The sequence below is a fragment of the Podarcis muralis genome, chromosome 13 (assembly GCF_964188315.1).
Source record: "Podarcis muralis chromosome 13, rPodMur119.hap1.1, whole genome shotgun sequence".
Classification (NCBI taxonomy): domain Eukaryota; kingdom Metazoa; phylum Chordata; class Lepidosauria; order Squamata; family Lacertidae; genus Podarcis; species Podarcis muralis.
The window spans coordinates 8,316,830-8,388,918 of NC_135667.1; the positions used below are offsets into that span (position 1 = coordinate 8,316,830).

At 41.5% G+C, this 72,089-nt stretch overlaps 3 protein-coding genes and 2 pseudogenes across 3 annotated transcripts in view; all 5 read left to right on the forward strand.

The window, feature by feature from the left end:
* LOC114583588 (vomeronasal type-2 receptor 26-like) overlaps positions 1-8,842 on the forward strand; it is an 11,299-nt gene extending 2,457 nt beyond the window's left edge. Inside the window, exons 3-6 of the mRNA XM_028704880.2 lie at positions 268-690; positions 2,274-2,501; positions 5,972-6,098; positions 7,941-8,842. Of these exons, the coding sequence (XP_028560713.2) occupies positions 268-690; positions 2,274-2,501; positions 5,972-6,098; positions 7,941-8,842 (1,680 nt within the window). The remainder of the gene's footprint in view (positions 1-267; positions 691-2,273; positions 2,502-5,971; positions 6,099-7,940) is intronic.
* A 13,135-nt stretch (positions 8,843-21,977) lies between these two features.
* LOC144325070 (vomeronasal type-2 receptor 26-like) lies at positions 21,978-23,391 on the forward strand. The gene is made up of 2 exons (XM_077916978.1): positions 21,978-22,086; positions 22,490-23,391. Exon 2 carries the CDS (start codon positions 22,492-22,494, stop codon positions 23,389-23,391), a length of 900 nt encoding a protein of 299 aa, XP_077773104.1. The 5' UTR covers positions 21,978-22,086; positions 22,490-22,491.
* Positions 23,392-29,174: 5,783 nt separating this feature from the next.
* LOC144324907 (vomeronasal type-2 receptor 26-like) lies at positions 29,175-43,513 on the forward strand. Its single transcript, XM_077917822.1, has 6 exons — positions 29,175-29,359; positions 35,282-35,573; positions 36,042-36,464; positions 37,671-37,898; positions 41,328-41,454; positions 42,612-43,513. Exons 1-6 carry the CDS (start codon positions 29,175-29,177, stop codon positions 43,511-43,513), a joined length of 2,157 nt encoding a protein of 718 aa, XP_077773948.1.
* Positions 43,514-48,503: 4,990 nt separating this feature from the next.
* On the forward strand, positions 48,504-59,929 carry LOC114583586 (vomeronasal type-2 receptor 26-like; annotated as a pseudogene).
* A 6,150-nt stretch (positions 59,930-66,079) lies between these two features.
* Positions 66,080-71,962, forward strand: LOC114583584 (vomeronasal type-2 receptor 26-like; annotated as a pseudogene).
* The last annotated feature ends 127 nt before the right edge of the window (positions 71,963-72,089 follow it).

The window sequence follows — 72,089 nt, forward strand, 5'->3', positions numbered from 1 at the left end:
TACTAATAATGCTTCAGAAATAGGCTGTTTACTGAGGTGCTAGCCTTGCAAGCCAGTGCTAAATTCCATATATATATATGGTGAAGGAAAATATTCAGATTTTTAAATATCAACATAACAATAGAAAAAAATTATCTAGGAGAGTCCTTGGGTTGAACTGTCCTTGAACCTATAAGTTAACTTAAACTTTGTGGAATGAACAGGCACATGATCAAAATGAAGGTTCATCCATATGTAACTCTATAATGTTTGTACACTTCCTTTTAGCTCACATATGGGTCATTTCCTCCAGGGGAGAGTGATGCAGACCAGTTCCTTTCCTTTTACCAATTGGTTCCCAATAACAGCCATCAGTCTATTGGGATCATCAGCTTACTAAAGCATTTTGGATGGAAATGGATTGGACTTTTTGTTTTGGAAGGTGACGGTGGAGAAAATTTCTTGCAGACTCTGGAACCATTGCTTTCTAGGCACGGAATCTGTTCATCCTTCATACATAAAATACCACATGTAGCCAATGTAGATAAGCTGAGTGAAACACTTGATGTGCTCTTGGATATTTATCTCTCTTTAACAGATGATAAAGTCAGTGCATGTATAATCTTTGGAGAATCTTTAACCCTTATATGGATGGGAGGTGTACTAGTTCTAGGAGATTCTGAAAAGAAGGGAAGCTCATCATTTAGAAAGGTGTGGATCATAACAACCCAGATTGATTTCATATTAGTGGCTTTCCAAAAGCTTTTAGATCTTCAGACCTTTCAAGGTTCCATTTCCTTCACAATTCATTCAAAAGAGCCTCCGGGGTTCAATGAATTTCTTCAGAGCATTAAGCCTGATAAAATAGAAGGAGATGGTTTTCTTAGGGACTTCTGGGAGCAAGCATTTGACTGTACATTCCCAAACCCCAGTTGGACAACGGAAGCCAATGAATCATGTACTGGGGATGAGGGGCTAATGAGCCTTCCTGGACCTCAGTTTGAAATGGGCATGACTGGCCACAGCTACAGTATCTACAATGCTGTCTACGTTGTGGCTCATGCTTTGCATGTCATTTACTCAACGAGAGCAAATCAGAGAGCAATGGCCCGAGATAAAAACTATGAATATCAGAATCTGCAACCTTTCAAGGTAAAGTGTAGAAATCAAATTCTTCTTAATTCAATGGCTTTAGTAGTCCAAAATGAGACTTCACCCAAATTATCATCCACAAGTACAATTCCCTGAGCAACGTAGAATCATGGAACCATAGAATTGCATAGTGGGAAGGGATTCTAAGGGTTATGTAGTCCAATCCTCTGCAGTGCAGGAATTTATGTTGATATAATTTGGTTTATAAAGGGACGCGAGTGGCGCTGTGGGTAAAACCTCAGTGCCTAGGACTTGCCGATCGTATGGTCGGCGGTTCGAATCCCTGCAGCGGGGTGAGCTCCCGTCGTTCGGTCCCAGTTCCTGCCCACCTAGCCGTTTGAAAGCACACTTAAGTGCAAGTAGATAAATAGGTACCGCTTTATAGCGGGAAGGTAAAAGGTGTTTCTGTGTGCTGCGCTAGTGCAGGCTCACCAGAGCAGCTTTGTCATGCTGGCCACGTGACCTGGAAGTGTTTTCGGACAGCGCTGGCTACCGGCCTCTTAAGCGAGATGAGCACGCAACACCAGAGTCGGTCACGACTGGCCCGTACGGGCAGGGGTACCTTTTACCTTTAATCTGGTTTACTTTTCCCCTCAGAATAAATTTAATCTACATTGCATTATTAATGGCCCATCTGTGGGGACAAAAAAGAAGATTTTTCACAAATATGGAACAATGCAAACCCAATATCTTCTGGGAGGAGGGTAGATTGTAATGGGTGAAAAGTGGGATGAGACAACCTTAAGTTTCTCATGCCCAGCAAAACTGAAGATACTCCTCTATATGCCATCCATCCTAGGTTAATTGTGGCTCAGCAGACTCAGTCCAGGATGTGATATCTTTTTAAAAATGGTGTTGTGGGCTTGGGTCATGGCCTGGTAAGAATTCTGTTCTAAAACCCTTTCAGAGAATTCACCTGAGCCAGAAACCCAGCAGAACATAGCCTGGGGGAAAGGATGGTATCAGTCAAACTCTGTATTAGAGACCTTTTGACCTCCCTCAGACTTGGGCCAATCAGAAATGCTCAATTTCTGAAAGGCATTCCAGGTAATCTTAAATGGCTTCCTATAGTTTAAATTATTGAACCATACTTGCGAATTTTATGTTTTTAACCCCTTTATGTCTTGTTATGCTGCAATTAGCTCCACCCTTTTCTTCTTGACATTTCATTTAACAACTCTGCTGGAGAAACAGTGAGTTTCAATGGTAAAAAGCAAACCGGAGGTGCACTTGACATCATGAACATAGTCACATTCCCAAACAAGTCCTTCCTTCGAGTGAAAGTTGGTCAAGTAGACAATGATGCTCTTGAAGCAAGAAGAATCATCATTCATGAGGACAAGATTACGTGGCACAAAGGTTTTAACCAGGTATGGGTCCTGGATTGTGGGCCCTGCAGGCTCTGTCCCACTGGAAAAACTCCAAAGCTCATCTGAATAACAAAATGGTTGAAATGCAATGGTGCCATGTTCAATCCTCGGCATCTCCAAGTAGGCTTTGAAAAGAACACTGGTCTGTAATAAAAAAACAGCCAGATGGACCAATGATCAGTTGTCCTATTCACCTTTTTAGGGATTCATGCTCTACTTTTATAGCACAAGTTTATACCATCAGCTGTGGTGAGGACTGCAGTGCCTGCTCCTTTCCAAGGCCTTTTCCAGCTGGCCCATGGGGTGTGGCCCAGGCCCTCATTTTCCCAGCTACAAAAGGACTCCTGTGGCAGTGCCTAGAGAGTGGGGCTGGACTCATTTGGAACAAACTCTTGGGGAAGTGCGGGGTTGTTCTGCTGTTGCTTCCCTGTTCCAAGTGGCTAATGTGTTTTAAAATGTCCTTAAGCAGTCAGTGTCATTTTAAGTTTTATTCTTTCTCCTTTTTGCTTTGTTGGGGGGTGGGGTAGGTGGGTGGGATGGATGGATATCTGGTTGGGGATTAATTTTAGTATAACTGCTCTGTTTTTTTGCTGTTTTATTGGTTGTTGTATAGTTTGTGTTTTGTTTTTAAGGGGCAGGATAAGGGCTGCCTGGGAGTGGGCCCCAGCCAACACAATGGCTGGGGCAAGTTCTACGCAGGGGAAGCACTGAGACATCCGATCTTGGTGATCATGGGCAGGAGGTGGAGTTACACTGAGACCACACCATGCAGAGGAGGCATGCTTAGTCATTGTTTGAAGACTATCCCTACCTCTGGGTCTGGCCTTGACCTAGTTGGGTTGATCACCTAGTTTGGTTGTCCTAGGGGATTTTAACATCCATGCCGACACGACCTTACAAGGGGCTGCTCAGGACTTTGTGGAAAGCATGGCCTCCATAGGGCTGTCCCTGAATAGGTTTGGCCAAACTCATAGTCACAGACATGCCTTAGACCTGGTGTTTACCTCTAGTGACACGGGTGATCTGACACTAAGTAAAAGTGAAACAAAAGAAGTGCCATGGTCAGATCACCTCCTGGTGCAACTGGACTTCTCCGCAACCCTTCCCCTCTGCAGGGAGGTGGGACCAATTCGGATGGTCCACTCCCACCACTTAATGGATCCAAATGGTTTCCAAAGAATGGTAGGGGATGCTTTATCCCATGTTGATGGCCTTTCACCTGATTCCCTGGTGGCCCGTTGGAATGCGGAGTTAACCAGGGCTATCGACTGCCTGGCTCCGAAGCGCCCTCTCCGATTGCATGGAGCCCAGACAGCCCCGTGGTTTTCTTCGGAGCTGAGGGCGAGGAAACAATCGCTGAGACGGCTAGAGCGTTGGTGGCAGAAAACATTCTGAATCGGACCGGACACGGTTTAGAGCTCAACATCGAGCCTACCAAGTGGCCATAGTGACAGTGAAGAAGACTTTCTTCACCACCTCTATTGCATCTGCAGAAAATAGTAGCAGGAGACTCTTTCAGGTGGTCCGCAATTTAACAGAACCACCTGTACCACCAGGGCCTTGTAAAGACCCCAAGATCTCCTGCAATGATTTTGCAGTTTTTTGCAGATAATGTCACTCGTGTTAGGAAGGAGGTAGACAGCACCGTGGAAGCAGGGCCAGGGCGGGAGAGTGCTAGAGCCCTGTCTGGTCAAGTTGCATGGAATCAATTTCGATCCGTTACCCCCGAGGATGTGGACAGGCTGCTTGGACGTGTGAAATCAGCCACCTGTCTCCTTGAACCTTGCCCTTCCTGGCTAATAAAAACAAGCCAGGAAGGGCTGGGTGATGGGCTCTGCGGGGTGGTGAATGCTTTCCTCTGTGAGGCAGCATTCGCAGATCCGCTGAAAGAGGCAGTCAGTAAACCGCTTCTTTAAAAAAACATCTTTAGACCCAGCCAGTATGGCCAACTATCGCCCAGTCTCAAATCTTCCATTCTTGGGCAAGGTGATTGAGCGAATGGTTGCTGAACAACTCCAGGCACTCCTGGAGGATTTGGACCATTTGGATCCCTTCCAATTCAGGCCTCATCATGGGACTGAAACTGCCTTGGTCGCGCTGGTTGATGATCTCCGGAGGGCTAGGGACAAAGGTGAGAGCTGTTTCCTAGTTCTGCTGGATCTCTCAGCGGCCTTTGATACAATCAACCATAACATCCTTCTGGACCGTCTAGAGGGGCTGGGAGCTGGGGGCACTGTTATACAGTGGTTCAGCTCCTTCCTCTGGGCCGTGTTCAGAAAGTGGTGTTGGGGGATGAGTGTTCAGACCCCTGGGCCCTCACTTGTGGGGTGCCTCAAGGTTCAGTCGTCTCCCCCATGCTTTTTAACATCTACCTGAAGCCACTGGGAGAGATCATTAGGGGGGTTGGGCTGGGTGTCCATCAATATGCAGATGATACCCAGCTCTACCTCTCTTTCAAATCAGAACCAGTGAAGTCGGTTTATATTCCTCTGTGAGTGCCTGGAGGCGGTTGGAGGATGGATGGCTAATGGATTGAGGTTGAATCCTGACAAGACAGAAGTACTGTTCTTGGGGGACAGGGGGCAGGCTGGTGTGAATGACTCCCTGATCCTGAATGGGGTAACTGTGCCCCTGAAGGACCAGGTGCACAGCCTGGGAGTCATTTTGGACTCACAGCTGTCCATGGAGGCGCAGGTCAATTCTGTATCCAGGGCAGCTGTCTACCAGCTCCACCTGGTAGGCAGGCTGAGACCCTACCTGCCTGTAGACTGTCTCGCCAGAGTGGTGCATGCTCTAGTTATCTCCTGCTTGGACTACTGCAATGGGGCTACCTTTGAAGGTGACCCAGAAACTACAACTAATCTAGAATGCGGCAGCTAGACTGGTGACTGGGGGCGGCTGCCTAGACCACATAACACCGGTCTTGAAAGACCTACATTGGCTCCCAGTACGTTTCCGAGCACAATTCAAAGTGTTGGTGTTGACCTTTAAAGCCGTAAACAGCCTCGGCTCAGTATACCTGAAGGAGCGTCTCCACCCCAATCGTTCTGCTCAGATTCTGAGGTCCATTGCTGAGGGCCTTCTGGCGGTTCCCTCATTGCGAGAAGCAAAGCTACAAGGAACCAGGCAGATGGCCTTCTCAGTAGTGGCGACCTCCCATCAGATGTCAAAGTGATAAACAACTACTTGACATTCAGGTTGTTCAGGGAAGTTTTTAATGTGTGACATTTTAGTGTATTTTTTGTCTTGTTGGAAGCCGCCCAGAGTGGCTGGGGAAACCCACCCAGCCAGGTGGAAGGGGTGCAAATAAATAAATTATTATTATTATTATTATTATTATTATTATTATTATTATTATTATTTCTGAGATGAGTCTTTCATCTCAGAAATAAATTAAATATTGTATATTTTTTTATGGGGAGGAATGGAGACTTTCTCCCACCTGAATTTTCTTTCCTCCTGATGGATAGGTGGTGCCTATTTCTGTGTGTAATGACTGCTGCTCCCCTGGTCATCAGAAGAAAAGGAAGGAAGGGGAGAAATTTTGCTGCTATGATTGTGCTCCATGTCCAGAAGGGAAGATTTCAGACCAGAATGGTTTGTGACTTAGAATTCATGTGTTATTTTCATTGGCTAGGATTGGGATGGTTTGCTACTTTAGATTTAATTGCTATCTTTAACTACCATGCTGCCTGGAATGTTTCTCTGTTGACTTTGAATATCTTCCCGGGAACATTTTGAAAAATGAGGAAGCCTCATGCAATACATTTTATGTGGATTTGAGTCTGAGCGCTAAAATAGACAATATGGTAGTTGCACACCTACTTTATGATATCCTAAACAGAAAAAAATATAAAAATGGCCAAAACAAATGGTCAAAAAGTCCATAGAGAAATGTTAACACTCCTGATGATGGTCATGGAGGGTTTGACAAATTTCTGGTTTTAAGAGGTGAAATCAAACTGTGATTATTAGTGGTAGATACTGGATCAGTCATTTAAGTTTCTCCTTAGTGGCCTCTGCAACACATGTCAGGTGCAAAAATCCATGGGGCACCCCTCAAATAGACAACCAGATACACAGTTCTAGATAGGAAACAGTGAAGTGAAGATGTGCCAGGAATAGATGTCTGGCCAATCGGCACAGGACATCACAAATTCAAAATTATACCTTTTATTCCCAGGAAAATGAATTTCACTGTCCTGCATTGGGATTGTTTTATTAATTATTACAATTCCCCTTTCTTCCTGATGCCATTTGGGATCTGCTTCAGGTGCCTAAATATCTTGGGCCAACCCTGAAATAAGCAATAAACCCCATTCACATATTAAAGCCAAGAGGAAAGAGAAATACATTGGAAATATTCCACCCACTTCTAAAAGGCCACATATGGTTAAAAGCCAAAAGGCTTGGATGTCAAAGTAAACATATGCCTTGTGCCTAAAGATATATAATGATATTCCGACAGGAGCCTCCCCAGGGAGAGCATTCCACAAATGGGCAGCCACCACACTAAAGGTCAATTTTTGGGATTGCCATTCTCCAGATCTCTTGTTGAGGAGATAAGAGAAGAGCCTCAGATGGCAATAGGAAATTCTGGTACAGTTCATATGGGGAGAGGCAGTCCTGGGATGATTTCATCCTGGGGCATTTTAAGGCCTTATATGTCAAAACCAGAACTTTGCCCAAAAACTAATGGGGACCTAGTGCGGTCAGGCCAGAGTGAGTTTTATGTTCACACTGTCTTGCCTAGAACAGCAACATGGCCACAGTATTATGCCCAAGCTGAAGTTTCTAAACCATCTTCAGAGGTGGCCCATCTATAACCTGCTGCAGTTCACTAACCTATATATAACCGAAGGAAAGATGACAGAAGTTATGCTATCCCTGTCCAGAAAGTGGCAGCTGTGCTGGCGGCCAAAACTGAGGATGCAACCACCAATTAATCTAGGAAACCTCATTCTTATCTTGATTGTGCTTCAGTTTATAAGTAAAATCATGAAAATAACTATCCACTGTCTCTGCATCCAGCCAAAATAGGTGCAGATGTTGTAATAGCTGCTACACAGTATCACATAACATGTGTTAGAATAATTGTTATACCGAAAGCCCACAACTTACCCAGGAGTTGCAACTCCGGGATCACACCTAAAGCCCAAATTGTGTATAGTAAAAAATACTGGATTCAGTGGCAGGTGGGATTGGCCAAGTCCTTTTTCCCAGGCACAAGCTCCCTTTCCTCTATTATTTTTCATTTGCTTTCCAATTGTGTAAAGTGCACAAAGGTCAAATGTCCGTAAGTTGTGAGCTAATTAAAGGGCACTTTCATTTTACCACAGTGCATTAAGAATGTCCAGGTTGAAATCCCAAAATGGTCATATGGGAGGCAAAAGAAGCAAATGAATTTTGTTTAGTATTTGACCTGTTTCTGTTTTTCAGATATGGATGACTGTTTCAGATGCCCAGAAGACCAATATGCAAACAGGAACAAAGATGGATGCATCTCCAAAACAATGAGCTTTCTTTCTTATGAAGAACCCTTAGGGATCATCTTAGCCTCAATTGCTATTTGTTTCTCCATTGTCACAACTTTAGTCTTTTTAGCTTTTGTGAAGCACAGAGATACACCCATTGTCAAAGCCAACAACCGAGATCTCACCTACACTCTCCTCATCTCTCTACTGCTCTGCTTTCTATCTTCTTTGCTATTCATTGGCAAACCAGGGGAAATGGCCTGCTTCCTCAGACAACCTACTTTTGGCATCATCTTCTCAATGGCTGTTTCTTGTGTGCTGGCCAAAACCATTACCGTAGTTGTAGCTTTCATGGCCACCAAGCCAGGCTCTTGCCTGAGGAAGTGGGTGGGGAAAAGACTGGCCAACTCCATTGTCCTTTCCTGCTCTTTGATTCAAGCAAGTCTGTGTACTCTCTGGTTGGCAACTTCTCCCCCATTCCCAGATTTAGACATGCACTCACTAATGGAAGAAATCACTGTGCAATGTAATGAAGGGTCTGTGACCTTGTTTTCCTGTGTCCTGGGCTACATGGGCCTCCTGGCTTTCTTCAGCTTCCTCTCAGCATTCCTGGCCCGCAAATTACCTGACACTTTCAATGAAGCCAAGTTCATTACTTTCAGCATGTTGCTCTTTTGCAGTGTTTGGTTGTGCTTTGTCCCAACCTACCTGAGCACCAAAGGGAAGTACATGGTGATGGTGGAGATCTTCTCCATCTTGGCCTCCAGTGCTGGCTTACTGGGCTGCATCTTTGCCCCAAAATGCTATATTATCATGCTGAGGCCAGAGCTGAACAACAGAGAGCAACTAATAAGGAGAAAGAATTAAGGCAGCTCTTTGATTTGCCATCTTTTTATTGTTAAAAAGGAAGGGTAAGGGTTATGCATATTTCATTTATACCATTTACAAAAGTTCATTCAAAGTTAATTACATGTTGACTTCTTGGAGGAAATTTTGCTGGTGAACACGCCCGTTGACAGCCAAGACTTAAATCTTTGTTAGTATAATAATAATAATAATAATAATAATAATAATAATAATAATAATAAATCTTTATTGTCATTGCCCCCTCTCGGGGACAACGAAATTACTTGGCTGCTCCATCCACCCAGGTAGGGCACTCCACACAAAATCAAAACAACTATAAAAACACTAATTAAAACAATACAGTATAATACAGCAAGGAAGATTAGATGACTTTCAAAGTCCAGGCTTCCCATTCAGGGCCGAGATCGCTCTGGAGAAGAAGCTGTTCTTAAGACGGCTCGTTCTTGTCTTCATCGTCCTGTATCTCCGTCCCGACGGCAGGAGCTCGAAGAGACAGTGACCAGGATGCGATGGATCTTTTACTATGTCCAGTGCCTTCCTATGGCACCCTCCCTTGTGTGATAGGGAGATTAACCTCACATGCTTTGAAGAAAGCTGATTATGAGAACTTTTTGGAGGCAGATAAAGTTTTGCAATGAGAATCCGCCATTATGCCCAGATACTGCATAATAGCATTGTAGGTTAGCTCTCAGAACCTCATGTCAGTTGAGCCTCCCTTCTTTCAACTATTTTTGAGACCCTGCCTGCCAATTAATTTTCATCAGGAATGTCAATTGAATGCTGGCCCAAGAAGAGACATTAGCTAACAATAAATAGCAGAGTGTAAGATAATACCAAAGACATTTTCTTTTCTTTTCTTTTCTTTTTTTTTTTTGAGATTAAGAAAGATTATAAATGGATAAATGGATAAGGATGCTCTGGTGATTAAGAATAAACATTTTATCTTACTTTTAACTCTCTGTCTTTTCTGTGAGTGCGGGCTGCAGAAGTGAAATTACATTCCTCTTAAAGAGAGAGACACAAGATTTCAAGGCAGACACTGTTATGGTGGAGAGAAATATTATACAATATGGCAACAATATTGTTGAATACCCCACTGATTGTTGGTATTGTGTGGCATTTATTGTGTGAGCAATTCAAAGAGTTTATAGAAAAACCAAGGTTCTACATGTGGCCTTTATTTTAGGATTTCCTGCTTTGCATCCACACACAAAATGTGATGGAGGCACAGCAAAACCATGAGAGATCGTAGCCATTAATATTCTACATGAGTTTGTCTAATCCTCCTTTGAAGGCTTCAAAATCTGTGCCCATCATTGCCTCTTGAGGGAATAAATTCCATAGCTTAATCATGTACTTCATGAAGATGTTAGTTTTCTTTTGCCTGTTCTGAATCATCCAACACTCAATTTCCTCTGGTGTCTCTGAGATCTAGTATTATGTCTACCCTATTTTCATATGCATTGAACAATTTTATCCATTTTTATCATGTTGCTCCTTATTCATTTTTGCACTAAAATAAGCCCCTCAAATGCTAGTCTAGCCTTGCCAGTTTCCTCACAGGATGACAAATATGAGTGCTATATAACTCACTATCTTTGTTTGAAATTTCACCTTCTGGACATGGAGCACAACCAGAGCAGCAAAACCTTTCACCTTCTTTCTTTTTCTTCTTTTTCTTTTTTTTAAAAAAATGATATTTATTACTTTTCCAACATTTTCAACACAACACTACAAACAAAAAACAAAAAAAGGAAAGGAAAAGAACAATACAAATACAATACAAAAACACTACCTAACACCAACACATTAAACTAACAAAACAAAGCAAAAACAAACAAAAACAGTTTAAATACACCTCAAACATTTTCAATATCTTATCTTTCATTCACTTATTTCCAGCGACCTCCTCACACCTCCCTTTTTGTATTACACTTCTATTAATTGTTTCAGCAATTCCTTTCCATCTTCCCCTGTTTTCTATCCTATAATTATCTTAACACATTCTTACCTTATTTTTCCCCTTTAAATTTCTATTAATCTATTTATACTTAATTCCTTATAACATTTCTACTAAAGCCATATAACTTCATTCTAACATTCCTTAATTTTACAATATTTCTATAAATAGTCTTTAAACTTTTCCCAGTCTTCTTCCACCGACTCTTCTCCCTGGTCTCGGATCTTGCCAGTCATTTCCGCCAATTCCATATAGTCCATCAACTTCGTCTGCCATTATCCAACACTTCAGTGCTTTCAAAAGCAGCCATTCTCTCAGCCAGCAAAAAGCAGATGGTTCACAACAAAGTTTAGGGGTCTGGCGGGGCAAGTCCACCTCCTTCTTTGGCATCCGTCAATATCTTGAATTTTACTCGAGGCTTCCTGCCCTGCCAGACAAATCTAGAAACATCCCTCTGCCAGCTCCTGAAACAATCTATCCCATCCAAAACTTGCAATGTTTGAAACAAAAGCAACATCCCCAGCAACCCAGCAGGCCTCATCCCCACCACAGCAACTCGGCCCAACAATAACAACTTCAGATTTGTCCATATTTCCAAATCCCCCTTCTCTTCGATCCAACACCCTTCACAGTTATCCTTGAATAGATTCACATTTTTGGCAGTCACACTAGCCCCCAAATACCTCTCTTTCTCAACCGATGTTAGTCCTGTCTCCTCCTGAAACTCCATCAAACTTTCCTTTTCCGATTCAAGTAGGGCTCTGGTCCTCAAATTCGTCTGTTTTTCTTTAAGTTCAATCATAACAAATGTCAGCTTATGTTCATCAAGTTGTCTTTGTATGAATGGGACTCTCTCTCTCTCCAGTTGCATTGCTTTACATTCAGCAGCAAGGGTTTTCTCCCTGACTTCATCTGCAGTTTGCCGTATCAGAGTAGATTCCTGTATCAATTTCTGGGTGGTTTCTGCAATAGTATTCACCTTTTGTCCCAGATTGTTTAAACTTTCTACAATTAAGTCAATTTTAATATTTGCAACATCCACTTTCACATTCATCACGTCCGTTTTCTTGTGAAGTTGTTCCAGCGAATCGTTTACTTTCACTAATGCGGCCACTAAGGCCTCTTCTGTCAACATTCCGTCTGTTTTTTCCTTTCCATTTGCCATAACACTTAAGAGATTCAAGGTCAATCCCAGAGTCTCACAATTTTTTATCTTGCAGCTGGAAATTCCCCTAGCCTAGCTCCTGTAAAGCAACCAATTTCAAAAGCTTCCACTAGGGGAAAGCCGTTTCTATTTGTATTAGTCAGTATGTCCTCTTTTAAATACAGTTCCAATAATCCAAAGTTAGTTTCAATTTTCAGTTACTCTTACTCCTTTTTTTTTTTTGAAAACAACCAGAGACAGTAGAAACAATGTATTCTCTTGTTTAGCTACCTGTCAATGAACGTTCTAAATGCTGTCAATGAACATTCCAAAAGACATCAATCCTGCTAGCAGCCCGTTTCCAGGGTCAGAGCGGCGGTATTTTAACTCTCTTAACTCTCTCCTGCAGGCATATTCAGTCCACCACTTCCCCCCCTCTTCTCCTGTCTCCAAAGGGGGGGGGGTTAGTTCTTTACTGATGGAAATTTAGTCTTTTACAAAAGGCTTTCCAAGACTTCAGCTTGCATCCTTATTGCTTCAGTTTATTTACAAAAGGGGGAGGCGGACTTCCTGTATTGAACCTCCCCGTTTTGATGCCAAATTAAACGTTTAAAAATCCAATTCTCCCACTTAGCTCTACTCACGGGTAGTTACTTTAGAGTCAAATTGTCCACAAGAAAAAGTCAGTGCTCTCCGGCAACAGCTATGCGGCTTCGCTCCGTGGAAGTAGCAGACGATTCGAAGCACTGCGCCGCTCACCCCACGTCGCTCCGGATCCCCGAAACCAGGTTTCCCCGTGAGTAGGGGAGGCGCAAAAGGTGCCTGCCGAATCCCACGTTCACAGGCTTCTCTCGCCTGTGATTTTTATGGGTCTCCGCCTTCGCCGTGGCGGTACAGACCCAAATTCCCATGGGGCAAGTTCCTCCCAATCAGAGGAACTCCGCCATTGCCGGAGGCACCAACCCAGAGCAATCTCTACTGGTAAGGAGTAGTCTACATTTCTGATAGACACTCTTGCTTGTAATGCTTCAGCATCAGTCATATTCACATTCTGAATCTTAAAATCATTTTCAGAATGGTTAGAGAAGAGTATGATTTGTGGCACCAAAAATTCCTGCCCCTACTCATAAAACCTTCCTGTGGAATCTTGTAGAGGCTTAAGGTATCAGTCAAATGGAAGGAGGTATCAGAGCTAAGTCTAAGGTTAGCTCCAAAGTTTATCTGCATTCAGTCAATAGGCCGCAGAACCCAGAAGAAAAGAATTGGGTCTCACCCAGAAGAAAAGAATTGGGCCTCAGACAAGGTCCCAACCAACTCTACCTGGGGATGCCCAGGATTGAACCTGGGGCTTCTGCATGGAGAGCAGATGTTCTACCATGGTATGCAGTGGTGGTTGGTGTAGCATACCAAAGAATGAGGAAGAGTCCGTCTGGAGCTCTCAAGGCAAAAATGGCCCTGAACTCCAGGGAAAGCAGCCATATACAGGCTTTGTCCTCCCCTTTCCATTTGACTGTATATCCAAATCTTCATGTGCCAATGGAAGATAATAAAGTGTGTTCTGGAGAGAAGAGTCTGGAAAGCCTTACTGGACCTCAGTTTGAACTGCTCATGACTGGCCACAGATAGAATATCTACAAGGCTGTCTATTTTGCGGCATATGCTTTGCATCCCATTTACTAGTCCAGATAAAGGTACTGGGCAACTGAGGGGGAAGAAAGTTTTGGATTTCAGGATCTGCAAGCTTGACGGTGATCTTATGGGGTGCTGCACTGCTATTAGAAACTCAGCTCTATGTTTCTCCATAAAATCTGGATTTTTCCACTTTACATCTCATGAAATGCCACAATTTCCCCCAATAGTCTTTTGAGAGGGATTCACAGATATTTTTGCACGTCAGTCATGAAAATCATTGCACTCTTCTGTTATTGCATTATAAAGGTTAAAGTCTCCTTTCTAAGAGCTGAATAAAAATGATGGAGGGAATTGTTTAAACTATGGTTGTACATTATATTGAAAATGAGAGATGGTTGCAGAAGAGACATGAAGGCTGTTTCTTTTGGTCTCTGTGTTAATTTTTGAGAGTATATTGGTGGAAACCATTTGACAGATCTCTCTAATCTAAAGATTTCTGTCATGGAAACATTGAACCATCATTCCTCAAAACATTGCATCAGAATCAAGAGACCATTCCCACCTTCCCACAGACATTCACATCCTTCTGCTCAATACACTTTCAAGATTAGTCCCTTCTTCCCATTAAGCTTCTAGAGGGAAACTTGGACAGTGAATATGAGAAAAATTGAATCCTTAAGTTCACTTATTCACTTTGGGAAGAGCATCATTCATCAACAGTGGCATAACATGATGGTGAAATTCTGCCCCAGTCAGCAACTGAGCCACTGCATTTTGCACTAGCTGCAAAAGCCAGCCTCAGGGGCAGCCCCACAAAATGTGCGTTGCAGGAGCAATTCATTCTGAAGGCTACCAGTGCAAATGAAACACTATCTGAAGGGCTTGAAGGCCTGGGAAAGCATGTGGAAGGAAGAGAAGGTCCCAACAAAATAAGAGTGGATTACCAAAATGATGGATTATGCTGAATGGGCAAAGATGACCGTGAAGATCAGACATCAAGATGATAAAGTTATTAAACAAGATTGGGACAATTTGGTTGACAATTTTTATTTATACCCTGCCCCTCCCCAGTCAAGGCCGGGCTCAGGACGGCTTACAAGCAATAATAAAAACAAGTTGAATGATTACAACTTAAAAACAAAATTAAAATACAACATTAAAATAATGAAACATTAAAATATTAAAATGTAGCCTCATTGCAGGAGGAGAAGGAAAAGAAAAAAGAAAGAGAGGGAGGGAATCACATTGGCTCCAAGCCAAAGGCCAGGTGGAACAACTCTGTCTTACAGGCCCTGCAGAAAGAAATCAGATCCTGCAGGGCCCTGATCTCATGAGGCAGAGTGTTCCACCAGGCTGGAGCCAGAGTTGAAAAGGCCCTGGCTCTGGTTGACGCTAATCTAACTTCCTTAGGGCCCGGGACCACTAGGGTGTTGCTATTTATGGACCTTGAGGCTCTCCGTGGGGCATACCGGGAGAGGTGGTCCCGTAGGTACGAGGGTCCTAGGCTGTGAAGGGCTTTAAAGGTCAAAAGCAGCACCTTAAATCTGACCCTGTACTCCACTGGGAGCCAGTGCAGCTTGAAAAGCACTGGGTGAATATGCTCCCATGGCAGAGACCCTGTGAGGAGCCTCGCTGCAGCATTCTGCACCCGCTGGAGTTTCTGGGACAGCTTCAAGGGCAGCCCCGCATAGAGCGAATTACAGTAGTCAAGCCTGGAGGTGACCGTCACATGGATCACTGTGGCCAGGTCGGGGCGGGAAAGGTAAGGGACCAACTGCTTGATGCGGCTAAAGTGAAAAAATCTCACTTTGGCTGTTGCTGTAACCTGCGCCTCCATGGAAAGGGAGGCATCAAGTATTACACCCAAACTCTTAACAGAAGGCAATGGCACTAATTGGGCCCCCACAAGAGAAGGGAGTTGGTCCCTCAACCCCATGCCATGACCCAGCCATAGGACCTCTGTCCTCGAAGGATTCAGTTTCAATCGGCTCCCACAAAACCATCCAGCCACAGCTTCCAAGCATCTGGTCAGTGTGTTACGGGGCTGAGTCGGTGTGACCATCCATCAGCAGATAGAGCTGAGTGTCATCAGCATATTGGTGACAGCCCAGCCCAAAGCTCCAGATAATCTGGGCAAGGGGGCACATAAAGTTGTTAAAAAGCATCGGGGAGAGGATTGCGCCCTGCGGCACTCCACACACCAAGGAGTGGCGCGACGACATTTCCCTGCCTAGTGCCACCCTCTGTCTCCGACCACAGATAAAAGAGCACAGCCAGTTATGGGCTATGCCCTGTATCCCCACATCTGCGACGCGGTGGTCCAGAAGATCATGATCAACCATGTCAAAGGCTGCTGACAAATCTAAAAGGATCACCAGTCTTGACCTGCCTCGATCCAGTTGTCTACACTCTACAGAGATCATCTGTTAGGGCAACCAGAGCCATCTCGGTCCCAAAACCAGGACGGAAACCGGACTGAAATGGATCTAAAGCCGATGTTTCCTCCAGAAACCTACCAAGCTGTTCAGCAACCACTCTCTCAATTACCTTACCCAGATATGGAAGATTTGAAACTGGGCGGTAATTGGATACGTCTAAGGGATCTAATGAAGTTTTCTTTAAGAGTGGACACACCACTGCTTCCTTCAATTCCCCTGGGAATGTCCCCGTGTCAAGGGACAAATTGATAATTTCAACCAGGGGGGTCTGCGCGACATCTGGACACTCCCTAATCAGCCAAGACGGGCACGGATCAAAGAGGCAGGTGGTGGGCCTACCAACTTGGAGGAATCTATCCACATCAGCAGGGAGTATCCGATCGAAATCATCCAACACTGGACCTGAAGTGTTATATATAACATTTATGAAGTAAAATGAATTAAAGTAGTAAATAAGGAGATGAAATAGAATGGATAATTATAATTATATGCAAGAAAATATGGGTAAAATATGGAAACCAGGGTGGAACAGGGGGAAGTCTGAGTGGTTTGTATAATCCCAGTTTTGTATATGTGGAAAATGTTTGGCATGTATGGAAATAATGTTAACACAAAAATCTTGGGGGGGGGGGATAAGAAAAAAGAAAGAAAGCCTGAGAAAGCAATTGATTAATTATTTTCTTGTTGATGAATCTGGGAGGGGAGGGGGGTGTTTGGGGAAGAGTGTTGCCACAGATTTGTTGTGTAGAGAAATGTTGGTTTCCCAGTCCTTTCATTACACTAAAGTTTCACAAGTGGTCTTTGTTGTAAGATTTGTTGCTTTGCATCCACAAATGACTTCCCTCTTATTTTTTTTGGCTGATTTTCACTTACCAAAGAAGATTTCATGCCAATTGCCACTTTGTGGGCCACTCAGGGGCAGAGGCAACATGGAGTCATTATGATGATGATGGTGATTTTTAAAAAGTGTCACTATGAGTTAAAACTCTGAAAAAGTTATTATCTCTCCATGCAATTTTCCAATTTACTATAATTGTTCAATTAATCATAACTCATGAGACTTTCCAGCAGCCACTTCTTAAGAGGCTTGTGGGAAGAGGAAATAAGCTGCACTGTAATGATGCTTGATCTATTTCTGTTGCTGCTTTTGCAAGTGGCTTTTGTCTACAAAGCAAATACTACCAGGTGTCCCACCAGTTATCCTGTTCCTGTTCCCCATGAGTGGTACCAGCCAGGTGACCTCATCATTGGTGGGATTTCTTCTCAAATCTTTTATGTGTTTGATGAAGTTTTCTTCAAAGAAGAGCCTTCACAGAATATGTTCAAAGCTCCATAGTAAGTGTCTCCCCACTTATCCCTTCAAATCCCCATTTCTTTCGTGTTATGTCTAACTGATTTCAAGTCTTTCTTAAAGTATTATGTATTGTACATAATTTAAGTGGAGACAGAAAGTTATTTTCAGCATTTAAATAAACACAAAAAGATTAACAGACCAATCCTTTATTTTTGAGAGTAGTTGCCGGACATATATAACTCTTTTTCTTTAAAATTATTCAAGGAGTTTCTTTCAGAATTGTAATTCTATGTCCTTCAATGTGTAGGTTGTTTTTGAAGAGTTTGTAAAATTCTATCCTTTATAGCCCTTGACGTAAATTGTACCAAACAATATCCTGACAGTTTTTTTGCTTTGGCATTTTCTGACTTAATATGCAAGACTGTCAATGAGGGTATCAAATTTCCTCCATCTCAAGAAATTTGAACTTCTTATGCTAATCTCAATTTAAGTTGTCTTCATCTTGTTCTTGGATTTCCGATATTTTTTTAGGAAGAATTCTTTTTGAGGCATTTCTAGAACCACTATTTGATATTTTGTTTTTTCTTTTTCACCTTTCAATGCTATAATATCCAGTTTTTTCTTAACTTGGTAATTCTTCTCACCCCATTTTTTGACTGTCTCCTCAACAGAGACTGGTCTTTTTCTTAACCCCTGTATATTTAAAGAAAGCTGAGGCAGTGCACTGGTGTTGGTCCCAGGATCATTTTCAATGCTGCCAGAGTCTCATTTAAATCAGACTTCTTTCAGCTGCCATTAAAGCTAAAACTCATCTTTCTATCTGGGCAGTTTGCAGTAAATACCTCACTTTTTTCTGTAACAGTGTACTTACTTTTTAAAAAGAATCTAATTTAACCAAGTTAGTGGAAGTCAGCCACTTACACTCTTGCATTCTGAGACTTACAATGGCAGAGTCAATGAAGATGTCTGGCTGCATCTCGCCACTCTACCTGCCCATAACTGAGTCCTCTGACTCTATCCAGGTCAAGGAAAGGTGATTGCAACATACTTGGGGGATCTCAAGCCTACTCCAAAAACCATCAGAGTGTTTAAAGGAGCATATTGGCCACCTGGGACAAAGCTGCAGGGTGCATTTCTGGCTAAGCCAGAAACCCACAATTTCCACTTGAAATTTTGAAAATATAACTTTATTTGCAGCATGGTGACAAAATTCTACCAGCATATCCTTGCCTTGGCATTTGCTGTAAAAGAAATCAACAAGAATCAAAAGATCTTGCCAAATCTCACCCTTGGATTCCACATCGATGATAGTTATTACAATGCAATGATGACCTATCGGACTACTCTGGACCTACTTTTCAAATCACGTAGATTTGTCCCCAACTATATATGTGACACTCAAAAAAACCTCGTAGCCATCATTGGAGGACTTAGCTCTGTTACCTCCTTTTTTATTTCCGACACCATAGGCCTCTACAAAATTCCACAGGTAGGAACTATGAATGGGGGGGAGATATATGGATTTTCATATTTTACATTCTTCCATTTCCAATAAGGCTGTCACTGAGGCTCCCTAGGAAGAAGACTTAAACATCAATATAGCAGCAAGATTACTGGCTGGGATTCCATTTGGAATATTAGTTTTAATCGTAGCAGCAGCAGTAGAAGTAATAGCAACAACAACAACAACAACAACAACAACAACAAAGCTTCACTGTAGTGTAAAGGTAAAGGTAAAGGGACCCGTGACCATTAGGTCCAGTCGTGATTGACTCTGGGGTTGCGGCGCTCATTTCGCATTATTGGCCGAGGGAGCCAGTGTACTGCTTCCGGGTCATGTGGCCAGCATGACTAAGCTGCTTCTGGCGAACCAGAGCAGCACACGGAAATGCCATCTACCTTCCCGCCGGAGCGGTACATATTTATCTGCTTGCACTTTGATGTGCTTTCAAACTGCTAGGTTGACAGGAGCAGGGACCGAGCAACGGGAGCTCACCCCGTCACGGGGATTCGAACCGCCGACCGTTTGATCGGCAAGTCCTAGGCTCTGTGGTTTAACCCACAGCGCCACCTGATATCTTTACAAATATTTGGATTGAACTGTCCTCAAACTCTACCTGTGATGAATGAACAGGTACGTGCTCAAAATGAAGGTTTATCCTGACATAAATCTATCATGTCTGTACACTTCTGTTTAGCTCACATATGGAACTTTCCCCCCTGCGGAGGGTGATGCAGATCAGTTCATCTCCTTTTACCACATGGTACCCAATGACAGCCATCAGTATATGGGGATAATCAACTTACTGAAGTTTTTTGGATGGACATGGGTCGGACTTCTTGTTGCAGAGGGTGACGGTGGAGAGAACTTTGTTCGGACCCTGGAATCACTGCTTTCTGAGCATGGAATTTGTTCAGCCTTCAACCAAAAAATACCACAAATAGGCCGGATAGATAAGCTGAGTGAAACAATTGGTATGCTTAGGCATATTTCTCTCTCTTTAGCCAATGATAAAATCAGTGCATTTATACTCTTTGGAGAATCTTTGACCATTTTATGGATGAGATCGATTATATTTCTACGTGAGTTTGAAAATAAGGAAAGCTCACCATTTAGGAAGGTATGGATCATAACAACCCAAATCGATTTCATAGTAAAGGATCTTGAACTCTTTCAAGGTGCAATTTCTTTCACAATTCACTCAAAAGAGGTTCTAAAATTCAATGAATATCTTCAGAACTTAAAACCTGATAAAACGGAAGGAGATGGTTTTCTGCAAGAGTTCTGGGAGGAAGCATTTGACTGTACATTCCCAAACTCCAGTGTGCTAATGGAAGGCAATGAACCATGTACTGGGGAAGAGAGGCTGGAGAGCCTTCCTACGCCTCAGTTTGAGATGGGCATGACTGGCCAAAGCTACAGTATCTACAATGCTGTCTATGTTGTGGCTCATGCTTTGCATGCCATGTACTCAAGCAGATCAAAGCAGAAAGCAATGGTCTGGGATAAGAAATTTGAACTTCAAGACCAGCAGTCCTTGGAGGTAATGTGTCGAAATCAAAATTTTCTTTATCCAATGGATTGAATAGTCCAAGGTGGGGCTGCATCCAGTTTATCCTCCACAAATAGCTGATAAAACGGGATTATTAATTTTACTCACTGACAAACTTAGAATCATAGAATAGTATAGTAGGAAGGGATCCCAAGGTTCATCTATAAACATTAAGGCCTCTTGTTTCTCATTTCTTACTTCCAGATATTCAATAATGTCTATTATATTCATTATATTATTCTTCATTTGGTGACCTAGTAGAAATCTGGCCTGGTCATGATGAATTATTTCTGCTAAGACACTTTTCAATCAATTGGCTAATATATTGGCAAATATCTCATAATCATTAATTAGTAAGGAAATTGGTGTATAATTTTTAACTGACAATAAATCTGTGTCTTGCTCTGGGATTAAGACAATGTAGGCATCCTTCCAAGTATCTGGTACTTTGCTTAACTTTAAGATTTCACTCAGTACTTCTGTTAATGGTTGTACCAGAAAGTCCTTTTTTTTTTTTTTTTTTGCAATATTTTTCTGAGAGCCCATCAGGCCCTGGCATTTTATTAGTCTTGGCTTGCACCTGAATTGCAATTATCAGCTCGTTTAATTGAATCATTTTCTCTTTAGATATTTGTGGAATTTTATTTTTTTCTAGATATTCTTGTATTTTCTCTTTATTTTCAGGGTCTGCTCAGTATAATTTTGCATGGTATTTTTAAAATTGTTTCCAGTGTGCCAGAGAGCCAGTGTGGTGTAGTGGTTAAGAGCGGTAGTCTCGTAATCTGGGAAACCGTGTTCGAGTCTCCACTCCTCCACATGCAGCTGCTGGGTGACCTTGGGCTAGTCACACTTCTTTGAAGTCTCTCAGCCCCACTCACCTCACAGAGTGTTTGTTGTGGGGGAGGAAGGGAAAGGAGAATGTTAGCCGCTTTGAGACTCCTTAAAGGGAGTGAAAGGCGGGATATCAAATCCAAACTCTTATGTCTTTTGGATTATCCACTATCTTACCCTCTATGCTCAGCTTGCTTATCACTTTCAAGCCCTCTCTTCCCCTCAGTTGCCAAGCCAGTAGTTTTCCTGGATTGTTTGCATATTAAAAATAAAAAAATTAAAAAAACTTCCATTCTATCTCTTGATTGACTTTCATTGAATACTGTGATTACTACATTTTTATTGCTTGCTTAATTGAACTTTTTCCAGGTTTTTAAACGAATTCTTTCTCATTTCTAATCAGTTCATCTAAAATCTCCTTCTCAATTAGCTCCACTCTTATCTTTCTGGCATTATATTCAACAACTCAGTTGGAGAAACTCTGAGCTTCAATGGTAAAAAGCAAATGGGAGGTTTATTTGACATCATGAACATAGTTACATTCCCCAACAAGTCCTTCCTTCGAGTGAAAGTTGGACAAGTGGGTGACGATGCTCTTGAATCAAGAAAAATCATCATTCATGAGGACATGATAACATGGCACAAGGGTTTTAACCAGGTATGGATCTTGAAAAGATCCAGTTGATTTCATGTTCACAAGCAAAATTAAACAAATAAATTAAATAATATGTAATTTAAAGAAAAATCTTTCTTGGTTATGGGTAGATGATGCCTATTTCTGTGTGTAACGACTGCTGCTCCCCTGGTCATCAGAAGAAAAGGAAGGAAGGAGAAAAATTTTGCTGCTATGATTGTGCTCCATGTCCAGAAGGGAAGATTTCAGACCGGAATGGTTTGTGACAAAGAATTCATTTTTATTTTCATAAGAGGCCTAAAATTTTGGGGCCTAAAATATACTTATTAATGTATGATTGCATGCTGTTTGTGTTGTTTCTTTGTTGACTAGCATTATATATCAAAGGGTATTCTGAAAAAAAATGAATGAGCTTCATCAATACATTCTACATTGATTTGAGTTTCAGCCCTAAAAGAGTCAAAAAAATCGTTCTCCCATTCAAGTCAGAGAGAACACACAAGGGGATTTGCAACCCCTTTAAACTGTTAAAATAGGGGTTTAAATCCCATAGACTTTCAAGGAATAACATTCAAAATACTGTTTCTGAACTGCTGAGTTTCTGGGAGGCAGAGGAACTATATGAATTACATTTGGAATTTGACTTGTTTCTGTTTTTCAGATATGGATGACTGTTTCAGATGCCCAGAAGACCAATATCCAAACATGGAAAAACATGGATGCATCTCCAAAACAATCACCTTTCTTTCTTATGGAGAACCATTGGGGATCAGCTTAGCCTCAATTGCTCTTTTTTTCTCCATTGTCACAACTTTTGTGCTTTTAGTTTTTGTGAAGCACAGAGATACACCTATTGTCAAAGCCAACAATCGAGACCTCACCTACATTCTCCTCATCTCTCTTCTGCTCTGCTTTCAATCTTCTTTGCTATTCCTTGGCAAACCAGGAGAAGTGGCCTGCCTTCTCAGACAACCTATTTTTGGCATTATCTTCTCCATGGCTGTTTCTTGTGTGTTGGCCAAAACTATTACTGTAGTTGTAGCTTTCATGGCCACCAAACCAGGGTCCAGCATGAGAAAGTGGGTAGGGAAAAGACTGGCCAACTCCATTGTCTTTTCCTGCTCTCTCATTCAAGCAAGTCTTTGCACTCTCTGGTTGGCCACTAGTCCTCCATTCCCAGATTTAGACATGCACTCACTAATGGAAGAAATCACTGTGCAATGCAATGAAGGGTCTGTGACTCTGTTTTCCTGTGTTTTGGGCTACTTGGGCCTCCTGGCTTTCTTCAGCTTCCTGTCAGCATTCCTCGCCCGCAAATTACCTGACAGTTTCAATGAAGCCAAGTTCATTACTTTCAGTATGTTGCTGTTTTGCAGTGTTTGGCTGTGCTTTGTCCCTACCTACCTGAGCACCAAAGGGAAATACATGGTGATGGTGGAGATCTTCTCCATCTTGGCCTCCAGTGCTGGCTTACTCGGCTGCATCTTTGCCCCTAAATGCTACATTATCATGCTGAGGCCTGAGCTCAACAACAAAGAACAACTAATAAGGAGAAAAAATTAATGTTTCACTTAGTTTTGCCACCATTATATTATAAATGAAGGGTATGAGTTGAATACAGTTCATTTATACTATTTACACGAGGTCATTTAAAATATTTTGCCTGTCTCCTCACAGTTTCTGTTGGTTCTTCAAATCCTATTTAGTCCCCTCACCTCATATATCTCTCAGTTAAGTGCCACCAGTCCCATGAAGGATTTGGGGTATTTAAATGAGCTAATCAGAGAAGAGCGGGTGTTTTCTATGAAATGAGAATCTGGTGTATTAGACTTCCGGTTTGGGTCGCGGACAGTGAGGAAGCGCAGAAAGCCTCGCTCCGGCTTTCGGAGCAACGCGGAGGCTTGGGGGTGACGCAAGGGCACAGCGCCCCCCAAAAAATCCCAAGGGGGAGACCCTTGGGGGACAGGCCACCCAGCAGCGTGGGAGCGGTTCCGCAGTGTTTTCGGGTTGTTTCTAAAGGAGAGGACACGAAGACGCCGAGACCGCGAGCGCAAATGGGAAAGCACCGACTCCGCGTTGCGATGCCCCTAGCTTCAGCTGGAAAAAGCGACAAACTTCCACAAAGTTAAGAATGGATTCCCCAGTGTGTCTTGCTTTTTTTTGATGTGAAAGATTTGGAATTGATCTGGGAGGACCCTGGATGTTCTTGGATTTTTTATTTGGAGTCCATCCGGCGGAGGACCTAAAATGGCGCAGGACACAAAGTTGTAGGAGTAAAGAAGGAGTTTTTGTTAATCTGACTGAGTGAGTACAACACGAGAACTTACGGCAACAGAACCTAAAGTAATTTGAGGGCGATAATATAAGACGCAAGTATTAAGGAAGATGCCAATTGGAAACTTATTTTCTCTTTAATTTATCTCGCTTACGTGGTTTTTCTCCGGCCCCTCTACGGCTTTTCTCATCCTCCATTTAAGGGAAGTTAACAGGAGGAACTAACAGGAGAAACTGACTTTCTAAAGACTCCCTAAAGAGACTTATTTCTAGCACTTATTCTTTACATGCTCCCTCCCCCCTCCTTTTCTTTTCCGTTTCCCCCCCTCACTACGCTTAAACTCGGACTGGCAAATATTGGGACATTTGGACATTTGGATATTGGGACATTTGCCGTTTTAGCTCCCTACTTTGGGCTTCCCTAACAGAACAGTTCTAAAATAAGTGATACACTGCCTGAGCCCTTCAGGGGGCCATATTTTTTTTCCCTTCTCCACGGACCTAGTTAGATTGAGCTGATAGTGGCTGGAGAGAACGATATTGTTGACGCTTGGATGGGGAAATCTTGGTGGAGCCAAATTTAAGAAGTAGATTGATCTTTTCTCCCACACTTCTTTCTTCCCTCTTTTCCTTCTCCTATTCCTTTCTAGACATTGGACATATTGTTGATTATAAACCTAAATATATTATTGCTATAGTTGGAAACCTTAGACCAACTCCCCGGTCCTCTCTAGGGGTGTTTGGAAACGCTTTTTCAAGTTGGGAAAAAGGAAACATTGCAAGTTTACAAAAAAGAATTCTCATCCCTTGTTTTTTGGGAATTCAAGGGAAAAGACTGTGAGCCCTTTAAGGGAGAGACTGCTTTGTTCTGAAAATGGCGGGGAAGGATGGGAAGAGGGGGGGGAGGGACACCAGGAGAAAGGAAGGCTTCACGCCAAGAAGAGACCAAAGAAATTAAGGACCTAGACTTTCTATGGCTAAAAATAAAAGAGGAATTCAAGCAAAATGAAATACACATGGAAAGTAAATTAGGAGAAGTGCAGGAGATGATTGATAAAAAGATAGAAGGGGCAGTTGGAGAACTTTCAACTAAGATCCAAGAACTGTCAGCTAAATCTAAAATAATTTAAGAAGCTAACAAAAAAATGCAGAGAGAGATGAGGGAACAGAAAAGGGAGACAGAGAGGATTAAGGTGGAAATGAGAGAGGTAAACAAAACACAAGAAAAAATTTGGGATAACTTAGCTATGACAGAAATGCGACAGAAACAGCTCCACCTAAAATTTAGGGGAGTTGATGAGGAAACAAATGAAGATATAAAAGAGAAAATGACCAAAGAATTATCAAAGTGGTTGGGAATAAAGGAAGAAGAGGTGGCCTTCTCCATAGAGAATGCTTTCAGAATAAAAATGAGACCGCAACAAATAAGGCCGAAGATACTTCTGGGGGACTGCCTAGTGATTTTCAACTCAATTGAGATGAAAAATTTAATCTTGAAAACAAGCTATCGAAAAAAACTAATAATCAACGAAAGGCCCATCATTATCTATAAAGAAATACCAGTAAGATTGCTACGCAAAAGAGAAGGGTATAGACAAGTAGTAGGCGTTTTAAAAAGAAACGGTATACAATATAGATGGGAGTTCCCTGAAGGGATCGCCTTTTTCTATAAAGACAAAAAAATTAAGTTGACGGATACTCAAGTGGTAGAGAAATTTCTGAGAAGGTATGAGAAGGAGCTCGGTAAGGCTGAGATGAGGTTGAGGGACAGGGAAGGAGGTAGGGAGGAGAGAAGGAGAAGGGGGGAGACGGGAGGGGAGAAGGATGAGAAGGAAGAGGAGGAAGAGGTTGAGGAGGAGGAAGCCGTGGTGGGAGAAGATGCGGCAGAAGAGGAAGAGCTCTTAGGGAGCGGAGGTTCTAGATTATAAATTTGGTAATCCGACTAAAGACACAGAAAGTTAAAAGTAAAAATAACACCATCGCTAAAATTTTTGTCTTGGAATGTGAACGGGCTAAATGAAAAACTTAAGAGGAATAAAATTGAAAAGGCCTTGAAAAATAAGAATTATGATGTGATCTGCTTTCAAGAGACACATATAGCCAAAAAACATAAACATATTCTGATAAACAAAAGATTAGGGGTGGAGTTCATTAATTCAGATGTAAATAAAAAAAAAGGAGTTGTTGTCTATACCAGGGAAAAATGGGACCCCGCATTAATCTGTAAAGATGATGAGGGAAGGATATTGGGAGTACAACTTAATATTGAAGGGGAAAAGATCAATGTGGTAACGGTTTATGCCCCAAATGCAAATAAAGCAGAGTTTTTTGAAAAACTGGAACAAATCCTGTTAGAATTAGAAAATCACAAATTAATTCTGTTAGGAGACATGAACGGTGTGCCCTTCCCAGAAATTGATAGAAATGGGAAAAAGGGGAAACTGAATCAAGGAAAGCTCCCGAGGTCATTTGGCAATCTGGAGGAGAATTTAGACTTAATTGATAGATGAAGGCATAAAAACCCTATAACGAAACAGTTTACACACTTCTCAGATCCCCACCAGAGTTGGGGCAAAATTGATCAGATTTGGGTATCAAGAGTATTATCAACAAGAGTAATGGAATGTGAAATACAGCCGAGAACCCTATCTGACCACTGCCCAATAGTCTTAGAAATAAAGCGTGAAACATCAGGACTGTATAGGTGGAGGATGAATGAATACCTATTTGAAATTGAGGAGGTGGCCGAAAAGGCTAAAAACACCCTGGAAAGCTATTTTGATTTAAATTTGAACAAAGGCACACCAGTCAATATAGTCTGGGATGCCAGTAAGGCAGTGTTAAGGGGTTTTTTAATACAACAAAACAACTATAGAAGGAAATTAAGAGAACATAAGAAAGAAGACATTATTACCCAGCTAAGAGATTGCGAGAAAAAATTAATAATAAATCCGGGGGATGAAAGGATCAAACAAACATCTAAAATGTTACAATCACAATACTCAGTGCTACTAAACCAAGAGGTAGAATGGAGAATTAAATCCATGAAACAAAAATATTTTGAATCAGCAAATAAAACGGGGAGGCTACTGGCGTGGCAACTAAGAAAAAGGAGAAAACAAAATGTGATTAACAAAATAAAAAGTGGAAGACAGGATAATAGAAGACCCACAGGAAATAGAAAGAAAATTTCTCCAATTCTACGAAAAGCTGTATGAAAAAGGAGGGGAAGATAATGCAGAAATAGGAAAATACTTGGAAGAGTGCAGAGGGGGATACTTAACGGATGAAGAAAGAACACAGTTAAATAAGAGGATAACAACGGACGAGATAAAAGAAGCTATTAAGAAGATGAAACCTGGCAAAGCTCCCGGTCCGGACGGACTATCTTCAAAGTACTATAAGATCCTGAGGGATTGTCTTGCTCCGGTACTCGGTGAGGTGGTTAATGATATCTTGCAAGGAGGGAAGATCCCTGACTCATGGCAAGAGGCACACATTACTTTAATACCAAAAGCAGATACAGATAAAATGGATATAAGAAATTATAGGCCGATATCATTGCTTAATAGTGACTATAAAATATTCACAGATATTTTGGCGAATAGACTCAGGAAGTACTTAACGAAATCAATCCATAAAGATCAGGCGGGATTCCTCCCTAATAGGCAATTAAAAGATAATGTACGGCACTTACTAAACATCATTGAGTATCTAGATCTTAAGATAGATATACCTTCGGTGCTAATTTTTATTGATGCCGAAAAGGCTTTTGATAATGTCTCTTGGAAGTTTCTATTACAATGTATGAAAACAGCAGGAATAGAAGGACCCTTTTGGGAAGGTATTAAAGAAATATACTCAGACCAAAGGGCTAAGCTGATTATCAATAATAATCTCTCCAGTTCCTTTACAATTGCTAAAGGTACAAGACAGGGATGTCCGTTATCTCCCCTTTTATTCATCATGGTCTTGGAAATAATTGCAAATAAAATAAGGGAAACACCAAAAATAAGAGGTATACGAATTGGAGAAAAAGAATTTAAATTAAAGGCTTATGCCGATGACCTGGTACTGTCACTAGAGGATCCAATAGAAAGTGCCAACAATGCCTTAGAGTTGTTAGAGGAATTCGGTAAACTGTCGGGATTTAAGCTAAACAAAAAACAAAACGAAAATCTTAACAAAAAATCTGGCCGAAGATTTAAAAAATCAGCTGGAATCAAAAACTGGTATTAAAGTGGTGAAAAGGGTAAAATACCTGGGAATATGGATCTCCCCGAAAAACATAAACTTAGTTGAAGATAACTATAGTAAGGTCTGGAAAGAAATTAAGAAAGACCTTGATACGTTGAATAGGCTGAAATTATTCTGGACTGGAAGGATGGCCGCGATTAAGATGAATATTCTTCCAAGATTATTATTTCTATTCCAGAGCATCCCGGTAATTAGAGGTACAGCGTGTTTTAAGAACTGGCAAAAAATCCTAGCTAAATTTATATGGCAAGGAAAAAGGGCAAGGATTAAATTTAAACTCCTTACAGATTTAAGAGAAAGAGGGGGCTTCGCAGTTCCGAACTTAAAGCTTTACTATGAAGCTGCTTGCCTTTGTTGGATAAAAGAATGGGCCATTTTAAAAAACACAGACTTGTTAGACCTAGAGGGTTTCAATATCAGGTTTGGCTGGCATGCCTATCTGTGGCATGATAAAGAAAAAGTTCACAAAGGCTTTTCTAATCATATCATTAGAGGTCCGTTACTGGAAGTTTGGAATAGGAATAAAAAGCGTATTGAAAAAGATACCCCTTGGTGGCTGTCACCAATAGACATCTTAACAATTAAAAAACCAAATTTGGAAGGTGAAAGATGGACATATGAAGATCTTCTAGTTAAATCAGAAAGGGGGTGGAAAATTAGACCCTATGAAGAGCTGAAGGATAAACTAGCTGGATGGATACAATTTCATCAAATTAATGCGCTGTGGAACGACCATAAAAAATCAGGGATGAGTGGGGAAAAGATCAAGGTACCAGGTGGAAATTTTAGAAAGTAACAGCAAACTACTGTCTAAAATGTACAATCAACTGTTATACTGGGAAACCAAAGATGAGGAGGTGAAAGGTGTTATGGTCAAATGGGCTAAAGACCTTGGATACGATCTGGAATATGACAGATGGGTACAACTATGGAAGAGAGGCATGAAGTTCACAGCATGCGCTGCTCTCCGAGAAAATATGGAGAAAATGATGTATCGCTGGTACATCACCCCGGCAAGGCTGGGGAAGATGTACAAAACCGGAGACAGTGCATGCTGGAAATGTAAAGTCAATGAAGGTAGCTTCATCCATATGTGGTGGACCTGTGACGTGGTGAAAATATTTTGGGGACAAATCTATGATGAGTTAAAAAAATACTGAAATACACCTTCCCAAAAAAACCTGAAGCGTTCCTTTTAGGCATGGTTGGAGAGGAGATCAAAAATGAAGACCAAACTTTTTTTCAATACGCAACGGTGGCAGCCAGAATTTTATTGGCGCAAAATTGGAAAACCCCTTATATTCCCTCCGTTAGAGAATGGCAAACGAAACTACTTGAATACATTGAGTTAGCGAGAATGACACAAAGAATTAGGCATCAAAAAAACACAAAGCTAAAGAACGATTGGAATAAATTTCTAAGCTATATAGAAGTTAATCTAGGAACTACCAAAATCACAGTGGATGATATTTAAAACCTGCAATGTATAGAGTATATAGAGTTGATACATTACAACTGCAGAAAGATTATAAAATTACCAAAAACCAAACTGAGATGGATGGAAGTCAACTGTCTGTAAGTTAGTCTATTTTATCTTGATATGTGTTAACCTGCTTTTTCTTTCTATTTTTCCTTTTTCTTTCTTTATTTTTTGCCTTTTTATTAATATTTTGTAAATGTTTGTATGTAATGTCTGTATGTAACTTTTCCAAAAAAAAAGAAGAAGAAGAAGAACTGTACAGAACAACCTTACATTTACAGAACAAAATATCCTTTTGAATTATATGCCCAAAAGGAAAAAAAAAAGAGAGAATCTGGTGTATTAAAGCATAATAAAGCTTCCATTTACGGTACTTAAAAAGGTAAAGGTAAAGGTACCCCTGCCCGTACGGGCCAGTCTTGACAGACTCTAGGGTTGTGCGCCCATCTCACTCAAGAGGCCGGGGGCCAGTGCTGTCCGGAGACACTTCCGGGTCATGTGGCCAGCGTGACATCGCTGCTCTGGCAAGCCAGAGCCGCACACGTAAAACACTGTTTACCTTCCCGCTAGTAAGCGGTCCCTATTTATCTACTTGCACCCGGGAGTGCTTTCAAACTGCTAGGTTGGCAGGCGCTGGGACCGAACAACGGGAGCGCACCCCGCCGCGGGGATTCGAACCGCCGACCTTTCGATCGGCAAGCCCTAGGCGCTGAGGCTTTTACCCACAGCGCCACCCGCGTCCCTTTTACGGTACTTAGCATAGCCTAATAAAAAACAGTAAGCAAAACAGTAAGGACCCTCATACTTATGGGACCGCCACTCCTGGTATGTTCCACAGAGGACCCTAATGTCCATGAATAATAATAGCTTAAACATCCCGGGCCCCAAGAAAGCCAGACTATCCTCCACCAGGGCCAGGGTTTTTTTCAGTGATGGCTCTGACCTGGTGGAATGCTCTGTCCCACGAGATTAGGGCCCTGCTGGACTTCATCTCCTTCCGCAGGGTCTATAAGACAGAGCTATTCCTCCTGGCCTTCAATTTGAATTAGCCTGATCATCTATTCCCTTTCCCCTTTCCTCTTCTATGAAGAAATCCTTTCTGGGACCCCACATTTAAATTCTTCCCTGGTCTCCTTGCTGGCCCTAATAGGACCAACTTGGCCAGTTAGCCCTGGGAATCATTTGATGTCAACTGACTGGTTTTTTTTTTTTCCCTCCTCAAAATGCCCCCTGAAATGTTAAATTTATTGATATTGATGCTGCATTTTATGTGGGTTTATGCTGTTTTTAAGTCACATTTTAATCAATGTTTTATATCTGCTGTTAGCCGCCCTGAGCCCAGTTTTTAAACTGGGAAGGGCGGGGTATAAATAAAATTTATTTATTTATTTATTTATTTATATATATTTATTTATATATATAAAATGATGATAAAGAAAGGAAAAAGAAAGAAGGAAGCAAGCCGGGGAAAGCAGAGCTCCACAGCAGTCAACAGAGAAGCAGTGCCTGAAAAGAGTTTTCTAAACAGGAATGTGTTCTGATGATTTGCTGTATTGAGTCAAGCTACAGATTACATTGAGATGATTCCCTCCATTTCTTTGCTCCCTTTGGTTTATTGAGACCTGGTTTTAAACTGACAAACCATTCTAGTCCCAAATTACAGATTCACAGGACAATTCATACTAGTGGAATCCTTGCTCAAAGGAAGAGGAAATACTTCTACTGCTACAAAGAAAACCAATTATTATCTTTTTTTCACATTTTAAAGTTTCCATTCCTCTGTGAATCCTGACCTGTTTCCTGGTGTTGCAGGATTACACCCCAAGCCCCAGTACAAATGAAATATGAGATTGTTTTGTTTGAACACTTTGATATCACTCTTAATCACATTATTTCAGGGTGGCTTACAATACACAGAACTAAAATCATACTTGATCTTAACAATGCCTATATTTTTTTAAAAAATTGACTGTGATTTGCATCTACAAAAGTAATGGCTTCACTCTGACTTTCCTGGCAATATATGCTCAGGACAGAACTCACGGGCAGAGGTAACATGGATTCACAGTTTAGAAAACAAACCCAACCCAATGCATTGGTTACCAAAAGTGCCACTCTGCGCTAAACTTCTGGAAAAAAATGTCTCTCCATGCAATTAACCAAATCATTGTATTTTGTTCAATTCATCAAAGCTCAAGGGGCTTTGCAGTAGCCACTTGAAAAGAGTCAATAAGCAAGCCTAGATGTTGTTAGAATAAATAATACTCTACTCAGGAGAATAGTTAGTGTAGGGGCAGCTTCCAGGCATGACCATTTCATTTCTCACATTTCCCCATTATTGGCCAAAATTGAAATGGGTGCTGGCTCCATTGGTAACTCCCTGTTTCTAAAGTGCAACTCACAAACCTCTTTTAGAATAGTATTCTCAGAGAAATTCCTAACCCAATGTAGTCCCTTCCTCTTAAAGGAAACGAGAGCATCAAAGAGCAAACTATAGAAGGATTAAAGTGGTGAAATCATCTAAGAAGTATGCACATAAAGGCACAGACTGGAAGGTGTTTCGTCTTACGAGGCTTGTGGGTAGAGGAAATAAGCCACACTGCTAGGATGTTTTGTCTATTGGTGTTGCTGTTTTTGCAAGTGCCTGGAGTGTGCAATGCAGATACAACCAGGTGTCCCACCAGTGACCCCTTTCCTGTTCCTCATGAGTGGTACCAGCCAGGTGGCCTCATCATCGGTGGGATTTCTTCTCAGATCTTTTATGTATTCTATGAAGTTTTCTTCAGAGAACAGCCTTCACAGAATATGTTCACACTTCCATAGTAAGGATCTCGCCACTTATCCCTTTAAATCCCCATTCCTTTTGTCTTATGTCTCCCAGATTTTATGCCTTAAAGCAATAATTTTCTTCTCACTGTTGTATGTAAGCTGCTTTGTTGGCCTTTAGTGGCTGAATAAGGGGATAAAAATGCTTCGGGTGCATGAATAATTCTACCGGTTCACAAAGAAGCATTTACATAATTGAGAAAGTTCCAATAGGTTCATCCCTGAGCCCTTCTCATTCTCAATCAGTGTCTGAGTTTATTAAGCTAAGAGATGTTCAACACTGACTTTTATTTGGCCAAAATAAAAATGTTTGGTTTTATTTTCCCCTATAAATTTACAATTCCTACAAAGAACATAGAACAAATATTGTGGAGGAAAAGGGTGAAAATGAAAAGAAAAGAAAAATACAGGTAATGTGGAAAAGAGAGAGAACAAGCACTGTTTCAAATTCTGTCCACCTGATACACACCCACCCAAAAAACACCTTTTTGGAGTACAAAGTGTTCTCACAATTTCCTATATCAAATTCCAAGATCATGCTTCTTAAAGCCATGGAAACTATTTATTATTTCATTATTCATTATTTACTTCGTTTTTGAAGTGCTCTTCATGAGACCAGGAATTAAAAAGGCATTGCTTTGCATTCCGCCGTTTAATTGGCACCTGAATTGCTGAGTCCATTCCTCTAAACGTTAACTTCCATCAAAAACTAAATTATTCACCTGGCTATCCATTGGGGTAAATTTATGTAACATATGTAATTTATTTTGAACTGGGTGGGCAGGGGATCGAATAAATTGTGCACCATTTTCAGTTTGCAAGCAACTGGAGCAGCACATGCAGATTGTATTCCCTGGACTGACTTCCTTTCTGGACATGAAAGGAATGAGTAAACATTGGTAATTTCTGCTCCCAGTTCTGTTTTCAGCACAATGGCCAATTGAATTATCATCTTGAGACGTGAAAAGAGCTAATATATCTGCACATAAAACAATTTAATACATATTTAGAATCAAATCAGGTCCAATATAAATACTAACTGTGACAAAAGTAAATATATTTTGATGACTGTGGCACAGTGAATTCTCATCTCCCACAGTTGATGTGGTCTTCCCAATTACAAAAAGTGACACAGGTTCTTAAGTTACAGATAGGTAGCTGTGTTGGTCTGCCATAGTCAAAACAAAAAAAAATTCCTTCCAGTAGCACCTTAAAGACCAACTAAGTTAGTTCTTGGTATGAGCTTTCGTGTGCATGCTAAGGTGCTACTGGAAGGATTTTTTTTTTGTTTTGACAGGTTCTTAAGGTATATTTAAATTGATAAAAACAGGGTATAGGCAGACACAGTCTATTTCAATCTTTAAACACCTGATGAATATGTTTCTATCACATCAAAGTTTTCTGCTCCCAGTTCTGTTTTCAGCACAATGGCCAATTGAAGTATCATCCTGAGACGTGAAAAGAGCTAAGACATCTACACATAAAAGTACAATTAAAAAGAAATGTAATACATATTTAGAATCAAATCAGATCCAATATAAATACTAACTGCGACAAAAGTAAATATATGTTGCTGACTGTGGCACAGTGAATTCTCATCTCCCCACAGTTGTTGTGGTCTTCCCAATTATGAAAAGTGACACAGATTCTTCTGGTATATTTAAACTGATAAAAACTGGGTATAGGCAGACACCATCTATTTCAATCTTTAAACGCCTGATGAAAATGTTTCTATCACATCAAAGTTTTGCAGGCATCTTAGAATACATATTTTCACCATATTTATCTGATTTCTGATTTTAATTTTTATATGATTTTATTGTATAATTTATGGTTCTGATAATTAACTCTTAAGGCTTCAATCCTCTGAGAGTAAGGCCCACTGAACAAAGTTGGGTGTCATTCTGAATAGAAATGCCCAGGTTTGAATTGGATGTTGTCAGGATTGTTACCTTTAGGATCAGTGGTACCTTGAAAGTCATGCCTAACTTGCTTCATTGGTTTAAATGAGAACTAACTTTACAGAACTTACTAACTTTAAGGAACTAACTTTAAGGAACTTACAGTGTATTCTTACAAATAAACACCAGAAGCTGCCTTATACTGAATCAGACCATTGATTGATCTTGCTCAGTATTGGAAACAGAAATAGGTAGCAGATCTCCAGAGTTTCAAGGAGGGAGACTTTCCCAGATCTACCTGGAGTTGTCACCTGGGACCTTCTAGATGAAAAACTGATGGTCCACCAAACTGCCAAAGAGCAGCAATCTGTCCAAGACTGTCTATGGAATTTATTTCCTGGTAGGTTTAGGACTGTGGCTTTCATGGTCCAGAGCACACTTAATCATGAATATGAAGTGGTTGAACATGGAAAGAGAGCTGAGAGTTTTTTAAAATCTAGTCAACTGAAAAGGAAAAGCAAGAGATTAACAATAGGAGTTGTCGAATTAATATGCAGAATGCAAATGACCTGATGAAAAATAAATGCCATTGGGGCTATATGGTGTTTCTTACTTTAGACATATGAGGTACGGAAATGATCAATTTTGTGATATGTTGATTCAGCACATTGCAGATTTTACACTAGAAATTCTGAATATCTAACTTTGTTTGTAGTGTGGTGACGAAATTCTACCAGCACACCCTTGCTTTGGCATTTGCTATAAAAGAGATAAATGAAAGCCCCAAGATCTTGCCCAATCTCACCCTTGGATTCCACATCTATGACAGTTATTATGATGCAAGGATGACCTATCGGACAACTTTGGACCTACTTTTCAAATCACATAGATTTGTCCCCAACTACAAATGTGACATTCAAAAAAACCTTATAGCCATCATTGGGGGACTTAGCTTTGATACCTCCCTCTCTATGGCTGACACCATAGGCCTCTACAAGATACCACAGGTAGGACCGATGAATAGGCTTTTCACAATTTATATTCTTCTGTTACTAATAATTCAGATTGGTCTTTTGACTCTCCTGGACAACATATTTGAAATGTCAATTCATGCACAATGAAGCAGCCATGTTACTGACTGGGATTCCATTTAAAAGGATGTTGATTATGAAGATGATGACAATAATAATAATGATTCAGAAATAGGCTGTTTAGTGAGGTGCTAGCCTTGCAAGCCAGGACTAAATTCAATATATATATATATATATATATATATATATATGGTGAAGGAAAATATTCAGATTTTTAAATATCACCATAACAATAGAAAAAAATTATCTAGGAGAGTCCTTGGGTTGAACTGTCCTTGAACCTATGAATGGCTCTGACTTAATATTTGTTGAATGAACAGGCACAGGATCAAAATGAAGGTTCATCCATGTGGAACTCTATAATGTTTGTACATTTCCTTTTAGCTCACATATGGGTCATTTCCTCCAGGGGAGAGTGATGCAGACCAGTTCCTTTCCTTTTACCACTTGGTTCCCAATGACAGCCATCAGTCTATTGGAATCATTAGCTTACTAAAGCATTTTGGATGGAAATGGATTGGACTTTTCGTTGTGGAAGGTGACGGTGGAGAAAATTTCTTGCAGACTCTGGAACCATTGCTTTCTAGGCACGGAATCTGTTCATCCTTCACACATAAAATACCACAAGTAGCCAATATAGAAAAGCTGAGTGAAACAGTTGATATGCTCTTCAATATTTATCTCTCTTTAACAGATGATAAAGTCAGTGCATGTATAATCTTTGGAGAATCTTTAACTCTTATATGGATGGGAGGTATACTAGTTCTAGGAGATTCTGAAAAGAAGGGAAGCTCATCATTTAGAAAGGTGTGGATCATAACAACCCAGATTGATTTCATATTAGTGATATTCCAAAAGCTTTTAGATCTTCAGACCTTTCAAGGTTCCATTTCCTTCACAATTCATTCAAAAGAGCCTCCGGGGTTCAATGAATTTCTTCAGAGCATTAAGCCTGATAAAATAAAAGAAGATGGTTTTCTTAGGGACTTCTGGGAGCAAGCATTTGACTGTACATTGCCAAACCCCAGTTTGACAACGGAAGCCAATGAATCATGTACTGGGGATGAGGGGCTAATGAGCCTTCCTGGACCTCAGTTTGAAATGGGCATGACTGGCCACAGCTACAGTATCTACAATGCTGTCTACGTTGTGGCTCATGCTTTGCATGTCATTTACTCAACGAGAGCAAAGCAGAGAGCAATGGCCCGAGATAAAGAACATGAACATCGGAATCTGCAACCTTTCAAGGTAAAGTGTTGAAATCAAATTCTTCTTAATTCAATGGCTTTAGTAGTCCAAAAGGAGACTTCGCCCAGATTATAATCCACAAGTACAATTTATTCCCTGAGAAACGTAGAATCATGAAACCATAGAATTGTATAGTGGGAAGGGATTCTAAGGGTTATCTAGTCCAATCCTCTGCAGTGCAGGAATTTATGTTGATATAATCTGGTTTACTTTCCCCCTCAGAATAAATTTAATCTACATTGCATTATTAATGGCCCATCTGTGGGGACAAAAAAGATTTTTCACAAATATAGAACAATGGAAACCCAATATCTTCTGGGAGGAGGGTAGATTGTAATGGGTGAAACGTGGGATGAGACAACCTTAAATTCCTCATGCCCAGCAAAACTGAAGATACTCCACTATATGCCATCCATCCTAGGTTAATTGTTGCTCAGCAGACTGAGTCCAGGATGTGATATCTTTTTAAAAATGGTGTTGTGGGCTTGGGTCATGGCTTGGTAAGAATTCTGTTCTAAAACCCTTTCAGAGAATTCACATGAGCCAGAAACCCAGCGGAACTTAGACTGGGGGGAAAGGATGGTATCAGTCAAACTCTGTATTAGAGACCTTTTGACCTCCCTCAGATTTGGGCCAATCAGAAATGCTCAATTTCTGAAAGGCGTTCCAGGTAATCTTAAATGGCTTCCTATAGTTTAAATTATTGAACCATACTTGCGAATTTTATGTTTTTAACCCCTTTATGTCTTGTTATGTTGCAATTAGCTCCACCCTTTTCTTCTTGACATTTCATTTAACAACTCTGCTGGAGAAACAGTGAGTTTCAATGGTAAAAAGCAAACCGGAGGTGCACTTGACATCATGAACATAGTCACATTCCCAAACAAGTCCTTCCTTCGAGTGAAAGTTGGTCAAGTAGACAATGATGCTCTTGAAGCAAGAAGATTTGACATTCATGAGGACAAGATTAAATGGCACAAAGGTTTTAACCAGGTATGGGTCCTGGATTGTGGGCCCTGCAGGCTCTGTCCCACTGGAAAAACTCCAAAGCTCATCTGAATAACAAAATGGTTGAAATGCAATGGTCCCATGTTCAATCCTCTGCATCTCCAAGTAGGCTTTGAAAATAACACTGGTCTGTAATAAAAAAACAGCCAGATGGACCAATGATCAGTTGTCCTATCCAGCTTTTTAGGGATTCATGCTCTACTTTTATAGCACAAGTTTATACCATCGGCTGTGGTGAGGACTGCAGTGCCTGCTCCCTTCCAAGGCCTTTTCCAGCTGGCCTGGGGGCGTGGCCCAGGCCTTCACATCCTGGCTACAAAAGGACTGTTTTAGATGTGTTTTAAAATGTCCTTAAACAGTCAGTGGCATTTTAAGTTCTTTTCCCCCTCCTTTTTCCTTTTTGGGGTGGGGGTGGGTAGGTGGGTGGTATGGATGGATATATGTTTGGGGTTTAATTTTACTATAACTGTTCTGTTTTTGTTTTTTGCTGTTTTGTTGGTTGTTGTATAGTTTGCATTTTGTTTTTAAGGGGCAGGATCAGGGCTGCCTGGGAGTGGGCCCCAGCCAACACAATGGCTGGGGCAAGTTCTACGCAGGGGAAGCACTGAGACATCCGATCTCGGTGATCATGGGCAGGAGGTGGAGTTACGCTAAGACCAGACCATGTAATTACCGAGGAGGTAGGCTTAGTTGTTGTTTGAAGACTATCCCTGCCTCTGGGTCTGGCCTTGACCTAGGTGGGTTGATCACCTAGTTTGGTTGTCCTAGGGGATTTTAACATCCATGCCGACACGACCTTACAAGGGGCTGCTCAGGACTTCGTGGAAAGCATGGCCTCCATGGGGCTGTCCCTTAATAGGTTTGGTCCAACTCATAGTCACGGACATGCCTTAGACCTGGTGTTTACCTCTAGTAACATGGGTGATGTAACACTAAGTAAAAGTGAAACAAAAGAAGTGCCATGGGCAGATCACTTCCTGGTGCAACTGGACTTCTCCGCAACCCTTCCCCTCTGCAGGGAGGTGGAACCAATTCGGACGGTCCGCCCCCCCCCCCCCACTTAATGGATCCAAATGGTTTCCAGAGAGTGGTAGGGGATGCTTTATCCCATGTTGATGGCCTTTCATCTGATTCTCTGGTGGCCCGCTGGAATGCGGAGTTAACCAGGGCTATCGACTGTCTGGCTCCGAAGCGCCCTCTCCAATTGCATGGCGCCCAGACAGCCCCATGGTTTTCTTTGGAGCTGAGGGCGAGGAAACAATTGTTGAGACGGCTAGAGCGTCGGTGGCAGAAAACATTCTGAATCGGACCGGACATGGGTTAGAGCTCAACATCGAGCCTACCAAGTGGCGATAGCGACGGCGAAGAAGACTTTCTTTGCCACCTCTATTGCATCTGCAGAAAATAGTAGCAGGAGACTCTTTCAGGTGGTTCACAATTTAACTGAACCACCTGTAACACCAGGGCCTTGTAAAGACCCCAAGATCACCTGCAACGATTTTGCAAAGGTTTTTGCAGATAAAGTTGCTCATATTCGGGAGGAGGTAGGCACCACCGTGGGAGCAGGGCCAGGGTGGGAGAGTGCTAGAGCCCTGTCTGGTCAAGTTGCATGGAATCATTTAAAATCCGTTACCCCCGAGGATGTGGACAGGCTGCTTGGACGCATGAAACCAACCACCTGTCTCCTTGATCCTTGCCCATCCTGGCTAATAAAAGCAAGCCGGGAAGGGCTGGGCGATGGGCTCTGTGGGGTGGTGAATGCTTCCCTCTGTGAGGGAGCATTCCCAGATGCGCTGAAAGAGGCAGTCATTAAATGGCTTCTTAAAAATAAACATTTTTAGACCTGGCCAGTATGGCCAACTATCGCACAGTTTCAAATCTTTCATTCTTGGGCAAGGTGATTAAGCGGGTGGTTGCTGAAAAACTCCAGGCACGCCTGGAGGATGCGGACCATTTGGATCCCTTCCAATCGGGGTTCAGGCCTCATCATGGGACTGAAACTGCCTTGGTCGCACTGGTTGATGATCTCCGGCGGGCTAGGGACAAAGGCGAGAGCTGTTTTCTAGTTCTGCTGGATCTCTCAGTGGCCTTTGATACAATCGACCATAACATCCTTCTGGACCGTCTAGAGGGGCTGGGAGCTGGGGGCAGTGTTATACAGTGATTCAGCTCCTTCCTCCTGGGCCGTGTTCAGAAAGTGGTGGGGGGGATGAGTGTTCAGACCCCTGGGCCCTCACTTGTGGCGTGCCTCAAGGTTCCGTGCTCCCCCCCATGCTGTTTAACATCTACATGCAGCCACTGGGAGAGATCATCAGGGGGCTTGGACTGGGTGTTCATCAATATGCAGATGATACCCAGCTCTAGCTCTCTTTCAAATCAGAACCAGTGAAGGCGGTGAAGGTCCTGTGTGAGTGTCTGGAGCCGGTTGGAGGATGGATGGCTGCTAACAGATTGAGGTTCAATCCTGACAAGACAAAAGTACTGTTTTTGGCAGACAGGAGGCAAGCAGGTGTGGAGGACTCCCTGGTCCTGAATGGAGTAACTGTGCCCCTGAAGGACCAGGTGAGCAGCCTGGGAGTCTTTTTGGAGTCACAGCTGTCCGTGGATGTGCAGGTAAGTTCTATGTCCAGGGCAGCAGTTTACCAGCTCCATCTGGTACGCAGGCTGAGACCCTACCTGCCTGCGGACTGTCTCACCAGAGTGGTGCATGCTCTAGTTATTTGTCGCTTGGATTACTGCATTGAGCTCTATGTGGGACTACCTTTGAAGGTGACCCAGAAACTACAACTAATCCAGAATGTGGCATCTAGACTGGTGACTGGGAGCGGCCACAGAGACCACATAACACCGGTCTCGAAAGACCTACATTGGCTCCCAGTACGTTTCTGGGCAAAATTCAAAGTGTTGGTATTGACCTTTAAAGCCCTAAATGGCCTCGGCCCTGTATACCTGAAGGAGCGTCTCCACCCCCATTGTTCTGCCCGGACGCTGAGGTCCAGCGCCAAGGGCCTTCTGGCAGTTCCCTCATTGCGAGAAGCAAAGCTACAGGAAACCAGGCAGATGGCCTTCACGGTAGTGGCGCCTGCCCTGTGGAAACCCTCCCATCAGATGTCAAAGAGATAAATAACTACCTGACATTCAGGTAGTTCAGGGAAGTTTTTAATGTGTGACATTTTGTGTATTTTTTGTCTTGTTGGAAGCTGCCCAGAGTGGCTGGGGAAACCCAGCCAGATGGGTGGGGTGTAAATAATAAATTATTATTACTACTATTATTAACATTTATGAGATGAGTCTTTCAAGTTCATGAGGGAAAAAAGAAAACAAATAAATAAATAAATTAAATATTGTATATTTTTTTATGGGGAGGAATGGAGACTTTCTCCCAGCTGACTTTTCTTTCCTCCTGATGGATAGGTGGTGCCTATTTCTGTGTGTAATGACTGCTGCTCCCGTGGTCATCAGAAGAAAAGGAAGGAAGGGGAGAAATTTTGCTGCTATGATTGTGCTCCATGTCCAGAAGGGAAGATTTCAGACCAGAATGGTCTGTGACTTAGAATTCATGTGTTATTTTCATTGGATAGGATTGGGATAGTTTGCTACTTTAGATCTAAGTGCTATGTTTAACTACCATGCTGCCTGGAATGTTTCTCTGTTGACTTCGAATATCTTCCCAGGGACATTTTGAAAAATGAGGAAGCCTCATGCAATACAGTGGCGTAGCGTGGGTTGTCAGCACCCGGGGCAAGGCAAGTAATTTGTGCCCCCTAACCCGTGGATTTGCGCCCCCTAACCTGTGGATTTGCCCTAACCCCAGATGTTGCGCCCGGTGCGGCCGGCCCCCCCTGCACCCCCCACGCTACGCCACTGATGCAATACATTTTATGTGGATTTGAGTGTGAGCGCTAAAATAGACAAAATGATCTATGGTAGTTGCACACCTACTTTATAATATCCCAGTGGCACCGGGCGCAACATCTGGGGGTTAGGGTTAGGGGGCGCAAATCCACGGGTTAGGGGGCGCAAATTACTTGCCTTGCTCCGGGTGCTGACAACCCACGCTACGCCACTGTAATATCCTAAACAAAAAAAAATATAAAAATGGCCAAAACAAATGGTCAAAAAGTCCATAGAGAAATGTTAACACTCCTGATGATGGTCATGGAGAGTTTGACAAATTTCTACTTTGAAGAGGTAAAATCAAACTGTGATTATTATTAGTAGATGCTGGATCAGACATTAAAGTTTCTCCTAAGTGGCCTCTGCAACACATGTCAGGTGCAAAAATCCATGGGGCACCCCTCAAATAGACAACCAGATACACAGTTCTAGATAGGAAACAGTGAAGTGATGATGTACGAGGAATACCTATCTGGCCAATCTGCACAGGACATCACAAATTCAAAATTATACCTTTTTGTGTTGTGTATTGTCAAAGACACTGGATTCAATGGCAGGTGGCATAGGCGAAGTGGTTTTACCCAGGCACAAGCTCCCTTTCCTCTATTTATTTTTCATTTGCTTGCCAATAGTGTAAAGTGCACAAAGGTCAAATGTGTGTAAGTTGTGGGCTAATTAAAGTGCACTTTCATTTTACAACAGTGCATTAAGAATGTCCAGGTTGAAATCCCAAAACGGTCACATGGAGGCAAATGAAGCAAATAAATTTTGTTTAGAATTTGACCTGTTTCTGTTTTTCAGATATGGATGACTGTTTCAGATGCCCAGAAGACCAATATGCAAACAGGAACAAAGATGGATGCATCTCCAAATCAATGAGCTTTCTTTCTTATGAAGAACCCTTAGGGATCAGCTTGGCCTCAATTGCTATTTGTTTCTCCATTGTCACAACTTTAGTGTTTTTAGCTTTTGTGAAGCACAGAGATACACCCATTGTCAAAGCCAACAACCGAGATCTCACCTACACTCTCCTAATCTCTCTACTGCTCTGCTTTCTATCTTCTTTGCTATTCCTTGGCAAACCAGGGGAAATGGCTTGCTTCCTCAGACAACCTACTTTTGGCATCATCTTCTCAATGGCTGTTTCTTGTGTGCTGGCAAAAAGCATTACCGTAGTTGTAGCTTTCATGGCCACCAAGCCAGGGTCCAGCCTGAGGAAGTGGGTGGGGAAAAGACTGGCCAATTCCATTGTCCTTTCTTGCTCTTTGATTCAAGCAAGTCTGTGTACTCTCTGGTTGGCAACTTCTCCTCCATTCCCAGATTTAGACATGCACTCACTAATGGAAGAAATCACTGTGCAATGTAACGAAGGGTCGGTGACCTTATTTTCCTGTGTCCTGGGCTACATGGGCCTCCTGGCTTTCTTCAGCTTCATTGTGGCATTTGCAGCTCGCAAATTGCCAGACAGTTTTAATGAAGCCAAGTTCATTACCTTCAGCATGTTGCTGTTCTGCAGTGTTTGGTTGTGTTTTGTCCCAACCTACCTGAGCACGAAAGGGAAGTACATGGTGATGGTGGAGATCTTCTCCATCTTGGCCTCCAGTGCTGGCTTACTGGGCTGCATCTTTGCCCCAAAATGCTATATTATCATGCTGAGGCCAGAGCTGAACAACAGAGAGCAACTAATAAGAATAAAGAATTAAGGCATCTCTTTGATTTGCCATCATTTTATTGTTAAAAAGGAAGGGGTAAGGTTTATGCATAATTCATTTATACTATTTACAAAAGTTCATTTAAAATTATTTACGTGTTGACTTCTTGGAGGAAATTTTGCTGGTTAACACTCCCATCGCCAGCTAAGACTTAAATCTTTGTTAGTACACTCTCCCTTGTGTGATAGGGAGATTAACCTCACATGCTCTGAAGAAAGCGGTTCTTTAAACTGAGTATGAGAACTTTCTGGAGGCAGATAAAATTTTGGAGAGAATCTGACATTGTGCCCAGATACTGCACAATATCCTTGAAGGTTAGCTCTCAAATCAGCAAAACCTCTCTTCTTTTAACAATATTTGATATTGGGATATTTTGAGATTATAACATGGATGACCCTTTCTGCCAATTAATTTTCACCTGGAATGTGACTTAACTGCAGCCATAAAAAGAGACATTAGTAAGAATATCTAACAGACTGCAAAATAATACCAAAGACATACCTGTTTATTTCAGATTCAGAGAGATGATAAATGGAAAAGGATGCTCTGGTGATTAAGAATTATCATTTTTTCTTACTTTTAACCCCCCTTCCTTTCTGTGAGTACTGGCTTTTTTCTTAAAGAGACAGACACAAGACTTCAAGGCAGACACTGTTAAGGTGGAGAGAAATATAATCCAATATAGCAAAGATATTGTTGAATGCCCCACTGATTGTTGTTATTGTGTGGCATTTATTGGGTGAGCAATTGAAAGAATTCATAGCTGAGAAGGAGAAAATGATGAACAAAAATGGATCAGAGAAAATTAAGACCAAAGAATACGCAGGACCTTTGGGGGGGTGTGTAACTGATCAAGGTCTGCCTGAACAGGAAAGGAGAATGGTTGCAGGTGATGGAATGGACAAGACCTTCACAAAGGTGCCTGGAGGTGTGAACCAGACAAGTGAAGGAGTTGTTATGCTGAAGGAGTGGAATTAATTCATTGACAGAGATAGCAAGAAACTTCATGAGATGCCAGAGATAGAGTTGAGAGAAAGGATCCTGTGTGCAAGTTGGAATGAATTTAGAGGGGAAAGTCACCAAGCCTCCGGCCTTTTGGAAACAGAGTGAAAGAAGAGGAATTTAAATTAGGACGTTGTCAGCGGCTGCCTCAGGTCCCAGCTCACAAAGGACCAACGCCAGTTGCTCTTTATAAACAAAAGTCTTTATTGTGGTTCATTGTAGGTTTGACATCCGTGGCGCGCAGCGCTACGTCTGAGTCCTTAGACCGGCGAAGTCCCGTCTGAATCCGCCCCTCCTTTACACCAGTTCAATACCCGAGCTTTGCTCCACCTCTTCCTTTCCTCCCTCTGCTCCTTTCGCCTCCGGGTCCTCCTGCCCTCTGGGGTCCCCACCCTCCTGGACTCTTCGGAGGTGGATTCTTCTGACTCCTCCCCCTGTCTCCGGCGGGCTTTGGGACCTGGCTCCCAATCCGGATTTTCTGCTGTCCCTCGCGCCTCTACATTTGAACTTGGCGCGCGCGCCCAGCCGCCCACTTTCCTCCTAACGGCTACACTGCTCCCTTCACTGCTTTCTCCTTCAGGGAGGCTGGCCGGCCCTGCTCTCTCCTCCGCCCCTCCATTCTCTGACGGAGGCGTGGTCAGTCCTGCCTCACTCTCTCCTCCTGCAGGAGGAGGCTTTTGTTCTAATCTGTGGGATTCTCCCCCCCCCCCGCTGCGCTCTGGTGGGGAAGCTAGCCCTGATTTCCAGATGCCGCTTGGCAACTCCCCACTGGCCCCCCTTGCCCTGACCCTGGGGGCCTCCTTCTGGGAATCTTCTGATTCGCTGGAGAGACTCAGGGAATCTCTCTGGTCACTGTCACACCCTCCTGCGCTCCCCTCCGATTGTTCCCCTTCGCTCTCCATCTCCTCCTTCTCCTGTGGCTCAGCCCCTGAGCCCCTGACAGACGTGAAATCATGGCAAACTGGAAATGGGAATGGAAGATATGGAGCTGCATAGCACAGTGATTAGTAGCCTACATAAAAGGGAAATTCTCTTTTATGTATTGTGGTTCCAAGCTGTATATGGCTTTGTATACCAATACCAGCACATTGACCTCATTTGCAGGCAGTTCAGTTCTTTCATCTGCAGTGGTATAACATGATGGTGAAATTTCGCTCCAGTGAGCACATTCCAGGCCAGCCTCAGGGGCAGTCTCACAAAAGGTGCATTGCATTCGTAATGCAATCTGGAGGTTACCCATGCAAGCAAAACACCATTAGGAAGTTTTAACAGTCTGAATAATCAATTGATTAATTCTCCTCTTTTTGATGATGCATCTGGTGTGTGGGTGTGTTGTGCTTTGCGGGAGGAGGTTCCCCTAGACTATTAGTGTAAAAAATATGTTTCCCAAGCCTTCTATAAACCTAGGGTTGCATGTGTGGCCCTTAGTTCAGGATTTGCTGTTTTGCATCCACAAAGAAAAATGGCACCACTCTGACTTTCCTGGGTATGTTCATTTGCCACAGAAGATTTCAAGCCACTTGCCACTTTGTAGGCCACTCAGGCCTACATTTTAGAAAACAAACCCAGCTGAACTTGTTGGTTACCAAAACTGCTACTCTGAGCTAATACTCTGAAAACAATATTATCTATTCATGCAATTAAACAAATCATTATATTTTGCTCAATTTGTCCATGCTCAAGAGACTTTTCAGTAGTCACTTGGAAAAATTCAATAGGAAAACCTAGAAGTTGTTATAATAAATAATGTTGTATTCAGTAGAGTGGTGAGGTTAGAGGCAAAGGCCAGAGAAGACCATGCTCATCTTATTTCTCACGTTCTCCTTTTATTGGCCAGACTTGAAATGGGTGCTGGCAATCTCACCTTCTAACCAAGGCTCCATTTGTTACACTTTGATTCTAAAATGCAACTCATAAATATCGTCTGGAATTTTTTTGCCAGAGCCAGTTATTACCAAATGTAGTCTCTTCCTCTCAAAGGAAATGAGAGCAACAACATATTATAGATCAATTAAAGCACCTGACAATATCTAAAGGGTATACTGATAGAGACAAAGACTGCAAGATTTTTCTCTCCTTAAGAGGCTTATGCGAAAAGGAAATAAGCTACACTGCTAGAATGTTGCATGTTTCCTGGTGTTGCAGGATTACACCCCAATCCCCAGTACAAATGAAATATGGGATTGTTTTGGTTGAACACTTTGATATCACTCTTAATCACATTGTTTCAGGGTGACTTACAATACACAGAAATAAAATCATACTTGATCTTAACAATGCCTATATATTTTTTTTTAAAAACAATTGACTGTGATTTGCATTTACAAAAGTAATGGCTTCACTCTGGCTTTCCTGGCAATATTTTCTTAGGAGAAGCACTCATGGGCAGAGGTAACATGGAGTCACAGTTTTGAAAACAAACCCAACCCAAGGCACTGGTTACCAAAAGTGCCACTCTGCACTAAACCTCTGGAAAAAAATGTCTCTCCATTCAATTAACCAAATCATTGTATTTTGTTCAATTCATTAAAGCTCAAGGGGCTTTGCAGTAGCCACATCAAAAGAGTCAATAAGCAAGCCTAGAAGTTGTTAGAATAAATAATACTCTATTCAGCAGAATAGTTAGTGTAGGGGCAGCTTCCAGGCATGGCCACGTTCATTTCATTTCTCACATTTCCCCATTATTGCCCAAAATTTAAATGGGTGCTGCCCTTCTCACATTCTTATCAAGGCTCCATTGGTAACTCCCTGTTTCTAAAGTGCAACTCACAAACCTCTTTTAGAATAGTATTGGCAGAGAAATTCCTAACCTAATGTAGTCCCTTCCTCTTAAAGGAAATGAGAGCAGCAAAGAGCAAACGATAGAAGAATTAAAGTCATGGAGATCATCTAAGGAGTATGCAAATAAAGGCAGAGACTGGGAGGTGTTTCGTCTTACGAGGCTTGTGGGTAGAGGAAATAAGCCACACTGCTAGGATGTTTTGTCTATTGGTGTTGCTGTTTTTGCAAGTGCCTGGAGTGTGCAATGCAGATACAACCAGGTGTCCCACCAGTGACCCCTTTCCTGTTCCTCATGAGTGGTACCAGCCAGGTGGCCTCATCATCGGTGGGATTTCTTCTCAGATCTTTTATGTATTCTATGAAGTTTTCTTCAGAGAACAGCCTTCACAGAATATGTTCACACTTCCATAGTAAGGATCTCGCCACTTATCCCTTTAAATCCCCATTCCTTTTGTCTTATGTCTCCCAGATTTTATGCCTTAAAGCAATAAGTTTCTTCTCACTGTTGTATGTAAGCTGCTTTGTTGGCCTTTAGTGGCTGAATAAGGGGATAAAAATGCTTCGGGTGCATGAATAATTCTACTGGTTCACAAAGAAGCATTTACATAATTGAGAAAGTTCCAATAGGTTCATCCCTGAGCCCTTCTCATTCTCAATCAGTGTCTGAGTTTATTAAGCTAAGAGATGTTCAACACTGACTTTTATTTGGCCAAAATAAAAATGGGGGAGAAGGCTGTATGTTTGGTTTTATTTTCCCCTATAAATTTACAATTCCTACATAGAACATAGAACAAATATTGTGGAGGGAAAGGGTGAAAATGAAAAGAAAAGAAAAATACAGGTAATGTGGAAAAGAGAGAGAACAAGCACTGTTTCAAATTCTGTCCACCTGATACACACCCACCCAAAAAACACCTTTTAGGAGTACAAAGTGTTCTCACAATTTCCTATCTCAAATTCCAAGCTCATGCTTCTTAAAGCCATGGAAACTATTTATTATTTCATTATTCATTATTTACTTCATTTTTGAAGTCCTCTTCATGAGACTAGGAATTAAAAAGGCTTTGGTTTCCATTCCTCCATGTAATTGTCACCTGAGGTGCTGATTCTGTTCCAGTAAACTTTGTCATCCATCAAAACTAAATTATTCATCTGGCTATCCAATGGGGTAAAATTATGTAACATTTGAAAATTAATTATGAAAAGGTAAGATACAATGCCATTTCATTTCTATGTACAGGAAAATACAATAGAAATGTGTGGGCAGGGGATCGAATAAATTGTGTACCATTTGCAGTTTGCAAGCAACTGGAGCAGCACACGCAGATTGTATTCCCTGGACTGACTTCCTTTCTGGACATGAAAGGAATGAGTAAACATTGGTAATTTCTGCTCCCAGTTCTGTTTTCAGCACAATGGCCATTTGAATTATCATCTTGAGACGTGAAAAGAGCTAATATATCTGCACATAAAACAATTTAATACATATTTAGAATCAGATCAGATCCAATATAAATAATAACTGTGACAAAAGTAAATATATTTTGATGACTGTGGCACAGTGAATTCTCATTTCCCCACAGTTATTGTGGTCTTCCCAATTATGAAAAGTGACACAGATTCTTCTGGTATATTTAAATTGATAAAAACAGGGGATAGGAAGACACCTTCTATTTCAATCTTTAAACGGCTGATGAAAATGTTTCTATCACATCAAAGTTTTGCAGGCGTCTTAGAATACCAATTTACACCATATTTACCTGATTTCTGATTTTAATTTTTATATGATTTTCATTGTATAATTTATGGCTCTGGTAATTAATTTTTAAGGCCTCAATCCTCTGAGAGTAAGAGCCCCTGAACAAATCTGGATGTCATTGTGAGTAGAAATGCCCAGGTTTGAATTGGGTGTTGTCAGATTTGGTCCCTTTAGGATCAATGGTACTTTGAAAGTCATGACTAACTTGCTTCATTAGTTTAAATGAGAACTAACTTTAAGGAACTTACAGTGTATTCTGACAAATAAACACCAGCAGCTGCCCTATACTGAGTCAGATCATTGATTGATCTTGCTCAGTACTGGAAACAGAAATGGATAGCAGATCTCCAGAGTTTCAAGCAGGGAGATTTTCCCAGATTAACAATAGGATTTGTCAAATTAATATGCAGCAAGAGATTAACAATAGGATTTGTCAAATTAATATGCAGAATGCAAATGACCTGATGAAAAATAAATGCCATAAGGGCTATATGGTATTTCTTACCTTAGACATATGAGTTACAGAAATGGTCAATTTTGTGATATGTTGATTCAACACCTTGCAGATTTTACATTAGAAATTGTGAATATCTAACTTCATTTGCAGTGTGGTGACAAAATTCTACCAGCACACCCTTTCCTTGGCATTTGCTATAAAAGAGATAAATGAAAGCCCCAAGATCTTGCCCAATCTCACCCTTGGATTCCACATCTATGACAGTTATTACGATGCAAGGATGACCTATCGGACAACTCTGGACCTACTTTTCAAATCACATAGATTTGTCCCCAACTACAAATGTGACGTTCAAAAAAACCTTATAGCTATCATTGGAGGACTTAGCTTTGATACCTCCCTCTCTATGGCTGACACCATAGGCCTCTACAAGATACCACAGGTAGGACCGATGAATAGGCTTTTCACAATTTATATTCTTCTGTTACTAATAATTCAGATTGGTCTTTTGACTCTCCTGGACAACATATTTGAAATGTCAATTCATGCACAATGAAGCAGCCATGTTACTGACTGGGATTCCATTTAAAAGGATGTTCATTATGAAGATGATGACAATAATAATAATGATTCAGAAATAGGCTGTTTACTGAGGTGCTAGCCTTGCAAGCCAGCGCTAAATTCCATATATATATATGGTGAAGGAAAATATTCAGATTTTTAAATATCACCATAACAGTAGAAAAAAATTATCTAGGAGAGTCCTTGGGTTGAACTGTCCTTGAACCTATGAATGGCTCTGACTTAATCTTTGTTGAATGAACAGGCACAGGATCAAAATGAAGGTTCATCCATGTGGAACTCTATAATGTTTGTACATTTCCTTTTAGCTCACATATGGGTCATTTCCTCCAGGGGAGAGTGATGCAGACCAGTTCCTTTCCTTTTACCACTTGGTTCCCAATGACAGCCATCAGTCTATTGGAATCATTAGCTTACTAAAGCATTTTGGATGGAAATGGATTGGACTTTTCGTTGTGGAAGGTGACGGTGGAGAAAATTTCTTGCAGACTCTGGAACCATTGCTTTCTAGGCACGGAATCTGTTCATCCTTCACACATAAAATACCACAAGTAGCCAATGTAGATAAGCTGAGTGAAACACTTGATGTGCTCTTGGATATTTATCTCTCTTTAACAGATGATAAAGTCAGTTCATGTATAATCTTTGGAGAATCTTTAACCCTTATATGGATGGGAGCTGTACTAGTTCTAGGAGATTCTGAAAAGAAGGGAAGCTCATCATTTAGAAAGGTGTGGATCATAACAACCCAGATTGATTTCATATTAGTGATATTCCAAAAGCTTTTAGATCTTCAGACCTTTCAAGGTTCCATTTCCTTCACAATTCATTCAAAAGAGCCTCCGGGGTTCCATGAATTTCTTCAGAGCATTAAGCCTGATAAAATAAAAGAAGATGGTTTTCTTAGGGACTTCTGGGAGCAAGCATTTGACTGTACATTGCCAAACCCCAGTTTGACAACGGAAGCCAATGAATCATGTACTGGGGATGAGGGGCTAATGAGCCTTCCTGGACCTCAGTTTGAAATGGGCATGACTGGCCACAGCTACAGTATCTACAATGCTGTCTATGTTGTGGCTCATGCTTTGCATGTCATTTACTCAATGAGAGCAAAGCAGAGAGCAATGGCCCGAGATAAAAAATATGAATATCAGAATCTGCAACCTTTCAAGGTAAAGTGTAGAAATCAAATTCTTCTTAATTCAATGGCTTTAGTAGTCCAAAAGGGGACTTCACCGAAATTAGTACGATTTATTCCCTGAGAAACGTAGAATCATGAATCCATACAATTGCATAGTGGGAAGGGATTCTAAGGGTTATCTAGTCCAAACCTCTGCAATGCAGGAATTTATGTTGATATCATCTGGTGTACTTTCCCCCTCAGAATAAATTTAATCTACATTGCATTATTAATGGCCCATCTGTGAGGGCAAAAAAGATTTTTCACAAATATAAAAAGGTAAAGGTACCCCTGCCTGTACGGGCCAGTCTTGCCAGACTCTAGGTTTGTGTGCCCATCTCACTCAAGAGGCCGGGGGCCAGCGCTGTCCGGAGACACTTCCGGGTCACGTGGCCAGCGTGACATCACTGCTCTGGCGAGCCAGGGCCGCACACGGAAACGCCGTTTACCTTCCCGCCAGTAAGCGGTCCCTATTTATCTACTTGCACCCGGGGGTGCTTTCGAACTGCTAGGTTGGCAGGCGCTGGGACCGAGCAACGGGAGCGCACCCCGCCACAGGGATTCGAACCGCCGACCTTCTGATCGGCAAGCCCTAGGCGCTGAGGCTTTTACCCACAAATATATAACAATGGAAACCCAATATCTTCTGGGAGGAGGGTAGATTGTAATGGGTGAAACGTGGGATGAGACAACCTTAAGTTCCTCATGCCCAGCAAAACTGAAGATACTCCACTATATGCCATCCATCCTAGGTTCATTGTGGCTCAGCAGACTCAGTCCAGGATGTGATATGTTTTTAAAAATGGTGTTGTGGGCTTGGGTCATGGCCTGGTAAGAATTCTGTTCTAAAACCCTTTCAGAGAATTCACATGAGCCAGAAACCCAGCAGAACTTAGACTGAGGGAAAGGGTGGTATCAGTCAAACTCTGTATTAGAGACCTTTTGACCTCCCTCAGACTTGGGCCAATCTGAAATGCTCAATTTCTGAAAGGCGTTCCAGGTAATCTTAAATGGCTTCCTATAGTTTAGATTATTGACCTGTGCTAAACCATACTTGCGAATTTTATGTTTTTAACCCCTTTATGTCTTGTTATGTTCCAATTAGCTCCACCCTTTTCTTCTTGACATTTCATTTAACAACACTGCTGGAGAAACAGTGAGTTTCAATGGTAAAAAGCAAACCGGAGGTGCACTTGACATCATGAACATAGTCACATTCCCAAACAAGTCCTTCCTTCGAGTGAAAGTTGGTCAAGTAGACAATGATGCTCTTGAAGCAAGAAGATTTGACATTCATGAGGACAAGATTAAATGGCACAAAGGTTTTAACCAGGTATGGGTCCTGGATTGTGGGCCCTGCAGGCTCTGTCCCACTGGAAAAACTCCAAAGCTCATCTGAATAACAAAATGGTTGAAATGCAATGGTCCCATGTTCAATCCTCTGCATCTCCAAGTAGGCTTTGAAAATAACACTGGTCTGTAATAAAAAAAACAGCCAGATGGACCAATGATCAGTTGTCCTATCCAGCTTTTTAGGGATTCATGCTCTACTTTTATAGCACAAGTTTATACCATTGGCTGTGGTGAGGACTGCAGTGCCTGCTCCCTTCCAAGGCCTTTTCCAGCTGTCCGGGGCGGGGGGGGGGGGGAGGCCTTCACATCCTGGCTACAAAAGGACTGTTTTAGATGTGTTTTAAAATGTCCTTAAACAGTCAGTGGCATTTTAAGTTCTTTTTTTATATATATATATAAATTTTTATTAAGATTTTTACATTACAAAATAGAAAAAGAAAAAAAATCAAAAATACAAAATAAAAATAGTTTTAAACAATCAATCTATACATCACATTATTTTTCATTTACTTTTTTCTCGGACCTCCTCATACCTCCCTTTTTTGTATTCCAGTTCAATTTATTAGCTCAGCAGTTTCTTTCCCTCTTTATTCTACCCAGATCTTTAATCTTAAATTATTATAACCTTGAATTTGTACTTATAAAAAACCATTTTTTCATATTCTTTTATACCATTTCAGCTAGAAACCACTTAATTTCAATCCAACATCATTCTAACATTTTAAGTTCTTTTTCCCCTCCTTTTTCCTTTTTGGGGTGGGGGTGGGTAGGTGGGTGGTATGGATGGATATCTGTTTGGGGTTTAATTTTACTATAACTGTTCTGTTTTTGTTTTTTGCTGTTTTATTGGTTGTTGTATAGTTTGCATTTTGTTTTTAAGGGGCAGGATCAGGGCTGCCTGGGAGTGGCTGGGGCAAGTTCCGGGGGGGGGGGAGCACTGGGACATCCGATCTCGGTGATCATGGGCAGGAGGTGGAGTTACGCTTAGAGCAGACCATGTAATTACCGAGGAGGCAGGCTTAGTTGTTGTTTGAAGACTATCCCTGCCTATGGGTCTAGCCTTGACCTAGTTGGGTTGATCACCTAGTTTGGTTGTCCTAGGGGATTTTAACATCCATGCCGACACGACCTTACAAGGGGCTGCTCAGGACTTCGTGGAAAGCATGGCCTCCATGGGGTTTGGCCGAACTCATAGTCACAGACATGCCTTAGACCTGGTGTTTACCTCTAGTAACATGGGTGATGTAACACTAAGTAAAAGTGAAACAAAAGAAGTGCCATGGGCAGATCACTTCCTGGTGCAACTGGACTTCTCCGCAACCCTTCCCCTCTGCAGGGAGGTGGAAACAATTCGGACGGTCCGCCCCCGCCACTTAATGGATCCAAATGGTTTCCAGAGATTGGTAGGGGATGCTTTATCCCATGTTGATGGCCTTTCAGCTGATTCTCAGGTGGCCCACTGGTATGCTGAGTTAACCAGGGCTATCGACTGTCTGGCTCCGAAACGCCCTCTCCGATTGCATGGAGCCCAGACAGCCCCGTGGTTTTCTTTGGAGCTGAGGGCGAGGAAACAATCGTTGAGACGGCTAGAGCTTCGGTGGCAGAAAACATTCTGAATCGGACTGGACATGGGTTAGAGCTCAACATCGAGCCTACCAAGTGGCGATAGCGACGGCGAAGAAGACCAGGTGCGCAGCCTGGGAGTCTTTTTGGAGTCACAGCTGTCCGTGGATGTGCAGGTAAGTTCTGTGTCCAGGGCAGCAGTTTACCAGCTCCATCTGGTACGCAGGCTGAGACACTATCTGCCTGTGGACTGTCTCACCAGAGTGGTGCATGCTCTAGTTATCTGTCGCTTGGATTACTGCATTGAGCTCTATGTGGGGCTACCTTTGAAGGTGACCCAGAAACTACAACTAATCCAGAATGTGGCATCTAGACTGGTGACTGGGAGCGGCCACAGAGACCACATAACACCGGTCTCAAAAGACCTACATTGGCTCCCAGTACGTTTCCGGGCACAATTCAAAGTGTTGGTGTTGACCTTTAAAGCCCTAAACGGCCTTGGTCCAGTATACCTGAAGGAGCGTCTCCACCCCCATTGTTCTGCCCGGACGCTGAGGTCCAGCGCCAAGGGCCTTCTGGCAGTTCCCTCATTGCGAGAAGCAAAGCTACAGGAAACCAGGCAGATGGCCTTCTCGGTAGTGGCGCCTGCCCTGTGGAACACCCTCCCATCAGATGTCAAAGAGATAAATAACTACCTGACATTCAGGTAGTTCAGGGAAGTTTTTAATGTGTGACATTTTGTGTATTTTTTGTCTTGTTGGAAGCTGCCCAGAGTGGCTGGGGAAACCCAGCCAGATGGGTCGGGTGCAAATAATAATTATTACTACTATTATTAACATTTATGAGATGAGTCTTTCAAGTTCATGAGGGGAAAAAGAAAACAAATAAATAAATTAATTAAATATTGTATATTTTTTTATGGGGAGGAATGGAGACTTTCTCCCAGCTGACTTTTCTTTCCTCCTGATGGATAGGTGGTGCCTATTTCTGTGTGTAATGACTGCTGCTCCCCTGGTCATCAGAAGAAAAGGAAGGAAGGGGAGAAATTTTGCTGCTATGATTGTGCTCCATGTCCAGAAGGGAAGATTTCAGACCAGAATGGTTTGTGACTTAGAATTCATGTGTTATTTTCATTGGATAGGATTGGGATAGTTTGCTACTTTAGATCTAAGTGCTATGTTTAACTACCATGCTGCCTGGAATGTTTCTCTGTTGACTTCGAATATCTTCCCAGGGACATTTTGAAAAATGAGGAAGCCTCATGCAATACAGTGGTGTAGCGTGGGTTGTCAGCACCCGGGGCAAGGCAAGTAATTTGTGCCCCCTAACCCGTGGATTTGCGCCCCCTAACCTGTGGATTTGCCCTAACCCCAGATGTTGTGCCCGGTGCGGCCGGCCCCCCCTGCACCCCCCACGCTACGCCACTGATGCAATACATTTTATGTGGATTTGAGTGTGAGCGCTAAAATAGACAAAATGATCTATGGTAGTTGCACACCTACTTTATAATATCCCAGTGGCGTAGCGTGGGGGGTGCAGGGGGGGCCAGCCGCACCGGGCGCAACATCTGGGGGTTAGGGTTAGGGGGCGCAAATCCACGGGTTAGGGGGTGCAAATTATTTGCCTTGCTCCGGGTGCTGACAACCCACTGTAATATCCTAAACAGAAAAAAATATAAAAATGGCCAAAACAAATGGTCAAAAAGTCCATAGAGAAATGTTAACACTCCTGATGATGGTCATGGAGAGTTTGACAAATTTCTACTTTGAAGAGGTAAAATCAAACTGTGATTATTATTAGTAGATGCTGGATCAGACATTAAAGTTTCTCCTTAGTGGCCTCTGCAACACATGTCAGGTGCAAAAATCCATGGGGCACCCCTCAAATAGACAACCAGATACACAGTTCTAGATAGGAAACAGTGAAGTGAAGATGTACGAGGAATACCTATCTGGCCAATCTGCACAGGACATCACAAATTCAAAATTATACCTTTTTGTGTTGTGTATAGTCAAAGACACTGGATTCAATGGCAGGTGGCATAGGCGAAGTGGTTTTACCCAGGCACAAGCTCCCTTTCCTCTCTTTATTTTTCATTTGCTTGCCAATAGTGTAAAGTGCACAAAGGTCAAATGTGTGTAAGTTGTGGGCTAATTAAAGTGCACTTTCATTTTACAACAGTGCATTAAGAATGTCCAGGTTGAAATCCCAAAACGGTCATATGGGAGGCAAATGAAGCAAATAAATTTTGTTTAGAATTTGACCTGTTTCTGTTTTTCAGATATGGATGACTGTTTCAGATGCCCAGAAGACCAATATGCAAACAGGAACAAAGATGGATGCATCTCCAAATCAATGAGCTTTCTTTCTTATGAAGAACCCTTAGGGATCAGCTTGGCCTCAATTGCTATTTGTTTCTCCATTGTCACAACTTTAGTCTTTTTAGCTTTTGTGAAGCACAGAGATACACCCATTGTCAAAGCCAACAACCGAGATCTCACCTACACTCTCCTCATCTCTCTACTGCTCTGCTTTCTATCTTCTTTGCTATTCCTTGGCAAACCAGGGGAAATGGCTTGCTTCCTCAGACAACCTACTTTTGGCATCATCTTCTCAATGGCTGTTTCTTGTGTGCTGGCCAAAACCATTACCGTAGTTGTAGCTTTCATGGCCACCAAGCCAGGCTCCAGCCTGAGGAAGTGGGTGGGGAAAAGACTGGCCAACTCCATTGTCCTTTCTTGCTCTTTGATTCAAGCAAGTCTGTGTACTCTCTGGTTGGCAACTTCTCCTCCATTCCCAGATTTAGACAAGCACTCACTAATGGAAGAAATCACTGTGCAATGTAACGAAGGGTCTGTGACCTTGTTTTCCTGTGTCCTGGGCTACATGGGCCTCCTGGCTTTCTTCAGCTTCCTCTCAGCATTCCTGGCCCGCAAATTACCTGACAGTTTCAATGAAGCCAAGTTCATTACCTTCAGCATGTTGCTGTTCTGCAGTGTTTGGTTGTGTTTTGTACCAACCTACCTGAGCACCAAAGGGAAGTACATGGTGATGGTGGAGATCTTCTCCATCTTGGCCTCCAGTGCTGGCTTACTGGGCTGCATCTTTGCCCCAAAATGCTATATTATCATGCTGAGGCCAGAGCTGAACAACAGAGAGCAACTAATAAGAATAAAGAATTAAAGCAGCTCTTTGATTTGCCATCATTTTATTGTTAAAAAGGAAGGGATAAGGTTTATGCATAATTCATTTATACTATTTACAAAAGTTCATTTAAAATTATTTACGTGTTGACTTCTTGGAGGAAATTTTGCTGGTTAACACTCCCATCGCCAGCTAAGACTTAAATCTTTGTTAGTACACTCTCCCTTGTGTGATAGGGAGATTAACCTCACATGCTCTGAAGAAAGCCATCTTCAAACTGAGTATGAGAACTTTCTGGAGGCAGATAAAATTTTGGAGAGAATCTGACATTGTGCCCAGATACTGCACAATATCCTTGAAGGTTAGCTCTCAAATCAGCAAAACCTCTCTTCTTTTAACAATATTTGATATTGGGATATTTTGAGATTATAACATGGATGACCCTTTCTGTCAATTAATTTTCACCTGGAATGTGACTTAACTGCAGCCATAAAAAGAGACATTAGTTAGAATATCTAACAGACTGCAAAATAATACCAAAGACATACCTATTTATTTCAGATTCAGAGAGATGATAAATGGAAAAGGATGCTCTGGTGATTAAGAATTATCATTTTTTCTTACTTTTAACCCCCCTTCCTTTCTGTGAGTACTGGCTTCTTATTAAAGAGACAGACACAAGACTTCAAGGCAGACACTGTTAAGGTGGATAGAAATATAATCCAATATAGCAAAGATATTGTTGAATGCCCCACTGATTGTTGTTATTGTGTGGCATTATTGGGTGAACAATTGAAAGAATTCATAGCTGAGAAGGAGAAAATGATGAACAAAAATGGATCAGAGAAAAATAAGACCAAAGAATACGCAGGACCTTTGGGGGGGGGGGGTACTGATCAAGGTCTGCCTGAACAGGAAAGGAGAATGGTTGCAGGTGATGGAATGGACAAGACCTTCACAAAGTTGCCTGGAGGTGTGAACCAGACAAATGAAGGAGTTGTTATGCTGAAGGAGTGGAATTAATTCATTGACAGAGATAGCAAGAAACTTCATGAGATGCCAGAGATAGAGTCGAGAGAAAGGATCCTGTGTGCAAGTTGGAATGAATTTAGAGGCGAAAGTCACCAAGCCTCCGGCCTTTTGGAAACAGAGTGAAAGAAGAGGAATTTAAATTAGGACGTGAAATCATGGCAAACTGGAAATGGGAATGGAAGATATGGAGCTGCATAGCACAGTGATTAGTAGCCTACATAAAGGGGAAATTCTCTTTTATGTATTGTGGTTCCAAGCTGTATATGGCTTTGTATACCAATACCAGCACATTGACCTCATTTGCAGGCAGTTCAGTTCTTTCATCTGCAGTGGTATAACATGATGGTGAAATTTCGCTCCAGTGAGCACATTCCAGGCCAGCCTCAGGGGCAGTCTCACAAAAGGTGCATTGCATTCGTAATGCAATCTGGAGGTTACCCATGCAAGCAAAACACCATCAGGAAGTTTTAACAGTCTGAATAATCAATTGATTAATTCTCCTCTTTTTGATGATGCATCTGGTGTGTGGGTGTGTTGTGCTTTGCGGGAGGAGGTTCCCCTAGACTATTAGTGTAAAAAATATGTTTCCCAAGCCTTCTTTAAACCTAGGGTTGCATGTTTGGCCCTTAGTTCAGGATTTGCTGTTTTGCATCCACAAAGAAAAATGGCACCACTCTGACTTTCCTGGGTATGTTCATTTGCCACAGAAGATTTCAAGCCACTTGCCACTTTGTAGGCCACTCAGGGTCAGAGGTAACATGGAGTCACATTTTAGAAAACAAACCCAGCTGAACTTGTTGGTTACCAAAACTGCTACTCTGAGCTAATAATCTGAAAACAATATTATCTATTCATGCAATTAAACAAATCATTATATTTTTCTCAATTTGTCCAGGCTCAAGAGACTTTCCAGTAGTCACTTGGAAAAATTCAATAGGAAAACCTAGAAGTTGTTATAATAAATAATGTTGTATTCAGTAGAGTGGTGAGGTTAGAGGCAAAGGCCAGAGAAGACCATGCTCATCTTATTTCTCACATTTTCCTTTTATTGGCCAGACTTGAAATGGGTGCTGGCAATCTCACCTTCTAACCAAGGCTCCATTTGTTACACTTTGATTCTAAAATGCAACTCACAAATATCGTCTGGAATTTTTTTGCCAGAGCCAGTTATTACCCAATGTAGTCCCTTCCTCTCAAAGGAAATGAGAGCAACAACATATTATAGATCAATTAAAGAACCTGACAATATCTAAAGGGTATACTGATAGAGACAAAGACTGCAAGATTTTTCTCTCCTTAAGAGGCTTATGCGAAAAGGAAATAAGCTACACTGCTAGAATGTTTTGTGTATATGTGTTGCTGTTTTTGCATGTACCTAGTGTGTACAATGCAGATCCGACCAGGTGTCCCACCAGTGACCCCTTTCCTGTTCCTCATGAGTGGTACCAGCCAGGTGGCCTCATCATTGGTGGGATTTCCTCTCAGATCTTTTATACATTTGATGAAGTTTTCTTCAGAGAACAGCCTTCACAGAACATGTTCACAATTCCATAGTAAGTGTCTCCCCGCTTATCCCTCCAAATCCCCATTCCTTTTGTGTCATGTCTCCTACATTTTAAGCATTCATGTAGTGAGTTTCTTATCACTGACCTATGTATAGTGGCTACTTTGGAAGACTTTACTGGCTGAAAAGGATAAAAATGCTTCAGGCAAATACAGTGGTACAGTACCTCTGGTTACAAACTTAATTTGTTCCGGAGGTCCATTCCTAACCTTAAACCGTACTTAACTTGAGGTACGAATGTAACTAATGGGGCTTCCTGCTGCCACCGCACCGCCAGTGCGCAATTTCTGTTCTCATCCTTGGGCAAAGTTCTTAACCCGAGGTACTATTTTTAGGTTAGTGGAGTCTGTAACCCAAAGTGTTTATTACCCGAGGTGTTTGTAACCTGAGGTGCCACTGTGTATAATTATACGGCTTCACAAATAATCATTTACCTGAGAAAGTTCCAACAGGTCAACCCCTGAGCACTTCTCATTGTCAGTCACTGCCTGGGTATTGCCTTCCATCCCCAAGGAAAAGGGCACCACTCTTCCACTCAGCTTGCAGACTTTCAGCACAGACAGTTGTTCTCCATTTTATGAAGTGACAGAGAGAAGGGAATGAGGTTTAAGTTTGGCTTTAATTGCACCCAAAGTATGTGTGATTTCTACACAGCCCTGGTGTTTGGGAGGTGAAGTGTAAAGTTGAGAAAGATAGTGTTGGGGATAAATTCCAACATAAATCTAGTGCTGTATCAAAGCTGGTCCTCCAGTTTCACAAAATATTTCTTCCCCCTTGAAAGTGTTTTTTAAATTCCTTTTACCTTTTTTTTTTTAAAAAAAAAATGTTCACCAACTTATTTCAGATGGAATAGAGTTGCCATATGAACCTGAAGATTTCGGTAATGTGCAGGGTTGTGCATGTGCTAATTTGACACCGGGGGTGGTGGTGGTGGCTTTAATTCAATAGTAAATGTCCAGGATTTTCTGTGCTTCCTGCTAAAAAATAGCTAAACTTTGGACGATCACCCCCAAAAAGGATGAGCAACTCTGTCCAGATTTTTACTTCTTGAAATATGGCAACCCTATATTAATCCTGTCTATCTATCTATCTATCATATCTCTCTCTCTCTCTCTCTCTCTCTCTCTCTCTCTCATCTATCTATCTATCTATCTATCATCTATCATCTATCATCCAGTGGCGTAGCGTGGGTTGTCAGCACCCGGGGCAAGGCAAGTAATTTGCGCCCCCTAACCCGTGGATTTGCGCCCCCTAACCCATGGATTTGCCCTAACCCCAGATGTTGCACCCGGTGCGGCTGGCCCCCCCTGCACCCCCCACGCTACACCACTGCTATCATCTATCTATCTATCTATATCTATCTATCATCTATCATCTATCTATCATCTATCTATCTATCATCTATCTATCATCTATCTATCATCTATCTATCATCTATCTATCTATCATCTATCTATCTATCATCTATCTATCTATCTATCTATCTATCTATCTATCATCTATCTATCTATCTATCATCTATCTATCTATCATCTATCTATCTATCATCTATCTATCTATCTATCTATCTATCTATCTATCTATCTATCTATCTATCATCTATCTATCATCCATCTATCTATCATCTATCTATCTATCATCTATCTATCTATCATCTATCTATCTATCTATCTATCTATCTATCTATCTATCTATCATCTATCTATCTATCTATCTATCTATCTATCTATCTATCATCTATCTATCTATCTATCATCTATCTATCTATCTATCTAATCATCTATCTATCATCTATCTATCTATATCATCTATCTATCTATCTATCATCTATCTATCTATCTATCTATCTATCTATCTATCTATCTATCTATCATCTATCTATCTATCATCTATCTATCTATCTATCTATCATCTATCATCTATCTATCATCTATCATCTATCTATCTATCATCTATCTATCTATCTATCATCATCTATCTATCACCTATCCATCTATCATCTATCTATCTATCTATCTATCTATCTATCTATCTATCTATCTATCTATCTATCATCTATCTATATCTATATCTATATCTATCTATCATCTGTCTATCTATCATCTATCTATATCTATCATCTATCTACATACACATACACACAAACATATAGATCTACATGCACATGAAAACACATGCCAGAAAGCTTTATTTAAATTGCTCACTTCACAGAATATGTTCAAAGTTACATAACAAGGTCTATATCCCCTCAAATAATAAAAATAATTATTGTTTCATTTTGTGGTGGTAGACCTTAGCATTTCAAAAGTAGTGGCAACCTGTGCAACCCCCAAATCTGGTACCCATTCTTGCCTTCCACCTGTGACTTTTGTGTCATATACTTTAGATTTTAAGGCTTAAAGCACTATTTATCCTGTGTAAACTGCTTTGCTGAAGAAGGGATAGAAACACTTCAAGTAAATAAATAACTGAGTCACAAATAGTCCAATACATCCACCCCTGGGCACTCCCTCTCTCAATCACATTAGGAGAGCAAAGTGTTCTCAAAATCTTCTCTCGAATTTCAAGCTCATGCTTCTCAAATTAATGGAACCCATTTAATACTTCATTTTATATTATTTATTTCATTTCCAAATTGCTTTACATGAGCCTAAGGATGAAAAAAGGCATTGTTTTCCATACTGCCTTGTATATATCACATGCAGCACTGATTTTGTTCTGTTGTTCTGAAGTTAATCTTCCACAAAGAACTAAACTATTCATCTTGTTGTCCACTGAGATGAATTTATGTAGGTAACCATTACATTATTTCATGCAATTATTTTCAATGCACAAGAAACACAATAAAAATGGAAGGGAAATTTAATAAATCATTTGTCATTTGCAGCTTGTATGCAACTGGAACAGCATATGTTTATAATATTCCCGGGATGGATTTCCTATCTGGACATAGAAGGAATGAGCAAACAGTGGTAACTTCTGCTCCCATTTCTGTTTTTAGCAGAATTGCAATTGAACTTATCATCATGAGATATGAAAAGAGCTAAGACATCAACACATAAAAGAACAATTTAAAAACAATAAAACACATGCACTTCAACTTTTAAATGCCTTCTGAAAATGTTTCTTACACATCAAACTTATGCAGGCATTTTAGAAACCATAAATGTTTATGTAATATCTGATTTCTGATTATATTTTTATATGTTTCTTATTGTATCGTTTAATATAGATTTTTCTAAATGGATGTGATTTTTTTAAATGAAAAATTGTATATATATATCTTTTTTAAATAATATTTATTAGGCATTTCCAATTATAACAATATCAAAAACAAAACATCCCAATTTAGAGTCTTATTTTCCATATCATCTTTCCAGGACTTCCCCTCCCCTCCCCCTCTTGCATTCCAATTCTTACAAATAGGTTCAGCAATTTTTTATCCCAGATTTTAAACTTAGTGTCATTATCCCAATTTAAAAATATTAACCCACCTCCTAAAATCGACTTAGTCCCTTCCACGCGTTCTCCCCTTTAATATACATAATAGATTAAAATATAATAAAATAAAATGTAGTTTTACACCCTTTGGATTCCAAATTTCCCTCCCCCTTTCCCCGGTTGCGTCCCCAATATTTCTTGAATCTGATGTCTTCCTGTAGCTCCCACATTTTTTTTAAAACCATAGTCCTTTACCAGTCATTTTTAATTTTGTATATCCAATCTTGGAAGGAGTCTATCTCGAAAGGGCCCATTTTTCCCATCCAGACTTTTTTATACTTGGGAGTGAAAACTCCAGTTTTACTTCTTTATACTTTTTCTGGATGTTCCAAATGTTCCCGCTTCCAGCTTTATCCACTTGTCGATTGTTCTTGTTGTTCTTGTTGATCTGTCTCCTCTTTTTCCCGTCCTTTTCTTTTCCTATTTTCCTGCACAGATGTTCCAATTCAAAAAGTCTCTGAATTCCTCTGCAAAGGCTCTGTTATTCAGGAACCAAACATCGGTAGATAAATCCATTGTCTGCTTTACATATGTAAGCCTCTGTAGCCAAAATAGTGTTCCATTTCTGCAGTTTCCCAGGAGATAAAGAGTTCTGTTCAAATTCAGTGCTGACAACTTGTAATATCCCTCAGCTCCTCTAGGTGACTTGCAATAACTCAGCTCCCTTCCAGATCACAACCAGCAATCATAGTAACTTAGTATTCCTTGTTTTAAACATTCTAAATCCAAATTATAACAAATGTAACCGGTAAAGTCCTTGCAACAAAGTTCTTTTTTGTTCTTCTGCTTTGACAGCTCTTTGACAGCTGTCAAAACCTCTCCTTGTCTTCTCCAGGCGCTCTAGCTAAAACGCTCCCAGGTTCCGTGGGGGGGTTGCTTTTTAATTCACTTCCACTATTCTCCTCCAGCTCAGTCTTATAATTTTCCATCGCGAAATTTAATAACTTTTTCAAAATAGGGTTGCACTCGATCTTAGATGTTAAGTCCTTTGCTTTAACTCCTCTACAACAGGGGGGGGGGGCTGACTTCCTTTTTACGCCCTCCCCGCTCGTTCCAAATTTTTTATAAATTTTGTCCTTTTTAATCCAAGTTCCAATTACTCACGGGTTATACTTTAAGTCCGAATTTCCAATGGAAGAAGTCAGCGCTCTCGGTCGAATGGCATGCGGCTTCGCTCGGCAGGGGAAGCGGAGTACTCAAAGCACCACCCCCCCTGTCACCCGTTCCGTAGCCTTTAAAAAGGCTCCTTCGCGGGTCGAGGGGGGGCTTAAAAGGTGCCAGCCGAGTCACCATGCCCATGGGTTTCAGCGCCCATGGTTTTTGAGGGTCCCCACGTCGCCGGCGCGGGAGGACCCAACCCCTGCCGAGCAGGCTCCCTCCGGAGCTCGGAGGGAGTCCGCCATTCGGCGATGGCGCCAACCCGGAAGTCCCGAAAAATTGTATATTTTAAACACACACACACACACACAGAGAGAGAGAGAGAGAGAGAGAGAGAGAGAGAGACTCCTAAATCTCAGTGCTTCATTCATCTGAGAATAAGACTGACTGAACAAAATTGATTGCTGTTCTGAATAGAAATACATAGGTTGGAATGGGAATGTGTCAGATGTGTTTCTATTGGGATCAATGGGACGTTGAAAGTCACAATGAACTTGTCTCATTGATTTTAATAAGAACTAACTGTAAGGAAATTATGGTATAGTCCAGAGCCACAATCTTCTCAAAATGACTGAAGGAATCCAACACAATGTCCTGATGTCACTGGCATGAAGTCACAAAGAGCCAAGGGTGGAGTGAAACTGCCCTCTAAAAAATGTGTAGTGTTTTTTTTTTTTGGGGGGGGGGAACTGCCTTGGCACCTAAGACTTGGCTCATATGGTGCAATCCTACAAATAAACACCAGAAGCTGTCTTATGCAGAGTCATACTATTAGTTAATCTAGCTCAGTATAATAAACAGTAATGGGTAGCAGTTTCCCAGAGTTTCTAGCACAGCGACATTCCCAGACCTAGCTGGAGATGTCAACTCTTGGACCTAGGATCACCTAGAAGAAAAACAGATGATCCACCAAACTGTTGCAGAGCAGCAGCCCACCCACAACTGTCTACTAAGAGGTAAGCCCCACAGAGTTCAATGGAACTTATTTCCTGATAAGTGTAAGATTGTCACACACATTCTTTATTATAGTCCAAAGACCGACAAAAGCGAATTTGAAAGCAAACTACAGCAGAAATTCAGGAAAGACAGTACTAGGCAGTGTTTAGGGTTCTAGGTTTCATGGTCCAGGAAAAACTTGGTATAAGAATTGCTCACATACCAAAGAGATATAGCTGTGGGTTTTGTTCTGTTTTTATTTGTATTGTTTGGTGTTTCTTAGCTTAGAAATATGATTTGCGAGAAGAGAAAATAACCTCATTTCAAACTATATTTTAATTTGAGACAGAAATGATCCATATTATGATATGTTGATTCCACACACTGTAGAATTTACACTTGAATTCATTTGCAGTGTGGTGACGAAATTCTACCAGCACACCCTTGCCTTGGCATTTGCTGTAAAAGAGATAAATGACAGCCCCAAGATCTTGCCCAATCTCACCCTTGGATTCCACATCTATGATAGTTATTACGATGCAAGGATGACGTATCGGACAACTCTGGACCTACTTTTCAAATCGAATAGATTTATCCCCAACTATACATGTGACATGGAGAAAAACCTCATAGCCATCATTGGAGGACTTAGCTCTGATACCTCCTTCTATATGGCTGACACCATAGGCGTCTACAAGATTCCTCAGGTAGCAGCTTTGAATGGGAACAGGGATGTGGATTTTCACAATGTACACTCTTCCATTGCTTATAATCCAGATTGGCCATGAAGCTCAATTGGAAAACATCTTTGAAACATCAACTGGTGCAAAATGCAGGAGTCATGTTATTAGCTGGGATTCAATTTAGAATGATACTAATAATAGTAATGGTGATGATGATGATAATGATCATAGAGCTTTAGCAAGATATTATAAACTGATCCACTAGCCTAACATACCAGTGCTGAATCTCCAGAAAATGTACAAAATGAAGGAAGGAAGACAATTTCCAGAATTTTTTATTTTAAACAATCGAAATAATTCTAGAGAATTTAGCTAGAAAAGGGAAGTTGGGTTTAACTGTCCCTGAACCCACACCTTGCTCTGAATTACATTTGTTGAATGAACAGGCACATGCTCAAAATGAAGGTTTATCTTAATGTTAACTCCATCATCTCTGTACACTTCCTTTTAGATCACATATGGATCTTTTCCCCCAGGGGAGAGTGATACAGATCACTCCCCTTCCTTTTTCCGCATGGTACCCAATGACAGCCATCAATATATGGCAATCATCAGCTTACTAAAGCATTTTGGATGGACATGGGTTGGACTTTATGTTGTAGAGGGTGACGGTGGAGAAAAATTCCTGCAGACCCTGGAACCATTGCTGTCCAAGTATGGAATCTGTTCAGCCTTCTTCCAAAATATACCACAAGTAGCCCATTTAGATAAGCTGGGTAAAACGATGGATGTGATCTTGGATCTCTCTCTCTCTCTAAGAGATAATAAAGTCAGCGCATGTATAATCTTTGGAGAAAGTTTAACCATTGTTTGGATGAGAACTGCTATATTTTTTAGTGATCCTGAAAATAAGAAAAGCTCATCGTTTAGAAAGGTTTGGATCATAACAACCCAGATTGAATTAATATTAACAGGTTTTCAAAGGTCTTGGGATCTTGATTCCTTTCAAGGTGCAATTTCCTTAACAATTCACTTAAAAGAGCTTCTAGGATTCAACACATTTCTTCAGAATATAAAGCCTGATAGAATAGACAGAGATGGTTTCCTCAAGGACGTCTGGGAGCAAGCATTTGACTGTACATTGCCAACCCCCAGTGTGCCTTTGGATAGTAATGAACATTGTACTGGGGAAGAGAGACTGAAGAGCCTTCCGGGGGCACTGTTTGAAATGGGCATGACTGGCCACAGCTACAGTATCTACAATGCTGTCTATGTTGTGGCTCATGCTTTGCATGCCATTGTCTCCACTAGATTGAAGCAGAAGACTTTAATGGCAGATGGAAAGTTGGATCTTCAAGACTGGCAACCTCTGAAGGTAATATATTGAAATAAAATTCTTCTTAATTCAGTGGGTTGAATATTCCAAGGAGGGATTGTACCAACAAGTACCTGACAAAATGGCATTATACATTTATTCAATGAGAAAATTAGAATCATTTAGTCATAGAATTCTAGAGATGGAAGGTCCCCAAGGCTCATCTACTCCAATCCCAGCAATGGAGGAATGTGTGTGGTTTATGTTTACATCATCTCATGCACATTTTGCCTGAAAAGAAATTCGGTCTACAATAAATCTGTTATGGCAAGGCAGCAAACCAAAATTGAGATCTGCTGGGATGAGAGTTTATTGGAATCCTTGGCTCTCCGGCTGATCCATCTGATGTTTCCCATCCCAGCAATACTGAAGATACTCTGATTATGTCTTCCATCCCAGGTTAACTGTGTTTCAGCTGACTGAGCCAAGGATTTGATAGGTTAAAGAGGGGGGTTTGTGGAGAGGGCAGGGTGAAAATTACTCCAATTCTAAAACCTTTTCAGCTCATTCACAGGAGCCAGAGACCCAGATGAACCCATTTTGGGGCGAAGGGGTCGTATAAGACAAACTCTGTATTAAAGGCCTTTTGCCCTGACCTAGGCTTGTACCTTTTGAAATACAGTCAAACCTTGTCTGTCGAATGCAATCCGTTCCAGAAACCTTCCACAACCGAGGCGCGGCTTCCGATTGGTTGCATGAGCTACTAACACTCAAGCAGAAGGTGTGTCAAAGCTTTGGTTACTAAAAACAATTTGAAAACCAGAGCATTTACTTCCAGGTTTTCGGCATTCGGGAGCCAAAATGTAAGATAACGGAGGTGTTTGGAAACCGTAGTTTGATTATAGTTACAAAAGAGGGACTTTTCAAATCACAGCATTTTGCTTCAATTGTTTATCAATTTTTACCCCTTTATGTCTTGTTATATTTCAATTAGCTGCAAACTTTTCTTTGTGGCATTATATTTAATAACTGCAGGAGAAACATTGAGTTTCAATGGTAAAAAGGAAATGGAAGGTGTATTTGACATCATGAACATAGTCACATTCCCAAACAAGTCCTTCCTTCGAGTGAAAGTTGGTCAAGTGGACAATGATGCTCTTGAAGCAAGAAGAATCATCATTCATGAGGACATGATTAAATGGCACAAGGGTTTTAACCAGGTATGGGTCCGGGAGTATTATTGTGGGCCCTGCAAGCTATATCTGAAAAACAAAATGGTTGAAATGCAAAGGTCCCAAGTTCAATCCTCTGAATCTCCAAGTAGACTTTGAAAATAACACTGGTCTGTAATCAAAAGCAGCAAGATGAACCAATGATCAGCTCCCCCCCCCACACACACACACTTTTAAGAGATTTTTTTAAGACAGGTACTTCTATAGGACACGATTATATTTGAAATTTCTGGGATTGTATTTCAAGTTCATGAGCAAAATATAAAACAAATAAAGAAATTAAATATCTTTTTGTAGTGAGGAATGGAGAATTTCCCCCATCTGAATTTTCTTTCCTCCTTATGGATAGGTGGTGCCTATTTCTGTGTGTAACGACTGCTGCTCCCCTGGTCATCAAAAGAAAAGTAAGGAAGGAGAGAAATTTTGCTGCTACGATTGTGCTCCATGTCCAGAAGGGAAGATTTCAGACCAGAATGGTTTGTGACATAGAATTCCTGTTTTATTTTCACTGGATAGGAATAGGATGGTTTGCGTCTTTAGATCTAAATGGTATATTTAAATACCATGCTGTTTGGAATGTTTCTCTGTTGACTTTCAATATCTTCCCAAGGGCATTTTGAAAAATGTCCACCAGCAAGGTCCAGCAGGGCAGCAGATCCCAGTATGGATCTTAATTCAAGGCCAACCTACCCACTAGGAAAGGTGAGGTGACTGCCTCAAGAAGCAGAATGCACATGGGTAGAAAATATCCATGTGAGTTTTACATCCCCTCTTCTTTCTGTTGCCATGGGGTCAGCTTCAGGTGCCAAAATCTCTTGGGCCAACCCTGAAATAAACACTAAACCACACATACATACAGTGGTGCCCCGCAAGACGAATGCCTCACAAGACGAAAAACTCGCTAGACGAAAGGGTTTTCCGTTTTTTGAGTCATCCCGCAAGACGAATTTCCCTATGGGCTTGCTTCCCAAGACTTGCGAGTTCTTGCGAGTTTGTTTCCTTTTTCTTAAAGCCGCTAAGCCGTTAATAGCCGCTAAGCCGCTAAGCCGTTAATAGCCACTAAGCCGCTAATAGCCACTAAGCCGCTAATAGCCGTGCTTCGCAAGACGAAAAAACCGCAAGACGAAGAGACTCGCGGAACGGATTAATTTCGTCTTGCGGGGCACCACTGTATATGAAAGCCAAGAGGAAACAGAAATACATTGAAAACATTCCACCCACTTCCAAAAGGCCACATATAGTTAAAAGCCAAAAGGCTTAGTGGTCAAAGTAAACATATGCCTTGCACATAAAGATATATAATGATATTCCGACTGGAGCCTCCCCAGGGAGAGCATTCCACAAATGGGCAGCCACCACACCAAAGGTCAATTCTGGGGATTGGCTTCTCCAGATCTCTTGTTGAGGGGATAGGAGAACAGCCTCAGATGACAATAGGAAATTCTGGTACAGTTCATATGGGGAGAGGCAGTCCTGGGAGAATTTCATCCTGGGGCATTTTAAGGCCTTATATGTCAAAACCAGAACTTTGAAATGGGCCCAGAAACTAATGGGGAACTAGTGCAGTCAGACCAGAGTGAGTTTTATGTTCACACTATCTTGCCTAGAACAGCAACATGGCCACAGTATTATGCCCAAGCTGAAGTTTCTAAACCATCTTCAGAGGTGGTCCATCTATAACACGTTGCAGTTATCTAACCTATATATAACCAAAGGAAAGATGACAGAAGTTAGGCTATCCCTGTCCAGAAAAAGGCAGATGTGGTAGAGGCCAAAACTGAGGATGCAACCACCAATTAATCTAGGGAACCTCATTCTTATCTGGATTGTGCTTCAGTTTATAAGTAGAATCATGAAAATAACTATCCACTGTCTCTGCATCCAGCCAAAATAGGTGCAAATGTTGTAATAGCTGCTACACAGTATCACATAACATGCGTTAGAATAATTGTTATACAGAAAGCCCACAATTTACCCAGGAATTACAATTACAGGATCACACCTAAAGCCCAAGTTTTGTATAGTCAAAATTACTGGATTCAGTGGCAGGTGGGATTGGCCAAGTCTTTTTTTCCCAGGCACAAGCTCCCTTTCCTCTCTTTATTTTTCATTTGCTTGCCAATTGTGTAAAGTACACAAAGGTCAAATGTGTGTAAGTTGTCGGCTAATTAAAGTGCACTTCCATTTTACAACAGTGCATTAAGAATGTCCAGGTTGAAATCCCAAAACGGTCATATGGGAGGCAAATGAAGCAAATAATTTTTTTTTTAGAATTTGACCTGTTTCTGTTTTTCAGATATGGATGACTGTTTCAGATGCCCAGAAGACCAATATGCAAACAGGAACAAAGATGGATGCATCTCCAAATCAATGAGCTTTCTTTCTTATGAAGAACCATTAGGGATCAGCTTAGCCTCAATTGCTATTTGTTTCTCCATTGTCACAACTTTAGTGTTTTTAGCTTTTGTGAAGCACAGAGATACACCCATTGTCAAAGCCAACAACTGAGATCTCACCTACACTCTCCTCATCTCTCTTCTGCTCTGCTTTCAATCTTCTTTGCTATTCATTGGCAAACCAGGGGAAATGGCTTGCTTCCTCAGACAACCTACTTTTGGCATCATCTTCTCAATGGCTGTTTCTTGTGTGCTGGCCAAAACCATTACCGTAGTTGTAGCTTTCATGGCCACCAAGCCAGGCTCCAGCCTGAGGAAGTGGGTGGGGAAAAGACTGGCCAACTCCATAGTCCTTTCCTGCTCTTTGACTCAAGCAAGTCTGTGTACTCTCTGGTTGGCAACTTCTCCTCCATTCCCAGATTTAGACATGCACTCACTAATGGAAGAAATCACTGTGCAATGTAATGAAGGGTCTGTGACCTTGTTTTCCTGTGTCCTGGGCTACATGGGCCTCCTGGCTTTCTTCAGCTTCCTCTCAGCATTCCTGGCCCGCAAATTACCTGACAGTTTCAATGAAGCCAAGTTCATTACTTTCAGCATGTTGCTCTTTTGCAGTGTTTGGTTGTGCTTTGTCCCAACCTACCTGAGCACCAAAGGGAAGTACATGGTGATGGTGGAGATCTTCTCCATCTTGGCCTCCAGTGCTGGGTTACTGGGCTGCATCTTTGCCCCAAAATGCTATATTATTATGCTGAGGCCAGAGCTGAACAACAGAGAGCAACTAATAAGAATAAAGAATTAAGGCAGCTCTTTGATTTGCCATCATTTTATTGTTAAAAAGGAAGGGGTAAGGTTTATGCATAATTCATTTATACTATTTAAAAAAGTTCATTTAAAATTATTTACGTGTTGACTTCTTGGAGGAAATT

Bases quoted from the DNA above. Each gene is read 5' to 3' on its own strand.
- LOC144325070 (XM_077916978.1), top strand. From the start codon at position 22,492: ATGGATGACTGTTTCAGATGCCCAGAAGACCAATATCCAAACATGGAA.
- LOC144324907 (XM_077917822.1), top strand. From the start codon at position 29,175: ATGTACAATCAACTGTTATACTGGGAAACCAAAGATGAGGAGGTGAAA. The intron at 36,465-37,670 runs GTGTGGATCATA...TGTTGCAATTAG, and splicing joins GAAGCTCATCATTTAGAAAG to CTCCACCCTTTTCTTCTTGA. The intron at 41,455-42,611 runs GTCTGTGACTTA...TCTGTTTTTCAG, and splicing joins GAAGATTTCAGACCAGAATG to ATATGGATGACTGTTTCAGA.